General features: G+C 33.7%; 1 protein-coding gene across 1 annotated transcript; it reads right to left on the bottom strand.

Annotated features, from left to right (window-relative positions):
- Positions 1-37311: 37311 nt before the first annotated feature.
- Positions 37312-63714, bottom strand: LOC128987817 (uncharacterized). Its single transcript, XM_054408846.1, has 9 exons — positions 63635-63714; positions 63052-63093; positions 59403-59432; positions 50904-50999; positions 45666-45809; positions 44602-44628; positions 42568-42702; positions 39890-40042; positions 37312-38932 (listed from the first exon to the last, which is right to left on the bottom strand). The coding sequence occupies exons 1-9, from the start codon at positions 63671-63673 to the stop codon at positions 38876-38878; spliced, it is 723 nt and encodes a 240-aa protein (XP_054264821.1). The 5' UTR covers positions 63674-63714; the 3' UTR covers positions 37312-38875.
- Positions 63715-66323: the final 2609 nt, after the last annotated feature.

Genomic DNA, 66323 nt, shown 5'->3' with positions numbered 1-66323 from the left:
GTATCCTAAAAGAGTGTTAAAGCCGTTTTGATATATAATTTTGGTGCTGAGTTTCTGTAAGAATTGCATACAGGTACGCAAAACGAATAAAATACTCACATGCACATGGTATACATGCTTTCAAACAACGATGTAAATTTCTTATGCAATTCGAAAGTATTTTAGCCTTGAAATAAAGATCTAATAGTGAAAATGAAAGCATGATGGGGATCACAATAAATTGAATTATATTAATGGACATTTCCAAATTCATAAAGTTAAATTTGTCTAATAGTCGCTACTGTCTACTCTTTAAAGGCTAAGTTGAAGAGATGTAGCCTTACTTATAAAATTGCTCTACATTTTGTCTCTTTCGAACCTTTATACATTAAAATCAACCTTTTTTGAATTCTTTAGGTAAATGATATTATATCAAACTTTATGGAAATTTATTTATAGTAGTTTACATTACTAGTCTCTAAAGTGAGTTATTGGGGGGAGAGCTTGCATTTACGCGCGAGGCGAAGCCGAGCACTTTTGAGACGAGGTTTGATCGTTATTTTTCATCATATTATCCGGAAAGCAGCCGTTTTAAATTCTCTAAATCGTCAGCAAAATCATCGTTTTCAGGTAACTTTAAATATGGGAAAGAAAAAAAAATGGAAAATTTTCTGGTTCGATAACTTGAAAATTTTATCGGAAAAATTATTGGAAAAATGTTGTGCATTATGGGAACGCTACTAACCACACCATGTTTAAAGATATGTTTGTAAACAACAGTAATGTAAACAATGATTACGACTTTTTATGACCTCCAATTATGTGGTCTAATTTTATAACGATTAGAAGCTTGTTTCGACAGTTTGCTGAAAACAGTTGTTCATCACACGAAGCAAAAGTGTCTTTTTGGTACTTAATCGAATTTCCAAAAAAGCTGATTGCATACCAAAAAGAGCCACTTTCACTCCTAGATATGAAAACTACTATTTCGTTACGATATTGAAAAACTTGTAAACATATTTTTATTTATTCAACTTAGTATCAAGAAAAAAATTGAACTTATGATGCTGATTGGTCTACATCACAAAATCCCATAACGGTTACTTTCCGTGCACCACAAATGCACAGAAAGTTAACGTTATGTCATTTTGCAGTAGCGGGAATAACCTATTTTCTTAGCTCATTTTACGTTTAGAAAGTGTAATTTCGTGTAGTATAAATATTCTTAACCATTTAAAGTACGGTAAAACTCGGAACGTGACTCTTACCATTAGCGTTTGTAATGTGTTTTCGTTTATAATGTGGTGTGCAATTGATCTAATTGTTGCGACTTGCGACTTCAGTAATGCGTACTCAGGTGCAAGCATTTATAATCAAAATCTGAAACATCTGTAACAAACCCACTCTAAGCTGTGGGTAAGCCTACCAATCTTAAAAGATGATGGATCTTCCAATGTTGTTCTTGGATGATGTTTACTGGTGTTCAATGTTTAAGTAAAACATGAACATTTTTTTTTTTTTTTTTTACTAACGAATAATATTTGAAGTTGGACTATATTTTAAGATTTTTTTTTCATTACTGGGATAGTGTACGATAATAAACTTCATATTTCAGAAGCTTGCAGTGATAGAAGATAGTTAATATTTAGAGCAACAATGTCAAAATCATTCATAGTCATAGAGAGTGCCACTCGTAAATACGGCCAAACAAACGTGAGAATCCGATTAAGAAGAGGGTTTAAACAAATCCTCTACCGCGCGAAACACTTCTAACAACCTCTTGAGGGAAGGTTTTCGTTAGGCTTGTTAATGGTCCTCATATACAGTATGTACATGTTCATTTTCGTTTTTAATCCATATATCTTAAACTGATTAAGCGTTAGAATAATTATGATTTAAAATAGGGTTTAAGTTTAGGGTTCGGTGTCAATATATTATTTTCAACTCTCAGCTAGTAATCCAAACATATAAGAATATTACTTTGTTTTAGTAATAATTAAAAGATTGTTCCTAGTTTACAACCATTACAAACTATATACACTTAGAATATCCTCAACAAATCAAAGAAAATTATTAATTAATCTCCTTATATTTTACAAACATTCAGGAAAAAATCTTTATTGTCTTGTCCTGATTGTTCTTTATATTATTTATACTTTTATATCGATTAATATAAATTTCCTTTTGTTGTATTTTATATATTTTAAATGTTTTCATATGGTCCCATATGCAAATAGTTTTGTAGTTAACTTTAGTACATGTTTGTACTATTATATTAAAAAAAAAAAATCGTTGTGTAGGTCAATACTCATAACTTACCTAAACAACTAATCTTAAAAATTAGGAGTAACGCCTTTCACATTAAGTCAACCTATAAAAAATGTTTTCTGGATAAATAACAATCTTACTACAATCTGGACCACTTCCGAAATGAAATGATCTGTTAGTTTATAATACGTATACGACAATTATCCCAAACATTGCCATTGCTCGAAATATAACGTCCTCAATGGCTGTAATTAACAGGAGTCCATTGATATAATTTTACCCACAATAAAGTAAACTATAAGGCAAATTTTGTTTTCAAACAAAAAAATTCTAAAAATGTTTTAAAACAAGCTCATTACATTTAGAAATAATTATTAAGTTTTGCCGCACTTGAATGGACAAGACAAGTCAATAAGTTTTGTAGGACAACTGTATAGTGGCGATGTTCACAAAGCAGTACCATCAGTTACAATAATGATCCAATTATCTGACTTGGACTTGAGTGACTTCAGTAATTAGTGAGGCTCTTCTCAGCTGTTTGTAGAACCATTGATTATGCACTATAATTGTATTTAAATGCTGTATAATTGTTTATTATTATTATAGTCAATGGTATGGTCTGATTAGGTTATCAATGGTTTTTGAAACATCTGAGTAATTATAAAACCCTGGATTAAAATTTACCTGGCCACTCTTCAAACTATTGATAGAAAATATACCATTAGACCGTGTGACAGAGATGGTTAACAATCACATGTAATTTTGACGTTTGCTTTACATGTAAAATGTTAATTGTTTATTCCTTTCGCAGATACTTAAAGTATTTGTTGTGTAAAAAACATAGGTAACCGCATCCATCCCAAACAATCAGGTTCTGGTATCAATGCAATCTTCTATGCTGTGGATTGCCACGAGAATCGCTATATGAAATATGCATTTCAGTTTTACGATCGTTCGTAAAAGTTAGTTCGAGTAATATTTTACTGCACTACTAAAACTATCATAAATTTTTAACGCAAACATTTTCCCTCATAAACTAAGTTATTTTAAATAAACATATAAGCAAATAAGATAAGTTTAGGAACTAGGAATGCTATATGTGAAAAAGGACAACTCACAAGTTCAGGCATGATGTAAGTTATAAAGCTACTTAAAAGATAACAATAAGTTTTTTTTGCCTATTTGATTGATAATTATTATAAGGTAGACAAATATACATTATACACAAATGTAATCGAACCAGAATACAATTCCACTTTGAGCATACAAGTTACACAGCCGAAACAATCATAGAGTCCGTGATGGGACAGTCTGTTGTAATTACAATTGTAGGTGATTGATCTAATAAAATTGCTCTTAAGTTACAGTAAAAAAGTAGATACAACTCACAGTTTTTTATGTCCCACATCCTACGAAGCTAGGTTCTAGCCCGGAACAATTTTACAAATAACTTCAGGCTATAATAGAGGGTTGCAGCATTATCACATGGATAAACTGGATTGGTGATTACGGGATTTGAACCCAGGACCTTGGGCTCTGAAGCCCTGGGTTTTACTACTAGACCAGATCGTTATACCAATTTATGATAATGTATATACATAAGTAAAATGTAAGTTAAGTTATCAAATGGAAAATAGCAAATCGTAAATCAAATTATGGTTTGCGGGGTTAAAATACATATGAAAAGAAAATAAGTAAAGCACATGACTTTTTATTGTACTTAACTGTAAGACTCTCTATGATATCAGTACTTTAGTCTTTTAGAACAGTTAGGCATATGTCAGTAATTCTAGAACAATGCATAACAATTTAGGGCTACGTACTATTAAGTCCTCGAATGCACTAAGCAATTCAAAAAAAAAAAAAATTTGTATTGTCATTTTAACCAGATTTTTACGGGGTTAAATCTTTCACTTTCATGCTCGAAAGTATTTAGAATTTTCAACTCGATAGAATTTACTGAATTACATATCTTAATAGTAAAAGAGTAAAAACTACTCTCGTTGGACTAAATATTGTACGTAAATTTAACATTATATATATGCTTGATATCGTAAATTGCAGTACGATATATACAGGGTGTTTTTTTTTTTTAACTTGCATCTTTATTTATGTAAAAACCACAAAAGATAGAAATATGCAGTTGACGGGAATCATCTATTGACGTAGGGGGCACAATTTATTTTTTAATTCAACGTTACATTCACATTCCCCCTTTCCCCCCTGCCCACAACTTAATTACGCCTTGTGACATATCAAATAAAAGAGCATGAATAAAGAAAATGTTTGATGAAAAATAAATTGAAAATCGATTCATAAATTTGTGAGACATTCCCCCCCTCCCCCCCCCGGAACCTAATTTTTTTTAAAGCAAGGTACCCCTTGTGACATATCAAATAAAAGAGCATGAAAAAAGAAAACTTTTGGTGAAAAAAATTTAAAATTAGCTCATGAATTTGTGAGATAATCCCCCCCCCTTTTCCCCTACCCATAACTTGTTTTTTAATAGCAAGGTACCCGCCCTTGTGACATATCAAATGAAAAATAAATTTCACCAAACATTTTCTTTTTTACATAAATAAAGATGCAAGTTAAAAAAAAAAACACCCTGTATATCACTACCTACATCGTTACACTTTTCGTTACATAAAAAAATATTATACTCTCAATTTCCTCATAAATCATGTAATAAATTATGTAGTAGCATGGAAAAGAGTTCAACTTAATTTTATAAAAAACAACTGTAATTCAATTTATATGCTGCTATAAAATGAAATATCGACCAACACCAACAACTTATTGGCGACAAAGAGCATTTGTTTTTGTCATCGACAATTATAATATTAAAGTCAAATACCAAACAGCTGTATATTTCACATTTATACAGTTTCACAGGTGCAAACAAATACATAAATCTTCTTACTGTGGAAATCCGGATTTAAGAGGCTACTAACAAGCTCACAGATCACATTTTGTCGCGAAATATCGCTAAACACAACAAAGGTCACACACAGTTTGTACGAAATACACACAGTTTGCCTGGATATTTCACTAAATTTATCAAAGGAAAACATTACTATTTAAGTGGCAACAGCAAAAAAAACTCCCTTCGTTATATGCAACATTCGTATAGTTTGTATATTCTTCATGCTTGTATGATATCTGCAGTTATATTAGTAAAAAGTAAGAATATTAGAAGAAGTTATGCCAATACAAATAGAATACACATTTAAAGTTTACAGAGTTGTCCAATTCGTTAGGATCTAAGTATAGTTCAAAAACTAAGTATCATAAACGTATTGAAACACTTTAATAGATGGCTAATGGCTTATTTTATGTACGGCAAACAAAACTTAAAATCTTACTCTGTGGTAAGATTTTTTACCCTGTGATTATCTAATGAAATGATTATTTGATGAAAAGGCGTTATTGTAACACAAAATAAAAGCCCCAAAAGGTGTGTACGGTTGTTCCACAACATAATATGAGCAGTACCTAAATGCTCTGAATAGAAATATCGTATACTTTTACTGAAATCTGGCACATAAATGGAAAGCCACATATGGCCTTTGAGCAAATAAGACTAATTTGCTACGAAAGACTCTCTTGATATTTATTCTAGCAATTAAGCACGAGTTAGGGCCTTAATGTTTTTTACTTCCTCGTTAGTTTTATAACATTTCTTCTATAGGCTACCAACTTCAATCGTAAGGTGGCTAAATCCACCTTGATAGCCAGCTTAGCGAATTTTTCATTTGGTAACTAACTCATGTTTTAACCGAGATTCCCTGCTTACAACCATACTCTTTTCTGGCAGACATTTTTTAAATAAACCTAAAATTGTCTGTCACCACGTGGTGCCCTGCTATTCCACTCGTCCACAGTCCCGCTCGCTCGCACCACCGCAATACACCACAAAATATCTATTATCAACTTAGGTACTTGGGTTTCTTTAGATTGACAGATTGCTGGCAACCTGTTTATCTAGCTTAAAGGAACTAGCTTAAATTGGTTTATGTGATATATTCTTATGCAATAAAAAATAATAATAATAAATTATGGAAAACCTTCAACCAGGAGTATCCAAGTTAAATAAATGTCATTAGCAATGTTGTTGTATTATATAACTTTTTTTAATTTTATTTTGTGTCCCAAACAATTTTATTAAATATGAAGGATTAACAAAAAGTGCATATAACCTCTGTTTCAATAATACGTATCATAAAAATAGCAAACTTAAAGTTGTATAAGAAATTTTATTCGATAGTATATATTTTCACAGTTTTACTTAAACACTTGATAGATTAAAAACCCAACATAAATTAATGATCATAGATTTACTTTGTATAATATAAAGATACAGAATAATGATTTTATTGACAATATTTTAAAATTTCAGTTTTGTTTAAGAGATTTTTTAGTCAGATTCCGTCTCAATATCAAACGAATCTTGAAGAGACGCCTAAGTGTATTTATAATTGAGTCAGTTGTCCTTACAAAGAATGTATCTCCGATAAAAGCAATAATTTAAATATAAGATAACACACTTTTGGCCTAGAGTATCTGTATTAAAGCTATATTGAGTTGAAAATACATCGCTTTCCACACTCCGTTTAAATTGGTTTACGTGATATATTCTTATGCAATAAAAAATAATAATAATAAATTATGGAAAACCTTCAACCAGGAGTATCCAAGTTAAATAAATGTCATTAGCAATGTTGTTGTATAATATAACTTTTTTTAATTTTATTTTGTGTCCCAAACAATTTTATTAAATATGAAGGATTAACAAAAAGTGCATATAACCTCTGTTTCAATAATATGTTTCTTTTTACCTTACCGTGATATTTTATTTCTAATGGTTTGGTAAACCTGAACCTATTAACTATGGTAGGTGTTGTTTTGAATGCTAATTTACTTTGTACACATAAAGATACTTTGTTTGAAACTGATTAGTATGCATTTTTACACATAATTGATATATTTTTATTTAAAGCATGTGTTAATGAAAACAACCCTTTACATTTCTGTAACTGTAATAAAAACAAATCTAGATAAATACCACTTTATCAATAAACATTCCATGAAAAATTTGCATGACTAACGTAAGTTTGAGTCAAAAATGCGGTATGAAAATTAATAAATTATAAAATAATAATATCAGAAACCTGAACAAATTTGAGAAATAGAAGGTATAAAGAGTCAAAGAAGGAAGGAAATTATTTTTCAAGAGCCTCGTAAAAGTTAAACATTAGATCCTTACAGTTTTCATTTGCAATCCTTTTAAGAGAGGGCAAATATTAAAACTGAGCAGTGTCATTCCACTAACTCAAGTAAAAAAGTCACAAATTAAATTAGTTTTACATTTCTTCTATAACTTTAGTTAAGAAGTTTTACAAGTGGCTTCTGTACCAAGTATTTATTAAAGTGACGCATTTTGTATTTTTAAACATATTGTGACTTCTCAACAGAAAATACGATGTATTTTATTATTTTCGAACGATAAAGAGTTCAATATACCGCGGTATATTTAAACAATGTAACCAGTGTTTAACATATAGTTTTTGTATAAAAGTTGCTACTTTAAAAGCTAGTCCCTAGTGATTCAGTAAAATTTACATTTCTTTGTTAATTAAAACCACTTCTTAAACGCCATACGGTTTTATAAAAGTTTATAAAAATAGTTTAGGGATAAATATATTATTAATTACTTTTACTAGCTATTTACACTTTAATAGTTCTATAGTTAAATACAAAATATTTATATTTTAACAAACAACGGAAATCCTTATACAAATCAACTGTTTCCAAAAAAAGATCACCACTTACATCTTTTCAAAGTATTAACGCAATTTTAACAAAATAAAAACCAATATCGATGCGTAGGTGATTATTATTTAAGCTCTTAAAAGTGTGTTATGTTAATTATAATGCAGTTTGTTAGTAGCTGAAGATCTATTATACTTTAAGGTATTTTATCAATTGTTAGTATTATAACAGTAGTGTGAGATCTATGTTAACACGCTTAGGGTGTTTAATTTTATTTTTTTTGTTACTTTCTTTTGGATGATCTTGTTGTCCATTCGTCATTGTCGTAATATTTTAAGTGCAAATTAACTAAAGGAAATAGAGATTTCATGAAATAATAGTTTTCGTTTAGCTTATAAATGTTTTAATACGAAGATTTTAAAAAATAAATTTAACACAAAAATATAAGTTAATCATGTTATGTTTCTTGTCAAACATTATTATCAAGTAATTATTGCCAGGTGTTTGCATTTATTAAGTGGCCCAGTGTAGTTAGTCAGTTATTGGAGGATTCCCACCATTCCTCAGGCACAATACCTTCTCGGCGGGTTCGTATTGGTTTATTGATTGAGGAATTTGACGCATTCACGTGAAATGATCATTTTATCCCAGATAAATTAGAGTATAACCAAATACCATATTCAATGTATCAAGTAAATTACATCAGTAGTATTTTTAAATACTAGAGCAATGTTTACTGCTGGATTTTTGTATTAATATAGTATAACATAACTTAATTAGCAAGTGCATAAGTAGTTCAAAACACTGTAGCCTATATATCACATAACTTGTTAAATCAAGTTTTAAATCAATTACAAAAGTGTCATTACCTATCTATTACTTTGATAAATTACGCCATGTTTATCATTTCTTCCCGTAAATCAAATTTATATAAAAGCAAGTTCTGCCCTTCATACAGCTTTAAGTAATACGGTAATACTCATAAACTATTTCTTGAGGTAATGTTTTATATAATTATTGAATTATTAATTTAATTGATAAACCCTCTTTTGGGCTAATGTTTTACAAATAAACTAAATGGATAGTTATGTAATATAATCTGTAGGTCTGTATACTATACGTTTCATGAAATACATTGATGAAAAAAATACCTTCTATTATTATTTAGTGGCGTATTTAGGTTGTGTTATATTAATGTACTGTACAATGATGCCTTACCAAGATTTCAATAAGGACATTGAACAGAAGGTGATGTAGCAAAATTAAGTGTCAGTCAATTAAACTGGCATTAAGAAAGTTGCATTTTTCAATTGCAATAACAAACATTTTTTTTGTTACGTTATTCCATTAATTTTGTATTTCTATTTCAAGAAGTTTTACTATATATCGAATTTATTTTTTCCTATCACTCTTATTTCTACAAACAGCTGAGAAGAGCCTCACTAATTACTGAAGTCACTCAAGTCCAAGTCAGATAATTGGATCATTATTGTAACTGATGGTACTGCTTTGTGAACATCGCCACGATACAACTATCTCACAGCTCTTATTGTGCTTATTGTATATTCAGGCGTGACTAGCGTTAACAACCTAAAACCTTATAAATATAAACATTGTATAAACAGAATGAAGTTATTCATAAGAATTATTTAATTTATTTCACCATACAAAGGTTACTTGCTATAAAGTTGTTATAAATTTATTTTTTCTTAGAAAAATACTTACTTCTATCAATTTTCTTTCTCGTTAAAGTAGTATTTTTTTTATGGAACATTGATGAGAGTAGGCTCTATAAAAACTAGATTTTCAGTAAGGTATTAAATATATGTATTGAATTATTGAGCCATATAGTTAATAACCAAAATGTTTCTTTAAATGAATGTCAGTCTTCAACACTAACCAATAATACAGGTGTTTCGCAAGATTCTGTTCTTGGTCCATTTTGTTTTACTGTTTTTATCAATGATTATTTATCTAATGTTGCCTCGACGGTTATTATGAAGACTAGCTGTGTGCGGGCGTTCTACGCACGGGGATCTTATAGTAGTCAGTTGAAACCATCTTATATTAAGATTAAGAAAAGCAGTTAGTTTGCATATTTGCAGATATGCTGGCAAAACTATTATATATAAACCGTCGCAAATACAGTATCTGACAGTTCAAGCCAAAATAAATGCTTCGCAATTGAATTTCACCCGGATCGTTATGGTCTATATGTCCAATGATTAAACTAAAAAATGTGTTATAGATCCATGAAGCGTAGCCCTAAAGTAGGCCTATAATTGAAAGTTACTTTCCACATCGGTTAACTTAAACGTATTTAAAGTACTACCTCAACCTCACCATTTAACACTTTATTGCGGTTGACATTTTCAGTATCAAAGGTACTCTTGTCCATTCCGTGAAACACTGAGAAATAAGGACATTAATGCGTTACCAACAGACATACACACAACAATCCAAAAAAGGCCACGAACTATTGATACATAAACAATATAAAGGCGTAAACAATTCATGATGGTTTGCCCAACAAATGTTTTACTCAAATAGGTTATCATTTTCTTAGCATACCGGGTAAGCTAAGATTTGGAATCCAGACAGAAAAAGCAAAACTTATACAGAGTTAAGACATCACTTAAATTGAATACGGACGGCTCTAATAAATAAGGTGCAACACCAACGATAACTAATTTGTAAACTACAGTGATGTGTTGGTACCTTCGTAAAAATGATTCTAGCAGCTACCAACGGTTCTAAGGAAAAGAACCAGTACCTACGTAAGAACCTACCTAAGAACTATAGTACATCCGACCAATTAAATACATTAATATCTAGTCCCGAGGTTATTGATCTCTTGCTTTTGGATTTTCTCGTAAAAAGTTATAGCGTAAACTTATCGGTGTCAGTTTGAAAAAAAAACAACCTTACCCAAACAACTTTTTGTTATTTAATAGATTACGCATTCTCTAAACAATGATTAGTATAACATTAGAAGGAAATGTGACGAAAATCACACAATGTTGGGGTTTTGGTCTTTGTAATTATATTTCTTAAGTAGGTAGGCCATGTATTCTATGGAAAAGTACCGGTATCAAGGATCGTTGTCAAAAAGGTTGTTATGAATAAATATGTAGGCTTACGTACCCAAGATATGAGCTATGGGCCTATTGGCTGTATGGTCCAGCGATTGCATCACACGGTGAGTAGAAACAGAAAGTGACACATTGGAAAAGCGAGTTTAGCACTTCCTCTGTTAAACCTCTGTTACAATCACCCACTGCAGTTGAGATTTTTTACTTTACACTTTACACAACCGCCATTGAAGTGCCGTCAATGAGTGGAAACCTTTTTTGTAAGCTATTGGCGACGATCATTTCAGTGTCCAGCCCTATACAACACTGATTCAAGGTCTTCTTTCTGGTTGTCAAAACTCAAGAAACATTTTATACTCAAAGAATTTCTGGTTCCGATTTGGACACTGTCTAGTTATTTAATTTCATTTACGGTTACACTATTAGACTATATTATTGCACTTGCGATTAATTAAATCCGTTATGTAAGAAACACGTTTTTAATGTCACTTGGTTGGGATTTGCTTTCAAAACGTGATTCGAAATGGTTGTGGTATTTGTAAACAACATTTGTAAACATATCATTGACAGCTAGAAAAAATAATCTTGATCCGAACAGCTGTTCGTTATTTCATAGACGATTATGTGATAAAAATTGAACGAAAATTTGACAAAAATCGCACAAAACTGCATTTTTGAACGTCCGTAATTTTATTTACAAAGTAGTGAGGCTATATTTAAATCACTAAAGACACTCTCGCCAATCCAGTGAATACATTAAAATGACTTGGATCTTGATAGGTACTCTGGTTTTCACGGAGAAGATTGCGTAAAATGCCATCTTGAGTGTTACAGACAAAGGGAAAGACAGACAGACAGACAGACAGACAGACAGAAATAGAGATAAGACTCGTTTCTGCTTCTTTAATGTATAAAACGTAAAAATAACCTAAAAGTATATAATTCTGAGCAAAGTACAGACAAAACTCTAATTTTATTTATATAGATAGATGACACAACCTTTCTCTCGCCAATCAGTACTTTAATGTGTCTTGAGAAACATGTAAGAATTGCATTCCACACAGCTCAAAAACACATAATCCGTTATTGTGTTTCGTAAAGTTTTCTATGATGTAAAGGAAATGTAACGTTTATATAAAAAGGTGTAAATGTAATGAAACTAAATGTATGTGGTTATGAAATAATATGAAATAGTTGTAGTCTGAGAAATATTATTATTATTAACACGAAAAAATCTTTAAACAGATTTTTAATATCACTTAACAAGATACAAAGACGAACTGAAAACATACATTTGATGTGAACGTAAACCTTCTTTTAAAAGGTTTTTAAAATTGTTTTTCCCTGGACAAGATCTGTCGTTATCAGTCATAATTGAATTTTCTTAGCTTTTTTTTGTACTCATACGCAACTCCGAGCTACTTTTTTTGCATCGATAACGTGAATTTAGTAAAAGTTGAAAAAGTTTTGGTTTTGGAAAATAGTATCCTTAAAGAGTCCACTATATTTTCAGCTTGGTCAAAATGATCTAACATTGATGATAAACATTAATGTTTCCAAACAATACCTTTCAAACAAAATATTTTAAACCGTGAGATTATTTACTTTCAGATTAATGGAATATCTGGAAAGTGTTTATCAATATATTTTATCAAAATCCCAACTATCCAACTTTTTATTATAAATTAAAAGTTTTGTAAAATAAGTGCCAAACATTGTCAAATCTCTATAACAGATGAAAAAAAATCTACTTAAATTATATGTAGCTAAAGATTCAGGTTTAATCTAATTAATTTAATTTAATGGAAGCACTAATATAGCAGGAACTTTCAGAAGTATTTTACAAATTAGTCGAAGAAATGAGGGGATTACAGAGGATTTGTACGTCTAGACTAATTAACTGCATTGACTGGCAACAGTGGCCAAACTGAATGTCTTGTTACACTACACTCACCATACAATCAATATTGTTAACATAAAACGTTATTTTATACTTGATTTAACTATAAATCAATATTTAAGTTTTTTTTTGTAGATTTGGTAGGTTTATATAAACTATCCATAGGCTAACAATATATAATATAAATAGCTTCTGGAGTAAATGAACAACACAAAATAAGATAAGTATTTTTTATCTAAATGAATAATTACTTTATCGTTGAAAATAATTTTTACTTATATATTTGTTAATAATACCAAAACTAACGTTCATATTATCTATATCATATCTTATAGTAACATTTTTGTAGCACCCAGTTTTTCTTATTTCCATGCATAAGCTATGATGAGGTTAGCTTAGCTTGTCATGAGATTTTATGACATAAGCTTAAAAAATGTTAAGTAAACAAATATTTAGGCTTATTTCATATTTATTTTCACTTGAAACTGACTTGTTTTTTGGAAAGAACTAATAATGTGTTAATATTATTATTATTTTATACTTTAGTTGCAAACCTACCTTACCAATACCACTAATTAAGATATCCTTAGATAAATGGGATGGGTTACAAATAGTTTCAACATTTATTTGGTACCCTTCCAACCAGTTTGTGGGTGGCTATTGTCCAGAAAACTTGGCTGGCTCAAACCAAAGAATCAATCTAACATAAAACTCCAAAGTAATTGGAACTTTTGTGAAACAGTCGTACATTTTTGTAATTGAACTATTTAGTATGTTTTAATTTTTTTAAACCATTTATTAAAGTTTATAAGTCAGATAAATCTTAAGTCAATCATCTATACAGTTTTCCTAAACGATCTGCTATTTTTTAGTGTAATGACATTGCTTATTTACCTTTCGACCCTAAATTCTATGGTTGCATACATTTATATGGAATTCAGTACACTGTAAAAGATTAGTTTCTTTTAAACATTATCTTAAGAGTTCATCATATTTCGGGTCAAATCCGGTGGTTTTTAGTTTATTTGTCTCTTGATAATTGTGTCCAAATACGGCTGCTTGAAAACCAATTTCAAACGTCTAGTGTTTTACATAGTTCACTTATAACTAAATATTTAGCTCTCAACTTGCAAGTACGAAAATGTTTTTTAGTTTTTTCACAAAATATCTGTTTACTGTACGATATCTCACTATGGAAATCAACGACGGTTTTAACGAAACCTTAGTGCAACTGTCAAAAGCACAACTGTTATTTACTTGTTTTGGTAAAAAGTAAATGCAAATACACTCTGTAATAAAAGAAAATATATGCCCAAAATGTATATAATGTTAATTTTGTGACATTTGAATAAACAAGGTTTACAATGCCACTGGGAATCGACATGTGCTTGAACAACTCTCATTCGATAATTTGCATTTAAATTTAAATAATATGTGTTTGTTTCGGTTACGAGGGCTGTTTCAAAACATGTTCATCTAAAAAGTCATCATATTTTACAAATTTCACTATATCAGTTTGTGAGAATATCCATATGTAATAATACGACTAAATTACTTCATTATAATCTCACTAATATTATAAATCTGAAAGTTTGTGATCACGCATAAACTACTGGACGGATTGGGCTGAAATTTGGCATAATGATAGCTCACATTCCCGATCAACATTTAGGCATATTCTTATCTCAAAAATCCCTTTGGGCTCCGCCCCTGTGGCTCTATAGTTCCCCATGTTAACCTTATGAGTATTCATATTTAAAGGGAATTAACGAATTTACTCAGCTGTTTCAACTTTACAAGTTTGTTCCTATAATATGCAATGGCATTAAAAAGTTATAAGGTTTCCCAACACGGTGCAGCACTATTTTATATTTTGTTTTTCCACATGACAACAGCTAATTTGAACTAAGCAGCAACGAAAAGCTGTGATACACAATGAGAACTGTCGAAGTAGGATTGTTTACAGTTATTCTTCAGTTTTTAATTTAATGAATAATTTGTGACATTGTGCGAATGTTTGATATTTTTTTTTCTATGGTTTAGGTGCAGTGGTAGAACATTATGGTAATGGTAGATGTGTTATACGATATCATACCGTAAATTTATGAAAACTGAGTCCTCCCCCATTGCAAACGCAAAGCTTGAGTATAACAACTGCAATAAGCATTTTATACTTATATGCCAACCCCGTACGAAGGACGGGTGCTGTGCTAGTTCATAATAAATTCGGAATTTGGCTAGGGATTGACGTCATCAAAGATGGAAGTCCAAAATTAAATTTTCTTTTTTTAAGAGCGATACTTAGCTTTCCTCTAGTGACCCTATGCATTTTTCCTATTCACAATTAGAAACCATTTTCGCGTTTTACAAAATAACATAGCATGGTCAGAAGTTTGAATGATACCTTATGTAAGCAAATTTTTAGTTGGAATTGAAAGATACTATAATATGTATCATATAGTTTTGAGATACGCAATTTATTTCAAATGTCCTTTTAGTATTGAAAACCTCATAGAAATTACTCAGCCTCGATATGTTTATTATGTTTTATAATTGAATTCAGAATATTTTAATAGCGTCGTGTTACAATTTCTTTACATTATGGCATAGATCAGCTTATAACTATTATTGTTATTAGAGTATTAGAATTTACATAAGATTATTGATGTAATTTAAACATATAAAACTTCTCATAAAATACAAAGATAAACCATACAAATTTGATCGATGGTATTAAACAAAATGTAGTTGTACTGAAACTGACACATGGAAAACAGTAGATGCAACTAGAGTGTAAAAACATAATCTACGAGAAAATTTTTAAAATGTTTATTAAACAGTAACCATATTAAAATATTATCTTACCAATTGATTTACATTGAATATGGAGCATATATTTCTGGAATTATCCATGTACCAAATCTTTACCAATCTGACTTAATTTATGTTCATAATCTTATATAATATAAGGTTCCACGTGTATTGTTATGAAATGAAGAATATCCAAGATAATTTAAAGTGACTATGTGTAATGTGATTGAGCTAAATGACACGAAGAATATTACATGAATATTGAAGCGATTCAACAACTTCCGTTCCATCTGCCAGAGTAATCAATTATTGATCGATTGCATCTATGTTTGGAGCTAAGTGATCGTGCATTAATAATATTATCGCAATGAGTATTAAATTTGATAGTATTACAATAACTTCTGTCAAAGCATAATGATTGGGTGTGATATTGAGTAAAATATTACATAGATAGTAGATTGTATATTTTAAACAAACGTAATTGCCTTCAACCTTAAGATAGCCCTGGTTTTACAAACTTTAAACCATGTGTATTTACTATATTTTACTAACTGAATCTAGGGTTTCATAAAATTCTCACACCGAAAAATTATGTGGTACGGTATTATAAACTCTATCATAACCTTACAAATTTAGTAATTCCTAATCCAGGCCTTTGAATATAACTTAAAACTTTTTTATTTGAGGGAAATAAGAAATTTTTATAAATATAAAATAATTGCACGACACTATATAAGATGCAAAACTCACATCTCAATTTTCATTAGAACCTATTTACCATTACAGTACCTTATTTCATTAACGTTTCTACTGTCTATTTAACTGTTGTTATTCAGAGATTTTTCTCCATACAGTTTTGAGCGTATAAGGAAGAAAACATGGTTCATACATTTTTATATAGCGACAATACGTGGTGGGTCAGCATCAGCTGAATTATTTGGTATTCATTCAGTGTTTTGAATAAAATATTCAACTCAGGTAAAATCCACATGTCTCATATTTTTCTTGGGTTGATATTTCACCCAATATACTTGGAAGCTGTGATATAACCAATCTAACGCATTTGTATTCATTATGTTTAATCAATTTAATTTTGATTCTTAGTTATTGGTAAGTTTAACAATCAATTATGGACCTAAGTATTTGTATACTTATAAAACACTATTTCAAAGTTAAATGGTCAAAAGGTGTTACGTATAGTGGTGCTTGAATGTAGAGATGTATGTCCTTTTTTATACCTTAATGAGTAATCATGTTCTTGTCTTTTTTTTTCAAACAAATAGACCTACGATACGTTTAAGGATTGCCTTCCAAGTCCTAAATAATTACAAGAGCCCTGTGATCACTGGCAAGGGAGGCATACAGCACAAGCACCGTTGTTACTAACAGTCACAAGACAAATGCTTCTCATTGGTCCACTTAACCAACGCGTCAATCTTGTGCTGATCACTCCCGTATGTTTAGCGTTGTCTCACCTGTAAATGTGGGTGTTTTTACTTTCTCCCCTAATACAAAGTAGGTATATGAAGAAATAATTTTTTATGTGTCTAATTTGAGTATTTCGGGAAATATACTCCGTTTTCGGTCCTCCTGAACTAAAAAAAATTTTTATATATGGCTAGCAGAGTACCCGTCCTTCGTACGGGGTTGGCATATAAGTTTAAAATGCTTATTGCAGTTATACTCAGGCTTTGCGTTTGAAACGGGGGAGGACGAATTTTGATAAAATTTGCTTTTTTAAATTTACGGTATACTAATGGTATTGCACATCTACCATAGCCATAATGTTCTACCACTTCACCTAAACAATAAAGAAAAATAAATTATTATGAATTAAAAAAAAAATTACAAATTATTCATGACATTAAAAACATAAATATAACTGCAAACAATCCTAAAGGGTGGACCAAAAAAACAGGAACAATTTTAAAATGTTATTACTCAGCTGTTATAAAGGCTGGAGAGTTCATTGATGCGACAAAAGAAAGTTTATTTGATGCCATTTAGTGTATAGTTACTATGGATCATCAATGGTTACCGCAACATCGTGCCTTTGTCATAGAGACTTTTTTGAAGAATAATTTGACTTTCATTTCTACTCAACGTCAATTTCGTTTTCACTTCAACATTGGCCGTAATGGTGCAACCCCAAAGCGAAAAACTATTTAAAGTTGGGTAAGTAATTTCCAGAACACGTCTTCTGCACTCAAAGTCAAACCTAGTAAGATACTTCGGACTGTTCGAACGCCGGAAAACATTGAAATGGTTCGCGCGAGTGTCCTGCGTCGAACGTCCAAAGCCAACCGTTTGCAAAACATTGCATTGAAATTTAAATTTGCATAGGTTTAATTTTGAGTACAAAAGCCGTGTTTAGGACATTGTTTACCCATCTTTGAGTAGTTTATTCGGTTTGGGGCTGCACCATTACGGCCAAAGTTGCAGTGAACACGAAATTGACGTTGAGTAGAGATAAAAGTCAAATTATTCTTTAAAAAAGTCTCTATGACAAAGGCACGATGTTGCGGTAACCATTGATGATCCATAGTAACTATACACTAAATGGCATCAAACAAACTTTCTTTTGCCGCATCAATGAACTTTCCAGCCTTTATAACAGCTGAGTAATAACATTTTAAAATTGTCCCTGTTTTTTTGGTCCACCCTATATTTTGACAGTTCTCATTGAGTCGCAGTTTTTTGTTGCTATTAGCTCAAATTAGCTGTTTACATAAATGCAAAAAAAATATAGTGCTGAACCCTTTTGGTAAATCTTATAAAGTTTTAATGCTTTCGTGTATCATAGAACCAACTTTTTTAGTTGAAACGGCTGAATAAATTCATTAATTCTCTTAAATATGATTACTTATAAGGTTAACATGGGGAACTACAGAGCCACTGGGGCGGAGCCCAAAAGGATTTGTGAGATAAAATAAAACGATATGTTAATCGGGAATGTGAGCTATTATCATGCCAAATTTAACCCCAATCCGTCCAGTGGTTTATGTGTGATTGAACTTCAAACCAACACACAAACTTTCACATTTATAATATTAGTAAGATGTCATGTATGATGCGCGCGCGTACACACTCACACTCACACAAGTGGACTTGTGGTCCGATTTTGATTAAATTTGGTATGTGGGTACCAATCTGTTGTACTTCAAGGCATTTTTTATTTTTTTATTTAGATTTAATTTTTTTTAAGTTTATGAAATAACCGTGTAATCAGATTTTAACAAAAACAGATCGAACGACTTTCATTAAAACTTAGTATATTTAAAATTTAGGAGTCTTAACCAAACAATTTAACATTTACTGTGCAAAGTTAATGCAAATATTCTGATATTACACATGAAATCGCATAGTCATTCTCACCGCTTGTCGTAAGGTTTTTTTTAATTGCTACTAGGAGAAAGTGTGTTATTTTGATGATACCGTTTATTTATATCATACATTCACATATTAAATATGTTTTAATTGACATCCGACGTAAGAACTTGGCTTTCATCTATTTTCACTTTGAAATAATTCAAGCCTTATATTTTAAAATGTGTATATATTCATTGTACTTGTTGTGATCAAATCAAAGACTTATTTACAGCGGGGAAAAGCAAAAACATTTAACACTTTTTAAAAAGATTTTTCCCCTTGAAGAATATGAAAACCAATGACAACATGAAAAGGCAATTCCATTGAAGCCATTTTCTTATGTTTTCTTTTTTAAACAAAGCCTCTCACCCAGAACAATAAAGAGCTTCAGCAGACACTTGTAGTATTGTGTTCACTAATCAGTTTCATCGTCTGTTTTGTCTGTAGTTCTCTACAGTTTAAATCATGTTTACCATTCTAATACCTTAAACTCAACTTATTTCACCCATCTACCAAAGATAAGAAATATCTGATCATATCCATATACATCTTTTAAGTTGATGTTAAATACATGAGCCAATCTAAAGATGATTAGGCATATGTCTGTAAAATCCAGCTGGAACTTCTAGCAAGCTTGCTATGAATAGTTAAATTGTGAACAAGTTTTGTTAAATAGTTGAAAAACTATTTTAGTTTCACAATTTTGTTTAATATGATAAAATTAGTTTAAATTAATATATTATAGAATATTATAAGTAATCGTGAATATTATCACGATAAGAAACATTTTAAAGCATTGATTAATAATAAATTAAACCACGTATGTTTTTAAAGGAAAAATATTTTAAATTAAGTGATCCAAAAAGATTTTTGCATTGTGAATTTATCCAAACATATATTTACCTACTTTACCTCGAAAGTATGATTATTATGCCACCCGATCGGTAGTTGTTAAGTCTAGGTGTTGAGATGTTTGATACAATATTACTGAATAAAAGCAATAAACTAAAGTAACTTTCTTATAATATTATTTTATAGTTATGCAGCAGTATTTTCGGTTCTGAAAATGTATGTATAATTTTAATGATACCCATGTAGATATGAAGACGAAACACCTTTATTGAGCCATAATACATTTTTATAAATTTACAATTAGGTTTCAAATATTAAAAAGTTACGTGACCAGCAACATATACAACAGTAATATCAAACGTTTAATACACTAACAACGTCTATTGTAACATTAAACGAGCTTTCCAGTTGAAATTAAGTTGGAAGTATTAATTGGATCCAAGTAACATCTAAACTCTTATACTCGCCAATATAATGACCGAAGTTTTAAACGGCCAATTATAAACAAATGTAAAGTTATATCAAGCCAAATAATGGCCCTAATTTTATCCAGAGATTACAAAGTCAAGGAAAACCAGAGAAAACTATATTCCTACATAAATTGTATAAACTTTGTTGACATAAAAAGTACTTTAATGACGTTTTGTTGAATAATTTTCATAGACTTAAAGTGCATTTAGATTAAATATTAAATAAATACTATAGAATAAACCCATTTTGATCGATTACAACTTTATTGTCGCCTCTGCAAAGGTCTGTCGTAAGTGTGTACATGGAAATTTCTTGAAAAAGCTCAGTGTTTTGTACATTACATTACAGAGCACTTACATTGACAAAAACACCTTTTTAGTAAGTAATTAAAGATAAAAGCGATAAAAATAGAGATAAAGCAAATAATTATTTAAAAAAAGAACAGTGTACATAATTTAAAAATACAGTATAGTTATAGTCTACTATATCGTTATTTGTCAGGTACTTTGATAAATCTCTAGAACTGGAATAGCAGCCAGAATTAAGCTAGAAAAGAGAATGTTTGGATATTAACGACAAGATGCATGGTGTTGTGGGTTCTTATCAAACAAGAACCATAGTTACCTTCTTTCGAGGCTCTCTTTCAGGGAAATATTTTTTTGGCAGAGACACTTCCGTGGGAAAATTAATCACTTCCCCAACAACAGAATGAAGATTAGAAAGAGGTGCTTAATGAATTCAGACAGGTCCAAAATTCTACAATAAACTTGTTTAAGTGGTTATGAAGATTAAAGAGTAAAGAGTCTTGAAGGGATAGAGGATGCCGTTCTATCCCTGAAAAAGTAGGCACCTGGACCTGGTGGGGTATACGTTGAGTCCCTCAAAAAGGTGTACCAATCAATGCTCTAATTCTTTTGTGCACGATTACTGCCCTCTGGCCAAGGTGTTTCCCTTTTGCTGGCAAGGGAGACCCATAACTTCCATCCTCTAATATACATCTTTGTATGTTGGGCATAGCTAGGAAGGGCCTTGAGGTTTTAATCCGTTATCAACTGAATCCACCTGAAGGTGCTGCGCGGGACCTATCACCTTGTCCAAGTTGTTTCAAGAAGGTGTGATAACACCCCTTTTAACGCTGTTAAGTAGGTGAAGCAAGCCATAGTTAAAGCTATAGATCCACCACTTTTATTGAGATGTGCTGCTCGCAACATCAAGTTTGGAACATCAAGTCAAAGAACCATGTCGGATGTCCAAGTAGAAGGCTATCGACAACCGCAGTCTAATCCGTACTCTTGTAAGTGTGGGCAAGGGAGATTATTGAAGCAATATACACAGGATACGGAACGCTCGTGTACTTTGTTAGGCAGCACTCTGAGGATCATCCACCTATATAGAATATCCATACTCGCCGTTCTGTTTGTTCTTGGAATTATTCTCGTCAACGTTTTGATGGTGGATATAGAGGATGCCGTTCTATCCATGATAAAGTAGGCACCTGGACCTGGTGGGGTATTTGGCGAGTCTCTCAAAATGCCATTCATCAGTGGCAGAAGGAAGTCTAGGAAGAAAGGATGGAGTGCAACCGCATCTACCGGCTGCGACAAAAGAGCAGGAGACACAGCTTGGAGACGCCGGACTGGTTGGCTGGTCCAGCAATTCCAACTTTTGGTTACCCAGTGTCTGATGGAGGTCACACCTATTTTCATCGTACTCATTCAACAATCCGAACATCACTTTGTGACATAATTCTAAGTGTTTTATACGTACGTTGGTCGCTTAATTGAGGTGAAACATAGCCATACGTATCGACTGGACGTGTTTAAAACGTTTTATTTGGTAAAATGACGTTAATTATGTCTTTTGTTGAACTTCCCGTCAGTTTTAGCTACTTAGCCAACTTTGGATCAAGAATGGCCCTACAAACAGCTCTGAAGAGCCTTATTAATTACTGAAGTCCTAAAGTCTCTTGAGTCCAAGTCAGATTATTGGATCATTATTGTAACTGATAAAACTTCTTTGTTAACATCGCAACAGTTGTCTTATAAGGACATTATTTTTATTCGTGCATTCGAATAAAAAGTTATTAGTGCAAGTGAGCAAATAAGAACTTTAAAGGAGAGAAAAACTTTGACGCAAGATAACTTTGAACAAAAAATAATTTTTATAGAATTCTATAAAAATGTTTATGCAAAAATTAACTCTCTCCATACTTCCTATTTTTTGTTGATTATTATTTTATTAAAAAGAACAAGCTGAGCAACAACTGGTTTTTTGTTCAGTTGTCATCCGGAGTGAAGATTAAAGTGGTCGGGTTGACTTTCCCGCTCAGCTCAGCTGTTTTGCAAACTAATTCTAAGGAACAAATACTACTTTGTATAAACATTGTAGACAATTTAATGGTAGATATTCATTTAATTTACTCATTTGAAATATTATGCACCCTAATGCTCTCAAATTCCGCCAGCATCCCAAATTCGTTTTTCACCATGAGTACAAAGGTAAGTTTTCACTTTTAGAAAATAAAATATTTTAAATTTATATTTTATTTTTTTAAATATAATCATGAAGTCAGTCATCATTATGGAATTTTAGTTCATAAAAATATAATTTGGGAACTTGAGGAAAACTCCCTATTTGGAATTTGGGGCTTAAACTCAAATTTTTGTAATGACAAAAAAGATAAAACTCAAATTCATCAATGCTTTTACCTGCATTAGCATTGAGTTAAAGCCTTCCAAGTCATTTACGATCCAAGAATTAACTTTTCATTTCCAGCTCTTGTCATTCCAGGTTAATTGAAATGTGATACTCTATTGCCTTAATATATCTTAGAATAGTATTCAACGTGCAATGTTAAACATAGCTTTACATTTTATCTTTTGGATACAAATAAGTCAGTAACGTAACACTATTAATCAGTAACCAAATACACCTTAAACTTGTAATAAACTGTAATACAGTAACTTAGCACTTTGTAAAAATAATGTCAGTTTCGAAAAATATACTATATTTATTGTGTTTGCCAATATGTAGCGTAATCAACAACCATAATAGGATTACGTATAGTAAACTCAAATATAACTCACGGTTAATTAATACCAGTTGGCCCATTTAAAAACGTCAGTTATATTTTTATTTGATCTGACTAGTTGCTGTCTAAACCTGATGACTGTCAAATACGAGTGGTAATGATATGCAAATTAGGTATATTCAATTTTAACAAAGATAAAAATAAGATAATAATTGGCATTTTAACATTATGATACGATTGCCAAAATATCTTGGTACAACAAAATTCCAAGTTTCTGAAAAGCATTTACAGTATTTAAAGGTATCACATCAACATCGAAATAAAAGGTACAGATTTCTTTTGCTTAGACATCTGTGGAGGGCTCTATCGCAGCTATTCTCCAATCACTAATCTTTCAGTGAAATATCCCAAAACATTACTGCGATTGGTTCAGATAACTATTGCTTCTTTATAGTGTCAAACTGTTATACACCAATGCGTTTACACATTTTGTTCTGACTTGGATAGGTCAAGTTTTCACTATAACTTTCGTAAAATAGTAAATTATATTTACAAATTACAATGTGTTGTTTATCGAAAACCTTTAAAAAGCTTACCGTGAGAAAATGTGATCTGTGAGCTTGTTAGTAGCCTCTTTCGTGTATCCGGATTTTCTCGGAAAGAGGATTTCTGTATTTGTTTGAGCCTGGGACACACTCGGCAATGTAACCTATTCAGCTGTTGAAAACTTTATGTTGAGAGTTTAAGTATATCTCGATGAAACAGACATGCAACATCCAACTCACGAGGTATTATGTTTTATCAATGGTGTAATTTAACATATCTAGACATAAAATATTTTTTTCGTGGATGTGTATTCTTAGCTTGAATAAAAAACAGCACATAGTTATTTTTCCGTAAGCAGCACACTTTTAAAATACCAGTAGTACATTTTAATCTACAATAAATATAATCTGTAATTCAGTCAATGTTAACCTGGTGGAAAATTAAAATACTTCGGAGCATGAAATTGAAAGCTAAAACCGCGTAAAACACTTGTCAAACTGACAATGAAAGGATTCTTTTGTTTGTATTACTCATCGTTGGCCAGAATCTTTAATATGCCCATACAAAACTAGGCTTATTTCTAAAAACTTACAAACAATCACTAAAAGTGTATAGAATGTAGGATTCGTAAAGTGTAACTCGCATAATATTACTATGTAATGAAAAGTTAATGTTTCAGATAAATACTTTAGTGCATATTATAAAATATAGTGATAAGTTTTTTTTGACCATTACTTTATATCAACAACTGGAGCTTTTATTTGAAATATATTTTAGAAACAAAGAAAAAAATATGCCTACTAATTAAGACCTATTACGAAATAAAATAGTTGAACTGAGTCTTTGTTTAGTGGCCAACAATATATTCTAATCACAATAACGTTTTGCTCAACAACAACAACGGAGAGGGCAACATAATACATAGGCCTATAGTATAATTCTTATATTTAGTTTGTAGATAAATATACATACCTTTTTCCCTTCCAAAAATTCTTTCTATCGTAAAATTTATTATTTTTTTATTGAGTCAAATAAAATGATAACAAGCCCAACCCAACGTTCATTAACCTAAAAAGTGCCATAACCTTTTGATGTAATGCTAGACTATTTGAGACCAAACAAATTAAGGTTTCGGGCTAAACATAAGCTATTAGATTATTGATATCAATGGTCTTTTTATTTAATAAATTTGATAGGCGCAGAAGAATTAGTAGTCAAAATACAATGACAAAAATTGTTAAAGACGGGAATCTCTCATTCGTCTGATCAAGAAGAGTTATCGATATCTTAGGTACAGTTTTACTGCAAGAGTAATTTACTTCGATTAGGAAGGAGGACAGTTGTAATTACACCAGACTGTCCAATCACTGTTCCGATGATTGCATCGTTACTGCAGCTCTTCAGTACTAGGTAGACTGTTTATTTGTTGGACATAATACCACGTATGTTCACCTTAACAGAATAAATGAGGATTACAACAATATCATGGATCATTTTCCAAATAACTTCCTATTATACTTTGTTCTGTGCAGTTTGTATGTCATTGTTTTATTTTACAACTATACAACTAGCGTATATTGAAATTAGTTTTATATTTTTGTTAAATGCACTATGTTTTATGATATCAGAAATGTGATAATTAGCTTCAATTTGTACAATATAGTACAAATTTAAGTACTGACAATTAATAAAATTGAAATAGTATATATATAAACGCAGTTAAGTGTAGACATCTAGGATATTTATATTCACATTATTCGTTTCTTCTTGTTGGTTGATGGATGTAAGAGTGACATTATACGATCATACCAGTCTAAAAAATCAATTTAAAACTAAATGCACTACAAAATATCAGGGTCCATGACGACAGAACAGAATTGCGATTGCCTCAATACTTGAACTTGTTTGGTCGGGAATAACGGCAATTTAGTTTCTACAGAAAATTTTATTACACAGCTATCAATCGAATAATAATAATCAAAAGCGTTATATTTGATGCCTAAAAAGTTAAATAGTTGTCATAAAACATTATTCAGGTAATTTTTGGCAATTAGTTTTTACAATTAAATCCCATTGTTTTGTCATAGCTATAGTATAAATGCGATCATATAAAATAATAAACTCATATAACATTTTTAATACTCGTATTAAAAAATAAAAGTTAAAAATCTAATTATTTCAGTGCGTGGCTTTGCGCGTGCTTAATGTTCACTTGCCAATACAAATTATGGTTTTGTTTACAGTATTTTCCAACGTTGAAGAATTTAGTATGAGGAGTTTTTATAAACTCCTTAGCGCTTGTACAATAGATACACAGAAAATGAGCAAAGTCGTAAAGGGGTTAGGGTTTCTTGCTAAGACGAAGCAAGATAATGAAACCTTTGTATTTAAGTTACATAATTAGTCTCATTTAGTAACTCTGAAGTTGTGTCTAAAATGTTGAAAGTTTAAGTGTTGTTGTTCGTATGTAGTCACTGATGTCAAAAAGGCTTTGTTGTAACCAACACAAAAGTGGATAGACTTTCTAAATCTGTTGGTAAATCTTAAACTTTAATAATTAGACGCACAGATGTAAAGGTACATAAATGTTTTTCTGAAAATTTAATTATTGTGTTCAATGATATTCAGTTGGAAATTTTGGTAGATCTTTTGTTTTGGTCGCGTTAAAATGTGATTTTATAATTTCGGATACATAACTGATTATAATTTGCACTATCTTTTAAATTATAGTATTTTCTACTAGTACGTACTTTCATTTCCTGTTTACTATAACACCCAAGAATATGTTATTTTGCTAAATTTGTACGATTTACTGTCAGAACCATGAACATTACAAGGATATTAATTTAAGCGATCTACTGCTATACTACTTTTCCCCAAGGTTACAAAGGGTCAGCATACAATGTGTTCAGCAATACTATTAAGATTTTTTTAGTTTTACCTGTTATAGAAGAATTATTTTTTATATAAGATCAAAGTCACATTATTTCACCTATGTCTTGTTCAAGTAGATGTTGAGTTAAGCTTTATACTGATCTTGACCTACTAAAGCTAATAGTATAAAGTTTCTATTTTCTTCGAATAGAGGAATAATTATTTCATGATGCTAGTTATGAGCACTAAAATATCCAAAGGCATGTAGAACGTTTCATATTTTTATTGACTCTAGATCTACACGATAACTATTAGACATATCTGATTAATTAGTCTAATGTACATTTGTACAATGACAATTGGCAATCTCATATTTCATACCTGTGCAATTTTTGTAACTTTTCACTTTAAACGTTGTTAGGCTACAACATGCATCTGGAAAAACATAATATTTGCTCCACTATGCAAAGATAACATTTATATTAATCACTACTCATCACCAATGTTTCAAAGTAATTTAACAGCTTGCAAGTACAATGTCTTACACGTAATGATGATTCGATAAAACTTTTAAGAATCTTACATTTTGGTTGATACATAGTATTTTCAACAAAAATGTAGTGTATTTGAACAATGAAATACCTAAACCAAACATGTTTGCCATCTTTAGCTCTGTTGCAAAATACAACAGAATAAAGCCACATGTAACGGTAAACCCATTACTGTAAACAATACAACACAAGTCGTAGGTGATAAGCCTAGAGGCTGTCTCCTAAGAGAAGTGTTTTATTTGACAAAGCACAATAAATCCCGAGCCTTGCCGCAAACCTCAAACGCCGTGATTTATTTTTTTACAAAGTATACATTTCGACATAATTTTATCTCCTCTTCCTCTTTACTTACATCTAAAACATGAGATCATCTTTCTATATTAGAAATCCACCACTGAAACAGAATGCCTACGAGGAACTAGAGGTAGTGAAGCCTAGCATTATAGTAGTTTTATGCTGTTCATATATTTCATATGCCCATAAAAAATCCATAAACCCATTTATACTATACAAATTTGCTAAGTTGCCTTTATTATTTTTGTATTTTTTTATATTCCACATACATTATGCATTTCTTGATCACATTTGTGAATTGTTAAAACGTATTACTAGTATTTTTATTGTATTTTGAACTCGTCATCTTTAGTTTGCTATTATATTGTTCTCCCAGTTACATTCCTAATCACAATATAAATAGCATTTCATTTATTATTCAGTTAATTATGAAGAACATCACAACAGGCTAAGTGTAAGGCTTACAAGAAGATGTGATTTTTAATGTCGTTTATATTATTCATTACTGAAGCTATTAGTCACATTAAAATCAGTTAACTGAATAACTACACGTCTGCGAGTGACTCTGGGACAATAGATAAGAGAGAGTGATGAGGTACAATGTAGCGAGCCGAGACTTTAGTCAAGTCTCAGCGGAGTGTTTATATAGCATTACGTGACCTCGCATTTAGTTATTCTGATTTTTAAATGAACAACTACACGTCTGTGAGTGCCTCTGGGACAATAGATAAGAGAGAGTGATGAGGTACAATGTAGCGAGCCGAGACTCTTAGTCAAGTCTCAGCGGAGTGTTTATATAGCATTACGCAACCTCGTGAACTAATCATACTACTGGTTGACTGAATAACTACACGTCTGTGAGTGACTCTGGGACAATAGATAAGAGAGAGTGATGAGGTACAATGTAGCAAGCCGAGACTCTTAGTCAAGTCTCAGCGGAGTGTTTATATAGCATTACGTGACCTCGCATTTAGTTAGTCTGATTTTTAAATGAATAACTACACGTCTGTGAGTGCCTCTGGGACAATAGATAAGAGAGAGTGATGAGGTACAATGTAGCGAGCCGAGACTCTTAGTCAAGTCTCAGCGGAGTGTTTATAGCATTACGTGACCTCGCATTTAGTTATTCTGATTTTTAAATGAATAACTACACGTCTGTGAGTGCCTCTGGGACAATAGATAAGAGAGAGTGATGAGGTACAATGTAGCGAGCCGAGACTTTAGTCAAGTCTCAGCGGAGTGTTTATATAGCATTACGTGACCTCGCATTTAGTTATTCTGATTTTTAAATGAACAACTACACGTCTGTGAGTGCCTCTGGGACAATAGATAAGAGAGAGTGATGAGGTACAATGTAGCGAGCCGAGACTCTTAGTCAAGTCTCAGCGGAGTGTTTATATAGCATTACGCAACCTCGTGAACTAATCATACTACTGGTTGACTGAATAACTACACGTCTGTGAGTGACTCTGGGACAATAGATAAGAGAGAGTGATGAGGTACAATGTAGCAAGCCGAGACTCTTAGTCAAGTCTCAGCGGAGTGTTTATATAGCATTACGTGACCTCGCATTTAGTTAGTCTGATTTTTAAATGAATAACTACACGTCTGTGAGTGCCTCTGGGACAATAGATAAGAGAGAGTGATGAGGTACAATGTAGCGAGCCGAGACTCTTAGTCAAGTCTCAGCGGAGTGTTTATATAGCATTACGTGACCTCGCAAACTGGGCATTCTACTGGTATAATTTATAATTTTTAATTAGGTGGTAAATATGCATGAGGTAGTAGTTGGAAGTGATTAAAATGAGCATGGCTTATGATAGAAGCAAAGAATAGTTAGTTACTTATAAATATTTATCAAAACCTTGTACATTGTCTATTGTCTATCTTACTGAAGGCTGTGGTAATGGTGAAAGGCGATGTTGAGAGCAAGTGCCCGGTGTGTTCTAAATTGTGTTTAGACGACGAAAAAACCCTTCTCTGCGATGGTTATTGCGTTTCGTGGCACCACGCTAGATATGTGAATATATCTGCGGAAATATTTAACGATATCAGGAAGATTGAAGAGCATGTTAAGTGGTTCTGCAGTCCCTGCACTAAAAGGATCAAGGACCACATTGTGCATGACGAACCTCCGTTGACAAACTTGATTGGCGAACTTAACGACATGAAAAGTAAGGTAGCAGCTTTCCATAAAATAGGACTAAACCTTGAGAAGAAAATTAATATTCTTATAACGAATAGCATTAAGACTAAGGTTGGACTAAATCAAATTATGGATTTACACAAAGTTGAGGTTAGTTCTATGCAGGAAACAGACATGTTAGATTCAAGTCAGAGAATAGAAGTTACGTTGACGTCACCAGCAGACATCGACAACCTGACAGCTACAAATTTGCCATTGGTGGATGCAAACGAAGATGAAATGCAAGTACCAGTGAATATACAAATAGACTCTGGACGGGAACTGAAGGAAAAAGGAACCAAAACGGACTCATGTTTTCGGATCGGAGTGAAGCTGAAGCTGTAGTTGAAACCGATGTTGGACAGATAAAAAGTGGAAATGAACCTTTACCAGGAATTGAAACTGAAACTGCAAGTCATCGTCATGAAATCGAGATGTACGAAAACAGTGGAATGAGGAATATCAATGGTAATAAATCAGTATCGACCAATTCTCGAGTCTCCTATTCTAATGTGGTGGAAAATCATTTTAAATCAAGACCAACTGATTCAGAAAGAACTAGGCCTACGCAGAACCTCAACCACGGGAACAAGCAGAATCTAAACACTGTAATAATTGGGACGAGCGGAGCTGCTGATAACCTCAAGTCTGTGCGTCAGAAAACATTATTTCTTTAGAGATTATCATTTAGATGTGTCATGTGACTCATTATTGAACTTCTTGGCTTCTAAAGGTGTTTCAGACAGTGAGTGCATCCAATTAAAAACTCGCCACAACTCCTATTGCTCGTTCAAAGTGGGAGTTCCTTTAGATGTAGCTGGTGAGATATTGGACCCTAGCTTTTGGCCTAGGGGAGTGTTGGTGAGAGCATTTCTGCCATCGAGTCGGGAGCCTAGGGGGGAACGAGTAACTAGGAATTATCCTTTTTTAGGACGAACATTTCACCGAACAGTACAACATAAGTCTAAGCCAGAGAGGTCTAGGCTTAGGCATTAAGCAACCTAATGAAAATTCTAGTGTAAGCCTAGGTCCACACACATAACAGACAATATTGACTCTAACCTACACCAACATTCTGTGACCATTGCAAATCTGAATGTCCAGTGTCTTAGGACTAAGTCTGCCCTAGTTTCCTTACTTGTCAATGAAGTGGATTGCGATTTTTTGTGCATAACTGAACATTGGTTAGATAGAGTTGAATGTGACTTCTACAATTGCCTTGATAAACTTCAATTATTAAGTGCCTACTGCCGTACAGAACACAAAAATGGGGAGTGGCAATTTGTGCGGCTGCTGCTTTCACCTATAAGAATATCGATCTAACCAGATTTTGTGTTGAGCAAGTTCTCGAACTGACGGCTATTGAGATAGTGGATATTTCCACCATCCTAATATGTGTATATAGGTCTCCTGACGGAGCTTTTGAATCTTTTATCTACCAGCTCGAACTCTGCCTCGACTATCTTAGCAGACTCTGTCCGAGGAAACTTGTTATCTGTGGGGACTTTAATGTTCACCTTGAGCGCCAATCTAGGGAGGAAGCTACTTTTGTCAACTTATTGCGAAGCTACGGCCTCTATGTAACTTCGAGACTTCCAACCCGTGGACTGGCTTGTTTGGATGCAACAGCCACTAACATAGACTCCTGGGACTACGAGGTAAAGGTGGTGAGTTCTGTGGTTGCCGACCATGATGGAGCAGTTCTCTTGAAGATAAAGGCTGATGAGGTAAGGTCAAATACTTCCTATGCAGATAAGAACGTAGCCACTAAGAGATTTATTGATAAGGATAACCTGCCTTTGCTCATAGACGAATTAATATCGTGGACTGGAACTGTTTAGGCCTACAACTCACTACAGAGCCTAATACTGCATTCAGGTTATTTCTTGACTTGATCCAGGATAAGTTTGATGTAGTGTATCCGGTGAAAATCTATAAACTTGGTAGTAAAAAGACTAAATGTACAGCCATTGACAAATCCTGGTACTCCTCAGACCTTAGGAAATTGCGTTCCTTAGTGATCTTGGTGCACGATCATTACAAACTTGCTGTTGACCTAAATCAAAAAGTTAAATTCTTTGCTCTATATTCTAAACTAAAGAAAGACTACAGTGCTAAAGTTAAGGAAGCAAAGAAGTCAGCAATGTAAACAAAATATTGAAGGCGTCCAATACTTGTAAGGCTGCGTGGGATGTCGTAAATGAGCACAGGAGGTCCAGCCCTAGCCCTAAGATAACTGCATCCCCTGATGTTTTTAATGACTATTTTGTCAGGATAGCTGATGATATCATCAACAACCTCTCCTTGTTGCAGCATGAAGATCCGGTTGCTGCAGTCACTGATTATGCCACTAACCACACACTAACAAGTTGGACTGAGGTGAGTGAACGTTATATTATAAGTTTCGTGAAGGGCTTCAAAAACTCTGACAGCCAAGATGTAAATGGTATCTCCTGTTCTATACTAAAAGGTATTATACATCTGATATGTACACCGCTAACTAAGCTAGTTAACTTGTGCTTATTAAAAGGGTCCTTTCCAGACGTCCTAAAAGTTGCTAGGACCATTCCAATCTTTAAAAAGGGAGATCCCTCAGATCCGTCTAACTACCACCCCATATCTATCTTGCCGGTGTTCTCTAAGGTACTTGAGACTGTGATGAAGAGGCAGCTAATTAAATATTTCGAAGGTAACAACTTGCTTTCGGATGCCCAGCACGGCTTCCGAAGTGGGTGCTCAACAACTACAGCCCTAATGAATCTGACTGACCTCGTCTCAGATGCCTTCGAGTGCAATGACTCAGTCATGCTGAGGTAATGCGATCTGAGTAAGGCGTTCGATGTTGTTTCCCACAACATCCTTCTAGAGAAACTGAAAAAATGTGGTATTGGTGGTACAGTGTTGTGCTCTCTGCAGAATTATTTAGAAAATCGTAGGCAATTTGTATCAGTGAACGGAGTGTCCTCAAATGTCCAGGTTGTTCCCCATGGCGTTCCTCAAGGTTCGGTGTTAGGCCCTACGTCTACTGTTTAGCATCATGATAAACGACCTTTGGCTAAACGGCTGCACCCTCCTCTTTGCAGACGACACCACCCTTGTGACTAGAGGGAAAGACATTAACCTGTTGAGGGATACAGCGGACGAGCTGTTTGTTGAGGCCTAAGTCCTGGTTTGATGCTAATCGCTTCAAAATAAATGAAGAAAAGACTCAATTATTGATGTGCACCCTCAAGTCGAGGACTGATCATGAGGAAGCTGTGAAGTTGCTTGGGTTTTGGCTGGGCTCTAGGCTAAACTGGTCTAACCACATTGATAAGGTATGCGTTAGGTTATCCAGAGTTCTCTATCTGCTAAGGAAACTCCGAGATGAAATCACTAAGACCTATCTGATAACCATATACCATGCCTTATTTCATAGCCATTTGATGTACGGAATAGTGCTCTGGGGACACTACCCTGCATGCCATGAAATACTTCTGCTACAAAAAAAAGCTGTGAGGGTGATAACATCTAAAGGCCCAAGAGAACATTGCCGACCCATCTTCAAAGAATTGGGAATCCTCACAGTGGTGAGCCAGTACGTACTTAATAGTCTGGTCTTGCTAAAGGAAAAACTAAGTGATTTTGTGACCCGAGGTGATAGGCATGAGTATGGAATAAGAAGGGCCCATGACCTGGATATGCCTCGCTGCCACTTGAGCCATACCTTAAGGAGATACCCCCGCTCGGCTATCAAAATCTACAACTCCCTTCCAAACCACCTAAGGAACCTTGACGGTACAGCGTTTAAGTCAGAGCTGAAGAACTTGCTCACAAATAGGCCCCTGTATAGTCTTGACGAGTTGTCTAATGATCATTTAATGCCAGGTTGAGAAACAGACACGCTTACCACAGATTAAGTTTCAAGTTTTAAGTTTTTAAGTTTTATGATACTTTGTAAAACAAGTTTTGTATATAATAATTTTGTAAATATTAGTATAACGACGCAATCTATCTGATATACTTCGGTCAAAGATTAAGACAACAAGTATTCAAGTATTCAAGTAAGTATTGAAATTACGGGTAGTTTCTCGTCAACAGACATTCATATCAAAGTACGGCCGTAATAGTATTGAGACCAGTTTATTACAGTTGAGGAAAAAGGGTTGAATAGAATCAGTTTTATCGTTGTTTTCGTTTCATTTTCACGCCAAAGAAACTACTTTCATTCACAAGTTATTTCATTGGACAGTTACCGCCCAATCACGGTCCAGATGATTATGTTGTTACTGCAGCTTTCCAGAATAAGGTGGACTGTTTATTGCAGTAATTTAATTAGCATTGCAAAAGCCACACGTATGTGCTTTAGAACTGGGCTTAATTAAGATAACGAAAATTAGATCGTTCGTTAGCATAATAAATATATATTTTTAAGTGTTACTGGATCTCCAAGCTATTTTATAGATATACAGTACCACATTTCTGTTGTATGCAAAAAAGAAATGGGCTTAGTTCAATGAATGCTATTTCATAAACAATATTGTAATTTCTACCAATATTATTTATTTGTTTAATGTAAAACATTACTTATCTTTAAATTTGCCTTATTGCCCCTCAAAGTGTTGGCAGATTCGTTTTAGATATTCTTCCCATATTGCCCTAAGCGTGGAATGTAATAATTAAAACACTGGTATAGTGCAAGGAACAACAGTTTTTTTTTTTTTTAAGACATGTTTTTAGGCGAGGTTTGTAATACTGTATTGATCAGCTTGTGGGCTTCACTCACCTTATTTGTTAATCCAGGACTCGTCAAAATGTAATACACGAAGACACATAACACACACATACACGCACATAAAAAAATTGTCCTCTGATTTTCTCTGACATTTCGCGGGACCAAAACAACGTCCCTCTTCCTCGAGGAATTAGAATTAGAGAAACATAAATTTTTGATTCCCTGAGGAAGCGGGACGTTGTTTTGGTCCCGCGAAACGTCGGAGTAAATCCAAGGACGATTTTCATGTGCGTGTATGTGTGTGTTGTGTGTCTTCGTGTATCACAGTTTGACGAGTCCTGGATTAATAAATAAGGTGAGTGAAGCCCACAAGCTGATCAAGGAACAACTGTTTGTGTTAATAAATAAAATTCAAAATAAGATGCAAGCTCACAGCATGTTGCTGTGGTTATTACGTTATTTTCAGAACCAAAAGAAAACATGACATTATTTTTATGAAAGTTTTAAAAACAGTGGCCCAACAAATCAGGGAAGACACAGAATGCACATTGTGGTTTTCATAACGGCGATCCCACAAACATATTCACGAATGATTGCCCCAATACTAAGGCTGGAATATTCGATAGGGATTCTAGTTTTCACCGATAGGTGGTATAGTTGTACATAATTAACTTTGGCTCATATTTAAACCGTTTTTATCATGAACAAGGTCGCTCTAATGTTATAATAATTCAATCATGCTTTGTTTCCCGCAAAAGTAGTCTATTGTTTGCTAGCAATATTATAGGTATCGAAAGTCTTTGCTTAGAAGGGGTTGCGCTTGAGAGAATTATCATGTTTTGTTTTCTAATTAGGTTAGGATACGTATAGGGAACCTACCTACCTACGTCTATAATGGGGCTTCACACAGATGGGTCGTGACATTATAACAAAGCATAAAGACGTGATTAAATTGGCATAAGGTGATTAATAATATGTATTATTATGTTTTCAGGAATCTTTTTTTAATTTTTTACTTTTGCAAAATGTAATGTTCTAATTGTTGCATGTTATGGAGCCACTTTCCCACACCTGATGTACGCAGAGCTAATGTGGGGGTGTGAGTATGGGAAAATGTATTTTCTCTTCTGGCTCCAGAAGAAAGCAGTCAGGGTAGTCTTTGGTTAGAATATAAGAACATTTTACAGTCAATACTTTGCTTTATGTTTTAAAAATTCCCTCAAACATTTTGGAAACGTTGGTTCTTATCAATAATAACCTAGACCGATTTTTTCCTACTCATTCATATTCACTGCGAAAAAAACTGTCATTATAATTCCACCTCCGTCAACGACATTCAAAACATTGAGACATTTCCATTAGAATGGTATTTCATTTGTTTATCTACTTCCTCTCTCCCAAGCTAAAGGATTATTTAGCTGAAGTTAGACTTGAACCACTTCAAAAGTCAAATTTAAAAATTAATCTTGGCCTAGAGTTACTAAAGTGTCCGTGATTGTGTTGCTGATGACATTAGTTAGTTTTAAGGGAGTTTGTCATTCATCCAGGTCGATTGAAGCACAATTGTTTTATTTTTAGTTTTAGACGTAAAATAGATTGACTTGACTAAAGCAACTTTGTATTTGTTATTTTGTTTTAATAAATGAGTTACTGAGTTAAACGTTGCATTGTTTTACATCCTTAATAAACGGTATCAGCATTCTGATACATACTTTCTCCCATAAGTTTGTCAACAACCTTTATCATGTGTAAGCGGTGAGAGTAAATATACGTAAATGGGTTTTGTACAATTTTGTTAAGAATTTAATGGACTATTACATAAAATTTTTTTATTAAAATCGTTCGGGTCATTTTTTGGAAAAACCCGATTTTCTGTTTTTTAATGTGGTTTTATGGGGAAATAACATAATTTACAATAACTTTTGAACCGTATTTTTTACAGAAATAAGATTTATACCATTTTGTTCAGAATTTTAAGCGCTACAACATACTAAATTTTAATCATAATCGTTCTGGCCATTTTTGAGAAAATCCGATTTTTCCGGTTTTTATGTTTTTTATGGGAAAATGCCCATTAAAAATCTTAATTTTTTTTAAAAAATATTAAAAAAACGCCTGGAGATACCATGGGTTGGAACCTATATACCAAATTTCATCGAAATCGGACCACAGGTGAAGTCCCTAGCTCTGTACACATCCCGACACACACACACACACCCACACACAGCCATCACTTCGAAAGCCCCTCTTTTTGGTCTAGAGAGACCCAAAAATTATATATCCACTCAAAGCTCAAACTCGAAAATGTTGACGAAAACAATACATTCTCCATATACTATGTATAGGAAGAGAATGTAATAGTTTCATCCGGTTATTATCTTTGTAAATTATTGAGAAAGTTAAGGTAAAATAACTTTAATTTGAAAATTGGATTCAGAGGTGCTCATCCCCCCAAACCCAGTGGCGAAATCCCCCCCCCACAATCTATGCTGCCATCATTTCAACCTACCCTCCCCCCTTCATTTTACCTGGCAACTTCACCTTTAACACATAAAATGAGCATTTTAAGTATTCAGTAAACTTGAGGTAAAGAAAAACAAACTTAACGATAATCAAAATTAAATGTTTAATAGGAAACGTCATTTAACAATACAAAGTTATATCTAATTATTGGATAGAATCTTTATCGTCAGCCAACACGTGCTCAGTATTAAAATAGGCAACGTCTTCAAAATGTTTAACAATATACTCGGTGAATTACTCTACTCCAACACAGCACTGTAACGTAACTGTAAAATATATTTAGGTTTTGTAAATTTATAGGGCTTAAGAATTAAAATAACTTTAAGTGTACGAATAATACTTTGGCAAAAAGTATCTTGTTTTAAAATTAGGTCACGAAATAGGGCAGACTAGGAGGCGTTGCTCGCCACTCCCAAGCTGCCTTCTACAATAATCGCCGGGAAAATACCCACAATGTGCCACCAGCACTACAAAAGGTTTTGTGACGAAGTACGGTAATTTTATAATTCATTTTGATAGCCCCAGGTTTGCGTTTTATGACTAATAATGGTAGTGTTTTGGCAGTTCTTTATTCCACCATCGCCATGCTTACAAAAGGATCCAATTTTGGAGGTGTCGTCAGAATATGTTACAAACGTTAAACACGAAACGATAACAGATAGGCCTATCATTCACGCGTGTACATTGCCGCGGCAGAACTGGAAGTAAACTGAATCAGGTTATAGCGGACCAACGTGGTCTCTGGGTTGTCGTCTGTGTTATATACAGCTTATAATTGACTAATTGTAGTGAAGTGGCGGAGGAGTGTTGAAAATATAAAGGGATTCATAATTGAGTTTTCCATTCAAAATTATTGACAAAAATAACTAATTTATATATGCTGGATATAAATGATGGTATCGAAATTCTTCATTACTACGGGAAAGGAAATTTATTAATAACTTTGGAAGAGTTTGAAATATTTAAATACATAATACTTGGGACAGCACACAAATTTGGAATGAAAACACTCGATTAATTATGAATCCAATTATATCTTTAACACTCTTCTCAGTCACTACAATATTCCAATATCAGCTGTTGAAAACACAGACGACAATACAGAGACCAAGTCGGTCCATCCAACTTAACCTGATTCGGTTTACTTCCAGTCTTGCCGACGGCAATTTAAACGCGTGAATTGATAGGCCAATCTGTAATAGTTTTGCGTTGAATTTTTGTAACGTACTCTGACGACACCTCCAGAAGTGATTTTTTTGGAAGCCTGACGATCGTGGAGTTAAAGAACCGCTAAAACATATGTAGCAAGTAAAATTTGACCCTATCGTACATGTTAAGGATCTAAGAAGGTGCGTTTTTACCATTCTTAGAAGCAATTTAATTACGAATGGCAAAATATTGTTGGTGTTTATAGAAAACTACCGTACTTATAAAACCTTTTTCGGGCTGCATATACAAAGTTATACATTCATTATGACAGCTAGCAAAAAAATCCCCCCACCCCCAAAAAAAAGCCCCCTCTTAAAATTCTGTGGCGCAGAGGGGGGGCTCTGGGAACCCTTGATTGGATTTCTAACACGTTTAAGTAGTTTGTCTTGCTCAGTACATGTGTCGTTTTTCTAGGAGTGTGCTTGTTGCTGGATTTAGCAGTTATATTGATCAAAAGTGTCAATGGCTCCTGGTTCATGTATCTCGAACAACTGAAAAGAAGCAAATAAATGAGCTGTGGTCAACCCACAAAAACGTAATAGAGTGATTAGTATACATTGTTTAGAACCTTGCGATTTGGAAATGTATTCGCTCCAAATATGATCACATTCCACTTGTTTGAAAATACCCAAGTTTACTCAACTTACATACCTAAGAGTAGTATTATTGATTCAGGAAGAATAATAATAAATAGTCCACGGATGTACGTGATCAAAAACCCACCATGGTGTCCAGCTGCCTAGTAGCAAAAGTCAATGCTAGAAGCAAGGAACTATTGCCTTACACTTCGGATGACCCAGGTTCAAATGTCTCCTATAAATATGATGACAACTTTTATGATTGCGAAATCAAATATATTTGTTTAACTTTATCCAAAATATTGCTCAATGTTCACATAAAATTTCAGCTTTCTCGTAACGAGGTCACATAATACTTAACGACATTCTAGACACACATGCATCTTGTGCACATGATTAGTAAACCAGATCTTAGTTTTTCCACACCTATGAAATACATTAATAATCAATTTACAATGAACAATTATACAAATCATACAACGGACATCATGATAAGGGTACGAAAATAATTGATTGTTTTACTTATATATATGTTATCGTAAGGATTCTCATTTACGCTGAAGTGTTTCGCTTAAAAATAGAACCAAACCAAAATTTTAAATACTACAATATTCGGGGCAAAAATTAATTTGAGCATGCATATATAAAAATCAAGGAATTTTAGCGAGTACCAACAAATAAATACATTTTATGCTCCTTAATGAGTTTAGAAATTTATATATTATCTATTTGGATTTTGTTACAAGTAAGTTATTTTGCAAAAACATAGTAATACCTATGGACTGACATAGGGTTATTTTGTATATACTTTGTAGAGTTTCAACTTTCATCAACTTTCCAAAAATAATATTCAAGAGGTTTCTAACATACCTTTGACTTGAGTTCATCGAACAATGCAGGGTACAGTTTCGGCTCTCCTCGTTCTGGACAGAGGCTCTTTATTGACTCTTTGCCGACGAGATCCACATGAACGACGAGCAAAACGACCGGGACAGCTTGAGATTCGTACTCATCGACACACAGCTTGTAAAACATAATAAAACTCATTATCTATAAAAGATAAATTTTTGTGCACCATATTTTAAGTGCCTTCTACTGATAGTACCTTCTACTCTGACGGTGCATTCAACAGAGAGTACATTCTACTGATAGTGAATTCTACTCTAATAGTGAATTCTACTCTAATAGTGCATTCTACAGATAGTGCACTCTACTGACAAGGAATTATACACTGATAGTGAGTTCTAAAGATCGTTCACTTTACTGATAGTGCACTCTACTGAGAGCACATTCTACAAATAGTGCGTTCTACTCTGATAGTGCAATCTACTCTGATAGTGCACCCTACTGATGGTGCATTCTTATGATAGTGAATTCAACTGATAGCCCACTATACAGAAAGTGCACTCTACCATAGATGGTTAGTCTATGACTCTACTATGACAGTGCATTCTACTGATAGTGCATTCTACCGATAGTGCATTCTACTCTGATAGCGCAATCTACTCTGATAGTGCATTCTACTGATAACACATTCTACTCTGATAATGCACCCTACTGATAGTGCATTCTACTGATAGTGCACTCTACTGATAGCGCATTCTACAGATAGTGCATTCTACTCTGATAGTGCATTCTACTGTGATAGTGCATTTTACAGATAACACATTCTACTCTGATAATGCACCCTACTGATAGTGCATTCTACTGATAGTGCACTCTACTGATAGCGCATTCTACAGATAGTGCATTCTACTCTGATAGTGCATTCTACTGTGATAGTGCATTTTACAGATAACACATTCTACTCTGATAATGCACCCTACTGGTAGTGCATTCTACTGATAGTGCACTCTACTGATAGCGCATTCTACAGATAGTGCATTCTACTCTGATAGTGCATTCTACTCTGATAGTGCATTCTACTGTGATAGTGCATTTTACAGATAACACATTCTACTCTGATAATGCACCCTACTGATAGTGCATTCTACTGATAGTGCACTCTACTGATAGCGCATTCTACAGATAGTGCATTCTACTCTGATAGTGCATTCTACTGTGATAGTGCATTTTACAGATAACACATTCTACTCTGATAATGCACCCTACTGGTAGTGCATTCTACTGATAGTGCACTCTACTGATAGCGCATTCTACTGATAGTGCATTCTACTGATAGTGCACTCTACTGATAGCGCATTCTACAGATAGTGCATTCTACTCTGATAGTGCATTCTACTGTGATAGTGCATTTTACAGATAACACATTCTACTCTGATAATGCACCCTACTGGTAGTGCATTCTACTGATAGTGCACTCTACTGATAGCGCATTCTACAGATAGTGCATTCTACTCTGATAGTGCATTCTACTCTGATAGTGCATTCTACTGTGATAGTGCATTTTACAGATAACACATTCTACTCTGATAATGCACCCTACTGATAGTGCATTCTACTGATAGTGCACTCTACTGATAGCGCATTCTACAGATAGTGCATTCTACTCTGATAGTGCATTCTACTGTGATAGTGCATTTTACAGATAACACATTCTACTCTGATAATGCACCCTACTGGTAGTGCATTCTACTGATAGTGCACTCTACTGATAGTGCATTCTACTGATAGTGCATTCTACTGATAGTGCACTCTACTGATAGCGCATTCTACAGATAGTGCATTCTACTCTGATAGTGCATTCTACTGTGATAGTGCATTTTACAGATAACACATTCTACTCTGATAATGCACCCTACTGGTAGTGCATTCTACTGATAGTGCACTCTACTGATAGTGCATTCTACAGATAGTGCATTCTACTGATAGTGCACTCTACTGGTAGTGCATTCTACTGATAGTGCACTCTACTGATAGTGCATTCTACAGATAGTGCATTCTACTGATAGTGCACTCTACTGATAGTGCATTCTACAGATAACACATTCTACTGATAATGCACCCTACTGGTAGTGCATTCTACTGATAGTGCACTCTACTGATAGTGCATTCTACAGATAGTGCACTCTACTGATAGTGCATTCTACTGATAGTGCACTCTACTGATAGTGCATTCTACTGATAGTGCACTCTACTGATAGTGCATTCTACAGATAGTGCATTCTACTCTGATAGTGCATTCTACTGTGATAGTGCATTTTACAGATAACACATTCTACTCTGATAATGCACCCTACTGGTAGTGCATTCTACTGATAGTGCATTCTACTGATAGTGCACTCTACTGATAGCGCATTCTACTGATAGTGCACTCTACTGATAGTGCATTCTACTGATAGTGCACTCTACTGATAGTGCATTCTACTGATAGTGCACTCTACTGGTAGTGCATTCTACTGATAGTGCATTCTACTGATAGTGCACTCGACTGATAGTGCATTCTACTGATAGTGCACTCGACTGAGCACTCTTGGCTTCTTGTTGATGTAAGCCCATTATCAGGGTGAGCTACAACATGTTATAGCTTGTTAAAGTCATGCATTATGCTTACTTAAAAAATTCTAACCATTTATATTAATACTCACATAGAGTGCACCCTTTATTGCTAAATCCAGACAATCCTCTTGGTGTTGTTCATTCATGCAACCTGGCTCGAAGTTGTGAAACATAGTAACTATAACTCCATCGTTGTACTGTTCATGTCTTTTTTCATATGCATTCTAGAAACCCCAAATAGATGAGATTAATAAAACTCCGGTTTAGATGTAAGAGGTGTTTATGGTATACATTTTATTAAATGTAATATTGTAGGAACTACGATTCCTGTATTATAACTGTATGTGGTATTATAACTTAGGATCTATGAAATCTTCTGAGATAGTTTTTTCTTCTATAACATGTATTTATAAATCATATGATTGCAATTTAGATGGATGGACAAATTATAAAACAAACGATTGGAAGTTAATAAAATTATAGGAGTCTAGCCGCTAAACTCGTGCCTTGAAACGGGGTCAGTCAGGATAAGACAATGTTGGTCCTTTAAAAATTCCGTAAAATGGCGTCACATGCACCATTGAATTTAGAAACTAAATTTAACTCCACTACTTACCTTGATAAACGTCTGTTTTTTGTTAACTCAGGTGGTGAATACTTACTTATAATAAATGTGATGATAAGTAAGTACCGATGCACCTATAAAATCATTGTATCTAGACCTATATGATTTTACTAGCTGCTGTACCCATGCCTCGCAACGGAGAGGACACCGAACAGAAAAATCTTATGTTTAAATCTGTTAACTTATATTGGAGATATTGGCAATTAATAATGAAATGTATAATTAAATTTACAAGCTCAACAAGGCCAATATATAATAATTTTATTTTATTCACTAGCGCTTTCAGAAACTAGGTTTCCATCTTCAGGCACTAACACTGGTACAAAATGTTTTGTACCAGTGTACTAGTGTCTGAAGATGGAAACCTCAAGAGAGCTCAAAAACAAATCATTTAGGATATTGAAGCGTTGTTGTATGCATTGTCAAAAAATTAAATTAAACATTATTATGTAATTTTAATGGAGAATAAATAAACTGTTGTAGCTTGATTGTGGACATATTTTAATGAAATTTGGAAAATTTATTTCTTTCATACTAAGCTTAAAACATTTTCATAAAAAAAACACCTTATAGTCTTCCCTGTAGTAAAAATCCTACGTTACGTACTCATTAAAATTAATAATATTTGAATAGGGAATAAAGCTGACAATATTTTAAAAGAATAATTCAGTGGAATTCCAGCCATGATACATGTTTATTTATGGTTAGTATAAAAATGTGTATTAGATGAAGTTCTTCATTTGTAATTTATTCATTTTATATTAGTCAGTTTAAGTGTAGGAAAGAGCCATGTGGCTATAACTTTGCCTGAATAAATGAAGGATTTTTGATTTAATTTAATTTCATAGCTGAGAAATACTAAAGTAAAACAGTATTTACTCAAAGACAATTTTTTGTTGATTTAGCTGAGTTGAAACACTTGAAGAAATACCATCATTTAGTGAAAATGAAAATCAAAGAGAATGTTCCAACAACAAAAATAGTGTACACGTGTATTATTAAACATAGATTATTTGTTTCTTAGTTAGCTTGTTTGAAATTATAACAATAATTTATTTTATATTTGGGGTTTTAAGAGCTTCTACCCCTACAAGCCACTAGTTTACTTTTCAAAAACTTTGCCTCAGAACTTTGAAACCCTACGGGGCGGAGTTCTAAGTAGGTTAATATCGAAGCAGGAATACTATACTGATAGTTGCAGGTCTACAGTATCTACGGTATTTTCACTAAGCGGAATGTACACATATAAAAGTGGCCTTTCTCAAATCTCTAGTAAAACGCATTATCAAAAATTTGCTTAGTCTGAATGTTTGCTGTGGCGGGGTTATTATTCTCTGCTCTGTTGTGGTATCATAGATAAAACACACTCAGTCTATTGTGATATTTACCTTTTATAAGTATAAATAGTATCACAGAATCTAAACTAAGCCATTGGCCAGAAAAAGTTGTCAGGTTTATAAACATAATTGACTAGTTGATAAAATTACTTTATACTTACTTTGTCAGTAATACGGACATGTCTGTACTGTAAAATAAGTATCAATCATTATTTGAACCAAATATGTGACAGTAATAGCTTGGTACAAAATTTAAACAACTTATATTTATCGAAATGATTTCAATAGTAGCAGTTTTTAAGGTTATTTAGATTATTCACTATTTTAAGGAATAATGGTATTTATCTACGTACATGTTTAATAATCTTTAGACATACTATATCTCAGACCCGCTCTTCGCTCCAGAGCATTTTTAAACTGAAAAATAAATTCACCACCTCTGAAATCACCCAGTCACAGTTGCGAATTATCATTGGATGAAAGCAATTAACAACCAATTAAGTTGTAGAAGACAATGAAACCATAAGTGGTGTAGCAGGGGGGGGATGGGGTGCAATGGCAAGATGTGTACGATAATTTATCTTTTCACCTAAATCTATGGTGTAACCAACAAGTTTTAAGTTCCAACACATCTGCCTGCTAATTCACTAAAGGAAATGGCGGCAATAAGACTGTATGCAGGGCTTCAATGCTTGACTGACTTTGATGTTAGGGTGAAATGCAGAACTAAGAATTTAAATATAGTTTGAGCCGTTGCTTAAACTAAAAGTAGATACCACGAAAACCCAAATAAGGTTTAAATTATCTGAGAGACTTGAAAGCAGCCAGTATAAGTGGTTTAGTTTGTCCATAAGACTAGAATGTACTTAGTATTTATCATTTATGCATATTATGGACATGCAATAACACAGATTAAACATACTCCCTAAGGGAGTGTGTTTAATCTATGATAATACCTAACTTCAGAGCTGAGCCTAAGGATTTGATGCATAAGCCATGTGCTCATGTAATAAAGGCAGGGAAATATACACTTCTCTTGGAACTAAATTGACTTAAATGTCAAGTGAAAGATTTATATCATCTAGCTACTAAACCAAAATTTAAAGAATTCAATTTACGTAAAAATAAGGCGGATTCCATAGCATCTTAGTTCAGCTTAAGTACTTATTACATTTACATAACATTATTATTATACTATTTACAGTTAACAAAGCCCCAGGTTTACCTTATTTTCCCATTGGAAAACCAAGCTATCCTTCGATGGAAATATGTATTTCTCCTTGATGTCAGCAGATAGGCTGGCTAGGTGCACAACTAAGTAAACTCCGTTATTAACACCATGCAATGCAAACTCCTCCGCAGCTTTAGCCTGTAACATTCATAAACTATTTTTATTTAGATAAGTACAATAGTAGTCCTTCAGTTATTACATCGGAATCAAACAATATTGTTTCTGACAGGGGTATATAATATAAACTAATTGAACCTTCTAATGATTAGGCAGCCAGATTCTGGAATCTTCCTTTCGTGATGCTCCAGACCCGGGAGCTGAATCACCACTGAACTAAACCCTACTAGACTGTTTTAGGACTATGTCCTCTTCAGCCAAGGAAATGATCACAGCTGCGGCAGGGACGTGTATATAACAAATTGAAATTATGCTGCAACCGCTGGTTATGGTAAGGATAGTTGTTTTAGCGAATCCCCCATTTGGAATAACCTATTACCATATGTCTCATGGTAAGACCTGGACCCGGGGCCGATTTATTTTTCATTTTGATGTCCCCAGAGGCCAAAGAAACCATTAGTTAAAATTATTATATGTACACATACACATGCATACAGATAACAGTTTATTTATCCTCCCATAACATAATATGGAATTTTAAATTTTATATTTTTCAAGTTTCCCTAGCCAATAATTGTACAATAACTCTTCCATGTACTACATTATTTTTTTTAAGCTCTTCTAAATAGTTTGGATACTGCCCAGGCATTCCCGATGACGTGGATATACCTTTTTCCACTGCCAGGGTTGGGAAAGGCCCCGCCTGGAGGCTCAACAGTTAGTAGGACTGCTGTCAGTGGACACGGTCATACCGTTGAGGACAATTGGACCTGTGTGTCACATTATATCCAGGGTATTCTCCGCGCCAAGAAGCTCGACCTTGACCGGGATGCGGTGTAGGTCATGAAGTATCTAAATGCCAAAAACGGTGAGAGCCCTGAGGGCTTAGGCCTGACTTGAAGTAATGTGACAAACAATTCCAAGTCTGTGTCCAACAGAGTAGAGGGGGTTTTTTAGTGAGTAGTCTGTGATAGATTCAGGAGTCTCACACTAAAGGCTGGCTATACCTGTGTGCGTAAAAGCAATTTCCCTCCTCTCCCTTAAAAAATCGTTTTTAAGAGAAATCACTGAAATCAGGAAATCTTATGTTTTGAGTGTCAAAAATGAGATAAATCCATTTTCACCACATAAAACACCCCATAAACTCCCGTCCCTATAGTCCGATCATGCTGATTTACAAACCCATTCAAATGTACACACGTTTGTACCAAATTCCATCAAAATCTGATAATTTCGCTCGAGTTATTGAGCTAACGGACACACACACACACACAATGATACCCGCTTGGTTTCATTTTGGACTCGGTCGTCCGCTTAAGTTCAAATTTGCGGCATTGTATTCTACCAGTAAAGCCTTTAGTTTGATGAGCATATATCAACATATGCTTACATTTAAGATTTTTTCTGACTCCTAGCGGGCCGTTCCCTGAGGAGGAAGTGTATAACTGAATAATGCGTTAAAATTATTTTAATGCCCAGTAACTGTGTACCAAGTTTTGAATCTCTATATTATTGCTTTCCCTGTAGGGAAATAGCTATTACCGTAGGTGGCAAGGTAAGACCTAGGCCCAGGACCAATTAACTTTTTCATTTTATGTCCCCAGAGGCCAAAAACGCCATTCGTTAAAATGTTTATATATTTATATATGGTCATAATCCTAACGAAACCACCACAGCAATTAGGAAGGATAATGGTGTTTATGAGTGGGGTAGAAATACTGAAACTGCCAAATCAGATTCCTCAGGTAGACGGGGAGAAACGGGAGACTTATAATTCCCATTTCTGTTTTAACCTTTTTTTGCGTCAACGTTTACCACCATCTCTTTCATAATAATACGTAGGAAAATAGAGTTGTTTATATTAATTTAAGTTTTTGGTGTTGCGACTGTTAAGGTATTTACATTTTAACTATAACATGTTAAAAGCTTTCATATAAAACTATTACAAAGAATAATTTTTAAATCCATTACAGTCTTAATGCTTCAGAATAAAAGTATTTCTACCTTCATCAGTAAATTAAATTACTTCTTCAATTGTTACTTGATTTAAATACAAAGTTAGTATGATCTTTTAAGTAGCGAGATGAAAAGCATTTCATTAAGGGGAGTTGCTACTGAAATCACTAAAATTGTTATTTTAACTAATTTTTACTTTGTATCAGGCTTTTATACTTAAGAGAGACCTAAAACAAAAAAAAACTAAAAATTTTAATAAAAAAATTTTTTTTATGTGCCCTAAAAGTAGGTTTTATTGTTTTTTCGGAACATTTTTAAAATTGATATTTAAAGAAAACCATAAACCTTACACAAATGGAAATGTTATACTTTTGTTCAGCATTAAATTTACTTTAATATCACGTATTTTTATTGTATTCCAGATACATTTACTTTTTTTTAAATAACAGCAAATTTTAAGAATATTTTTAAATTTTTTAAAAATTTTTGTTAATTTATATATAAAAAACAATTTTACCAAATGGATTCAAAATACGTGTTCTTTTAAGTTTATAAATGCAAAAGGTGTGTACAAAATTTCAGAACTGTAGCTCAAGTAGTTTTTTTGGAATATAAAAGTTTTCAGGCTGAAACATGGAAAAACACAACTTTCGGGAAACAGAAGTTTTACGGCAGATGTGTTTTACTATACAAAATAATTAGAATTTTTTAATAAAAAACCATTTTTGGTAATGTTTTTTTACAATGCCATGGTAACAAACAAATAAGAATGCAAAAAGCTATAAACTACAATTTATTTAGGGCTAAGTTGTGAATAACATATGCACGTATACCTTTTTATAAGCCTTTGTTTACATTAGCCTACTTGTCTTTGTCGCACCGTAAAACAGTTTGTTCTATTTTTTTTCTCCTAGGTACATGTATGTAAAAATGATTTTGGGTGGTTTTTATGATGTAAAAAGATATAAATAATAATTAAGGAACAAAAAATTTTTTTTGAATTTTTTAAGATTTTTCACTAATTTGAGTAGCGACTCCCCGTTATGAGCAATGCAAAGTGTCCTGTTTCATACTCGTCACTCTGATGAGTAAGGGGGTTAAGGGATTTTCTCATTCCCGTTTCTCCCTGCACGTTGCCAAACTGACCTCCCCTACCTGAGGAATCCACTGCGGCAGTTTAAGTATTTTTACCTTACTCGAAAACATCCTTCCTAATTGCTGTTGGTGGTTTCGGTATGGGTTATAATCATAAAACGTCATGGCAGTTTCGGTACAGCCAAAATTTGCAGCCTAGCTTTTGCAGACGACATAGTGGTTTGGGGAAAACGAGGAACGTTTGCAGCATAATATGAAAATATGAGTGGATGAGCTATAAAAAAAGGTATAACAATAAATGCAAACAAAACTAAAACCATGGTCTTCAGTGGGGAAAAGGCAAACCATTAAATCTCAGTATGAAATAGCCCCTTGAAACAGGTACCAACATTTAAATATGAGGTTGCTCAGTTATCACAGAAAATGGAAAAATATAAGAAAAAATAAATAAAAGGGATGCAGCAGCAATATTTTGGTGCAAAAGAAACATATTTCTGGCCAAGAAAAAAATCTAAAAAAAACAAATTAGCAGTCTATTAATCTACCTCTATGCCTACCTTGACCTATGGATGTTAATCCTGGACTTTGACCAAAAGACTTAAAAGCAAGCTCCAAGCAAGCAATGGAGATGAGGTTTCCTAGGAAAGTATAGAACAAAACAAAAATGGATAGAATAAGAAATGTTGCAATAAGAAACACCTACGATGTTAAGCCCTCAACTATCACAATACAGGAACAGCAACTAAAATGATTTGGGCATGTCCACAACTCGGCTTCCGAAGATGATGAAAGAGGTCATGTTGAGGGAAAGAGCAACAAAAGTAGACCGAGAAGGACATGGAAGGAAGAGATATACATTTAGGATGCTTTGCGTGAGAGGGGCAGCTCCATTCATGACCACTCACTGCAGACAGAAAGTCATATAGGCGCCTTGTTGTAACCTCGACACCAACCGGTAGAAGAGGACAGGATTAAGTAAGTACCAATTCATTTTTATGGAGAATAAATACACTGCTGTGTAGTACCTTTCCTGCGGCAGCAGACTTGTGTACTCTTTAAATAACTGTTATTTAAATATTAAATAAATCTGATATCTTAAGGGAATGTTTTAGTGGAAATCCAGCCAGCTTAATGGAAGCCTATTTTGCTGCTATGGATGGCCTATTTTGGAGGCTTGCTGTGAAGAGATTATTGTTTTTTTGTGTGAGGTTGGTTGTAGGGGTGGTTCATGGTTTGTCGGGTGGGTTTTTGTGGTTGGGGTCTGCATAAACACAGGCAGAAGTTTCTTAGTGTTAGTTTATTTTTTTTTATTTACGAACTTGTTTTGATGAAATTCTTTTTGGGAGAAGGTGTGTTATATCTTTACCCACCAGGGAAAAACAACAGGGTGGAGTTTTAAACTGAGCTCTCTAGAGCTAAGAGGTGATATTCATTCCTACAGTACACGTGGGAAAAGTTATCTGAATTTACCATTTGTTAGGTTAGGTAAGGTTTAATGTCAAATGATGTTCTTAGTTATAAGTTCTTTAGTAAATTTTCTTTTGTAGCTCGGAACCTGCTAGGCCCAAAATCTAGAAAAGGGGTCGAGGGGCTTTTGGCAAACCCTTTGTACAGGGTAAAAGGAGTTTTTGAATTAAAAGAAGCCTATATAAGTAGGTTTGTAATTTTTTAAACCAAATGAAGTGTGCTTTTTCTCTCTATTTCATTTAATTCTCAGCATCGAGAATTCCAGGCAACTGTTTATATTGGTAAGAAACCATGTACTTTTTTCTTGTTTTAAGCTTGACATTTTCCAGTAATGTATTCTTGCACTTTGTGAAAATCAAGTTTAAAGATTCTTGACTCGATTGTAAAATATAACTGCGAAACCTAACACGTATCCAATAATTGCATTCTTGATTATTTCATTTTCATCAAATTATACGTAAATAAACTTGTAGCAGTTGATTAGCAGGAAGGTTATACCGATATTAAAGAAGTAGAAAGGGCAATTAACACTCAACATACATTAAAGGAATCCCATACATTTTACAAACACTTTAAAACTATAAACAGATTACTTACCTTGTACTCGTCTTCGTCAGTAATGGTGCCAGAAATGGCGTAGAAAATAGCAAGTTTTTTGTCTTGGTGGTTTTTAAACCTGTCTTCATAGTCTACCTAAAACACAAATGTAAAATTCTTTCACCATTATATTTTTAACTAGGTAAAAATAATGGTTACATTTAAACAAATAACATAATGAATGTTGAAAGTGAAGTATTGTGTGCGCTCTAACTGATTATACAGGGTGGAACGAAGTTAGTGTTAAAAATGCGTATGTGTTGAACAACTGAGTGTACTGACAGTATGGCACCAGTAGGCAGCAACAGACAAAATAAGATTTAGTTTTTATATTTGTATTTGCTTGGATAAATAACGATAAAAACACTCAAGATTGCTTTCATTTCAACTTCATTGTCACTTTCAGAATCCTCATTTAACTTCCAATAATAATAGTACAAAATTATTGAGATCAAACAGAATTATAAGCCCTTATTGTTTAATGGAAGTTTGAATTTGTGAGTTTTGAAAAACAACATTAAATTTCCCGTAGGATTTTCTATACTACTTTGAGCTATAGAGACTGTAAAATAATCCTAAAAACTTCATCTTTTAATGGTCTTTAAAATAATGTATAAAAACCTACTGCTTCATTGATTTATCGTGTTTCAATCTAGAGTTTCTCTTTGATAACACGGTTAAAGCTGCATTTTCTTTAAAATTACAATGTATTTGATTAAATAATATGGCAATAGCTGCATTAAAAATTGTGTTTATATGGGGTTTATGGTAATGTTTGGAATCCATGAGAAATTTCTCACAAGAAAATCTATAATTGAATGAAGTGAATTCTTATACTGGTGTAAAATGCATCTACTCAATCTCCAATAACTCGAATATAACTTCGTATATCAATTTGATATTTTGCACAAAGGTTCTTTATCATATTATCACGGTTAAGTTCGTTATTAGAGATTATTTGTTCGGTAATAATTATAAAATCCTAAAAACCATTTTAATTTTCCACCATAAGAATAATAAATTATAAAGAATAATCGGAGGAAATAAATATGGGACATAAAAATATCCACCGAAATGTATTACATTCGATAAAAATGTTTAGGTAGTCACATGTTTTAACTTTTTACATGTTTTTATGGTTGTTAGTTTAGTAGACCTAGGCTTGAATTAATTATGACCACAGTCCTTGGGCTACTTGTTAAAATAATGTGTGCACTTTATCACTTGGGCGGCATGATAAGTTTCTAAAAATAAGTGGTTTTAACATTGTCTTGAGCTTTTTATACTATTAATTTTCAACATTATTGTTATAGCATACTCTGCCTAATCCAATCAGATTGTTTTTAATAGTTATTTTTTCAAACATAAGCTAAGTTACATAGTTTCCTTTCTTCTTATCGTCGTCGGTTGTTTGTGTTTTCTGTTGGGTGTATTTGTTGTTGTTGTTAATGCTGGCTGTAAAATAAAAGTGAACATTTTTATACAACCATTTAATGAAAAAAAACAACGCAAATATAACTCCTCGTAGTTTGGGTGTAAGAGTTATTTCACTGTATACCTATCTTTGTGACTGTTGTCAATGGCAAACACTAGATCTAGGTTAGGAACCGAGGGAGAGATAAAAACAATAACAGTTGTATAAAAGAAATTAGTTTTTGTTTAATTTAACAAAGCCCATGTTTTTCTTCACGAAGACACATTTTTCTTTAGTTACTTTGAAACTAAATCCTTTCTTCACTGTTGTGCTGACTGACATCAGTTTCCTTCCTAGCTTGGGAACGTGCCATACATTCTCTAAAGTTGTGATGTATCGGTTCTTCCCAATATTCACACTTACTCGAATACTTCCCTCTCCAACTGCCTTAATATCTTCACCATTTCCACATTGACGTTAATTGGTGAAGTAAACCTCTGATATGTGTGAAAGAAGTCCCTCGGGAAACACGTATGCTGTGATGCTCCAGAGTCTGCAATAAAGCTGTCTTCATTGTGTTCCTTTGCTACAATACACAAGAATGGACCACTGTTACCTTTTTCTAGGCTCAGTCTTGTTCTTGTCTTCTTTTTCTGATTTCTTTGGACACTGAGTAGCATAGTGTGGTCCCTTACAAATCAAACACTTTATTTTCTTCTTTATAGAATGCCTTTTGCCTTCTGAGAATGAACTTGTGCTATTTCTTCTAACCTGTAAGGCTTGTCCATTATCAGAATTCATAGTCCTAGGTAGCCTGGACTCAATCAGACGAATTCTCTCTATTAGCAAATCAACACTTCTGTCTTTCACTGGTATGATTTCCCACACACTTTTGAACTCAACGAATTCTTTAGGTAGTGTACTCATAATCCTTGACATCAACACAAGTTTTGGCAGTTCTGAAGCTTTATGCTTTTTAAGTTTATCATTCGCTTCTCTGAAGTTTAACTGCAATCTTGAGAAATATTTGATCAAATCTTCTCCATCAGTTATACTAAATGTAAAGAACTGTTCCATTGTTCTTTCTAGTCTCTGACTTGATGATTGTTCATAATACTCAAACAGCTTCTGCCATCGATATATAACTACTATAACTATCCTATACTATAACTAACTAACTATAACTAACTACACTATAACTATATTACCGATACTATACTGTTGTGACTTTGAATTAGAGTTCATAATAAGCACGCATTTGAATAAACTCTTTTATTGAAAGTAATATTTACAACTGCAAATTGAAAAGGTAAACATTGTTTTGTAATTAATGACAACAGCTGATAATATACAGTATAAAGAATACTACAATCTCCCCCACTTATTTTGAACTCATTTTGTAACATAGTCTTTAAGGTAATCTGGAGCTTTATGAGTGCGGGTTGAACATCGTATTCGTGGTCGTGGTGATGTTGGTTGTAAGTTCTCTTCACCTGGTAATCTGACTAATTCTGGTACTTGCATAGGAACTTGCTGTTGCGGAAGTATGGGTACTTGCATTGGAACTTGTGGAATTTGATTAGGTACTTCTTCACATTCGTTGAAACGAACCTTCTTTAGGCCTACTTGAGTTTTCCGGAGTTGGTCTAGATGACGTTTCAGTGTTCTTCCAGAATCTAACCTTACAATATAGTGAAGAGTCCCTAGTTTCTGTATAATCTCACCAAATGTCCATATATATTTATTATTTTGTGAATACTCCCTAATGAGAACTCTCTCCCCCACATTGAATGTTCGAACTCTTATTATTGAAGGAGGATTCTTTGCCGGATGGTAAGGTTGAAGAGCATCCAGCTTGATGCGAATCCTACGATGAAGATATCGTTCTGCAGGTGATTGTCCATTTGAGAGAGGAGTGGCACGATATTGTTGAAGAATCTCTTGAACCTTTGTATGTATTTGACGATGGTCATCTTCCAATGCTTTTAATCTTTGCTTCAAAGTCTGGATAGTTCTTTCAGCAAGACCATTTGTAGCTGCATGTCCAGGTGCAATCAGTTTCTGGAAAATTCCATTGGATGAACAGTATTTCTTGAATTCTGCGCTGGTGAAAATTGTGGCATTGTCTGATACCATCACTTGAGGATAGCCATTAGATGAGAAAATGTTGTCGAGAAGAATAATAGTATTAGAAGTTGTAGGAGCATTTCTCAATACTTTAACTTCTACCCACTTTGACTTGGCACACACACAAACAAGAAAGTAGTGGTTTTGAAAAGGCCCCGCGTAATCTATATGAATACGCTCCCAGTTTTCTTCTGGCTCTACCCACGGATGAAGGGGTGCTTTGGGAGGATTGAATTTTATGTGGGCGCAAATTTCACACGATTGGACTAATTTATCTATGTCCTTGTCAATCCCTTGCCAATAAACGTATCTTCGGGCTAATTGCTTCATCTTTGTAATACCAATGTGAGTAGCATGTAGTTGCTGTAAGACTTGAGGTTGAAGGCTGTTAGGGATGACAGCACGAGTTTCCTTGAAAAGTACTCCGTTGTCCAATGTGTATGGTAGGTCAGCAGAAGAAGACAAAAGTTTCCTTTTAATTTCTCTAAGATTTTGGTCAGCTTCAGTTTCCCGGGCTAGAATAGTTGCATTTAAATGTTCAGAAGATATTTCAAAAATTGTTTCTGAATGTAGCAAGGTAACTTCATTGTTTAGGAAAATGTCTAAGGTTTCAGACTGTTGAGTCACTGGAGCTCTGGATAAACAATCAACATTAGCATTTGCTTCCTCAACCAAGGAATATTGATGATGTCCGGAAATTTCTTGGAATGGTTACCTACTACGCTCGGTTCATCCCAGACCTATCTACAAAAACAACACCTCTTCGACAGTTTCTACAGAAAAATAGAAGATTTCATTGGTCAATAGATTGTCAAACTGCATTTGATTGTCTCAAGGAGGAAATAACTTCTAAAAGAGTTCTAGTACCATATGACCCCCATCGTCCAATCGTTCTAACATGTGATGCCAGTCCTACCGGAATTGCAGCTGTAATGAGTCACATAATTGATGATGAAGAGAAACCGATCGCTTACGCATCCAGATCCTTTCTTGAAACGTATTGAATAGTTAAACCCTGATAGAAAAGATGCATAACGGAGCAGTCGGCTGGAAGTCATGGGTGGTAAGGATTTGCTTTCATGGAAAATTCTTGAAAGAGGGGCATTATCTGTAATTAAGGTGAAGTGAAGTCCATACAGATAATTGTAAAAATGACTGACTCCAAACACGATCGCAAGAGCTTCTCGATCGAGCTGACTGTAATTTCGCTCTGATGGAGTTAAGGATCTGGATGCGTAAGCGATCGGTTTCTCTTCATCATCAATTATGTGACTCATTACAGCTGCAATTCCGGTAGGACTGGCATCACATGTTAGAACGATTGGACGATGGGGGTCATATGGTACTAGAACTCTTTTAGAAGTTATTTCCTCCTTGAGACAATCAAATGCAGTTTGACAATCTATTGACCAATGAAATCTTCTATTTTTCTGTAGAAACTGTCGAAGAGGTGTTGTTTTTGTAGATAGGTCTGGGATGAACCGAGCGTAGTAGGTAACCATTCCAAGAAATTTCCGGACATCATCAATATTCCTTGGTTGAGGCATATTACAAACAGCTTTAATCTTTTCTGGACTTCTTGAAATTTGATTGTACTTAATCACATGACCAAGATAGTCAATCTGTTCGCAAAAGAATTTGCATTTGTCTTTGTTTAGATGCAAGTCGTTCGCATGTAGACGGAATAGACACAACCGTAAATTATTGTAGCATTCATCTTTTGTTGTACCGTGCACGATTATGTCGTCAAAATAAACTTCAGTCTTTGGTAACCCGTTTAGAATTTGGCTTAGAATGCGATTGAATTCGGCAGGCGCGGTCTTGATTCCGAAACTAAGTCTGTGCATCAAGTATGTACCGCGGTGTGTAGTAATAGTTAGAATTTTGCTGCTTGGGGCATCAACTGGAATGTGCAAATAAGCCTTGTAAATATCAAGCTTGCAAAAATATTTTGAGTCTCGCAAACAGTGTAAAACATCTGGAATGTGTTTGATCGGGAAATTAGATGAAACAAGACGATCATTTACGCCTGTTTTGTAATCGACGCATAACCTCACTGTGCCATTTTCTTTCGGAATAACAACCAAAGGCGAACCCCAATCGCTAGCATCGACTTTAGATATTATGCCGGATGATTCAAGACTGTTGAGTTCTTCCTCAACCTGAGATCTAAGGGCAAACGGAACGTTACGTTCTTTGGTATACACAGGTTTAGCGTTTTCACGTAATTGAAGTGTAACTTTGTGGTTGGGCAAGCATCCAATTCTTTGGTCAAAAACTGTGGAAAATTCAGAAAATATGTCATCAATCGAATGGAAGGTTTCGGAGACATTGAAAAAGTTAGGTTGATTTGAACCATCATCTATTTCTTGTAGACTTATATGTAAGTGTCGAATCCACACTCTTCCTAGGACTGCTGGACAATTATCAGGAACTATATACATATCTTCGATTGATTTATGGTTTTTGTAAGTAACCTCAACTGTAACTTTGCCCAATGGTTTAAATACATTATTTGTATAAGCACGGAAATACACATTAGTTGGGTCAAGTTTGATGTTGAGATTTAACTCATTGAAAGCCTTTTCTGGTATTAATGTAAATCCTGCTCCGGAATCTATCTCAAAACGCATTGGCTTGTTATCAATTGAAACTGTAGCAAAATACTTTTGTGAATCGGGTAAATTTGATCGTTCGTTCTGGTCAAATATGTCTATGATATTAGGTTTGGTAACTGGATGAATTTCAGTGATTTGATTTAAGCCTAGCGTAATGTCATCAGAGGTTGAAGAAATGTACTTTGTTGAATTGAACTTAGATTGATTGGTAGAAGACTTATTTTTCATTTGGGTTGAAATGCAAACTTTGGCTACATGGCCTTGTTTCGAACAGGAAGTGCAATGAAGTGATGACTTGCTAGTGCGACACTCAGTTGCGCGGTGATTATTTCTACCGCATCGAAAGCAAAGATCTCCAAAACCTAAGCGATTGAAATCTACTTTTGATTGAGAACGATAAGTATGACCAGAATTTGGATTCTTACGGTAGTTTGAACGACTTCTTTGATGTTTTGTACCTACATTTGAAAGTTTATTGATATCTACATCAGTTGGAATTGAATGCTGATGTTTGTTCAAAGCCTGGGTCTCTAATCGGGAAGCTTCCAAAGCAGTAGCTTTGGTTACAATGTCTTTGAATGAAGTAGTGTCTGATTGTAATAACTGCTCTCGAATCCAGTCATCTTTTAAGCCTCTTATGAATTGAGCTCTTAAAAATGTATCTGAGACTGAAACTTGTTTTGAACATTCACACTGGACTGTAAATTCACACTCAGACAGGTCTTTTTGTAGTGAAGCTATGTATTCAGGAATTGATTGATTTGCTTTTTGATAAGTGTTTAAAAAGTAATGTTGTGAAACTACAACGTTTCTGTGTGGTGAAAGCATGTCACGTAGTGATTTGACCAAAGTAGCAAAATCTAGGTCTTTGATAGGTTTTTCAGGTCCAATTAATGATGAAAGATTATTGTAGTGAACAGAGCCAATTGAAGCGCAAAGAAGTTGTGCTTTTTTCCTTTCATCTGAGATGTTTTTGACAGCAAGATAATTTTCAAAGCGTTCCAAATAGTTTTTAAATTTTTCCTTTTTCTGATCGAAATTTTCAAATGGTTGAATACTTACTAACGTATTACTCTGCTGTACTGGAGGTTGAAGTTGAAGTTTTTCTGTAATCTTCGTTGCAAGTGTAGCTGCAAGTGTGACTTGGCTCTCAGTGAATGCTTTCAGTAGTGCTGTAAATTGTTCTGCATCCATAATGTACAAAATCGAAATTTAGAAAAGGTTTTAAATCCAAATAATGAGTAGAAATTTTGAAAAACTTTTTCTCGTCGCCAATTGTTGTGACTTTGAATTAGAGTTCATAATAAGCACGCATTTGAATAAACTCTTTTATTGAAAGTAATATTTACAACTGCAAATTGAAAAGGTAAACATTGTTTTGTAATTAATGACAACAGCTGATAATATACAGTATAAAGAATACTACATATACTATCGACATATAACTAGTTATATATCGATGGCTTCTGCCACATTTCATGTGCACTATCACAAGTAGCTTTTAATTCTACATGTGAATCGTCTAGAGCATTTACAATAAGTACCTGAGCTAAGGTGTCACCTTTCTTGAAATCCTTAAGCTTCTGTTCCTCTGTTTCTTAAGACCTTGTCCTTTCACCAGTAATCAGATCACTAACTCCATGATGTCTCAAAACTAATTCCATCTGGCGTTTCCGTGTTATTTTGAATTTAATATTAGGCATATATTTTAACGTTATCCAGTAAGTTATAAGGTATTTAACTTAACGTTATCCGGTAAGTTATAAGCTATTTAACTTAACTTAGTTACACTATCAAGTGTAACTGACAGAGTGTTCCCTATGAAGTTAGGGTAGCTTGCAATCAAAGGTAATAGGCCTAGCCTACCTTGGCCTTTTCTACAGTCTAGCCACTTACAATTAGAATTCAATCATTTATCCAAAGGTGTCCTATGTCATTTTTCAACAAAAAGCCAAGTCGCGACTTACCATCCACCGGTGCCGTGTCTCGTGAATCAGCGTCTGGTCGACCAGTTTATTAAATGTATTTCGTGTGTGTCCTGTCCGTATGTGTCCCCCGTTTATTTATTTGTTTATATTTTTGACGAACTCCACATGAGGAATTAGCAAGACATTCTTGACCTGAAGATGTGCTACTTTTAAAAAGCATGAAACCGCTGTAGTCTTCATACTACCAAGTCGATCGTTTTGACAGAAAACAGGTAATTTAAACCTATATTAGTTTATTCAGACGATCTAGAGGCATCATGAAAACAAAAAGCAAATCTCAAACTTAGTGGCAAGTTTTAACACATAAAGCCCTGTATAGATTTACAATAATTCAAGAGAATTTAATACTCACATCTGATGTCACTTTTTTTCCAACTACAATCTGAAAAATATAAGTTGACAAAATTAATATAATTGATAACTAATGTCTATCAATCTTATCAGCCACAAGAGGTAGTACAATACCAACACTTAATAACAATTTGAAAACATGTTTCTCGAAATTTATATATTTACTAGTTGTTCTGCCCGTGCGTTGCAATAGGGCAAGAATACTTTAGAGAATTATGTGGCAAGGAGCGCTTTATTTTGTCCTTAGCAAACTTAACGCTGTTTTCAGCTTGACCATTACTTTGAGAATGGTAAACAGCGCTGAATGTGTGTCTGATACGGTTTATGTTTAATGAAATTTTGAATTCAGCTAACGTAAATGTCGTCCATTTTCGGAATGTAAATCAACAGGTAAACCAAACCTACTGAATAATTCTCTTAAAAACTGTATAGCTAGTTTTGTGGAAGTGGAACTATAGTGGAATAGATTACAGAATAGGACCGAAACCAGTTCGAGTCGGGTGGGGTGGGGCATGCGCACAGAGCAAAGAATGGGCATGCGGCATCCAATCAGCTTTTAGAAAACTGTCCACCGTTGCCAAGTTGTGCCACGCACCCACGCACTCAGTCTCTGCCCGATAGCCGACCTGTGCGTTTCTAGTATACCCTCCTGTTTTGTCAAGAATTCGTCTGCGAACTGTGTTTCGCCCAATGAATACGGACAATATTACGCGACGTGGACCACCACGAGTACACGTGAAACGTTTGCGATGTTGTAACGTCGGACGTGGTGTTCCTTTACGTGTGCAGGCAATTTCCAGTGCAATGTAATAATATTTTATAATAATAATAGTTATGTTATTTTTGCAATAAATTGGCAGTTACTTGGACTATGGACAGTAACTTGTTCAAATTTCCTTTTTTCATAATTTAAAACATCTCTAAAAATATAACGACTCTCTCCCACTCACAGGATTAAATTATCCTTTGTGGGGGATAATTTTGCTTTATTTAAAAATCTTTTATAGAAAATTAAATATAATCTAGGAAAATAAATAATATTGTATGAATATTTTTGTACAGGGATCATAATATTATATTATGTCTGTTTTTGTGAAATAAATGATATTTGATTTGATTTGAGTTATGTTATCTATTTCCCTTTTTACTTGGTATGTTTTTTGAGGATTTCTAGAGTACCTACATTAGATTTTTTTTTTAAGATTGCATATATGACTATTTTAATGAATGCAACACATAACGTAATGTATGTAAACGTTAGTTAAATTTTCTTAAATTCAATATAAAACTAACTGACCTTTTTGTCAAATCACAATATTACAGAAATGCCATTGTCACTATTGAGCTACCTGTTCTCCGTAAGTGTAGGTTCAGTTGAGTGGCAATAATAAGATTAACGTAGTGAGGGTCACAATAGGTGTTCAAAGAAAGGCAGTTTTTGGGTATTCCTAAACATGCCCAACTTCGTTTCCAAAGTTGTTGGACCATATAAATTTGCTCTTATTGTTACGGTGATTTGTTTAAAAATCATGGCTCACACACGTTTGACTATAGGCAAAATATTTCCAGATACGTGTAAAGGTTACCCTATAAAAATGTAATTTTACCTACTTCCAACAACACAAACAGCAACTCTGGGACTGGCTTGTGGACCGACCGGTGTACTCCGGTGTAACTCTTTGAACAATTATGAACTTTCAATACAAAGAAAATGTAAACTGTCAAACAATTTAAATTCTGGATTTTTGTGACTCCATTGTATTTCTTAACGAAATTTTAAATAAAGGAAGCTGCCTATTGTCTAGTGTCTATAAACATCTCAACTCATTATAAATTTCCAGAAATCTTTGCTGTTATTTGTTGTCGATAGTATGATAAAAAAATATCTTATTTGCATGCCAATAATAATAATAATCCGTTTCTAGTCTCATAATACTGTCTCATGTCAGAATCACTTCTCGATTTCCAATATTTATTTCCTAATCTATTTTACGAACGAACGTTTTTTTAACCAGCAAACACTACTAGTTTTTTACTTCTTAGAATATAAAACTTTTATTTCACCACATTGTTTACTTACTTTCCCGCGTTGCAGTTTTACTTTAAGGACTGTAATAGTCTAGTAAATAGAGACAAAAATAGGGGGGTTAACTTGCAAACGGTCCGGTAGTTCTAAATTTTTTATATGTTGTCTGGTATGTTAAGTAGTTGTTTAAAATGCAAAATACACAATTCTCCCCCCTCCAAATTAAATCATGAAATTAAAGCCCCATTTGTGATTTATGCAGATTTTGAATGTTTTATAAACTCTAACAACCAAACTTCATCAGGATTTGCATTTGTTATAGTGAGAGATTCTAAGATTATTTCTGAAGAGTTATATAGTGGTGCAAATGTTACGGATGTGTTTTTCAAAAGGTTGTTTGATACTTATGACTTCATTAAAAGTCAAATGGCAATATATATTCCCCTTGTAATGGCTCCTGAGCAAGAGGCATCTTTCCAAAACTCAACACATTGTCACATTTGCGAAAATCCTCTATATTTTGATAGGGTGAGATATCACTGTCATTCATCTGGCCGATACCGTGGAGCTGCCCACAATTATTGTAATTTAAACTATAAAGTAACAAAAGAAAATCCCAGTATTTTTCTATAACTTAAAAAATTATGAAGAAATATCCACTAATTGTAATAGATTTTTCTAGACAGAACGAAACGAAGGAAGGAATTGTTGATATTAAATTAGAGATTGAAACTGCAGAAAATGTGCCAGCAAATACATCTGCATATTGTTTGATAATACACGATAAAGTGTTTGAGTACAATCCTTTGACAAATGAGATAAATAAAATGTAAATAAAAGATGAAAAACATTCAACAAGAATTGGTTGACTCTAAGCAGAGATTAAAAGACTAGACGGGCGCTAGATTAGAATAGAGTAGCAGATGCTACAAACACATGGGCTGCTGGTCGATGGCTAGGAGAATCCTCCTAGGTCGGTGGTCGCTGCAGTGCAGGCCCACTGCAACTCTATCTCGCTCTCTGGGAAATGGGGATTGCCGGGATCCCCGTGCTGCACGACGTAGCAACACGGCGAGATTCAAACCCTATTCAACGCTTTAAAAGCGACTCTTTAATCTCTGGTCTGGGTCATCAGTAGTAGCTTTTTTCCTATGTGGGAACATTAGCAAAACCCACGAATGCTTGTAATAGCTTCGTTTACGTATTAATTTCCCTATAACGTAATCAATATATCTCTAAAAAAGAGCTCAACATCATAATTCGCCATATGTAATGGATATAAAAACTCAATAATTGATAAGCTAGTAAACAAATATAAAAATACAAATTACTCAAGGGTGTCAACACTGATCTAGAAATAGGTATGATTTGAATAAAAACTGTACTGAGCAACATCCTGAAATGTGGTATGTCAAAAAACAATATAAACACTTAATTTAAAACTTCCTAAAAGGAAAATTATATAACTCTCCTATTCAAAAATATTCTTCTGTTACGAAACACTTGATTAAACACACTTTTACATTTATTAACCCGATAAAATGATACGGGCTCTGTTTATATTTAATATATTTTTACACGCAAAAATAGTTGAACAAAACTTAATATAAAACCAGCTCCTCACCTCTGCACCTGGTTCTGCACCTATCTCCCATACTAGACATGCCTGAAAAAATATTCGTTTTAGGTCTAGTAAAATTTACTTGTTTAGTAAAAAAAAACTATTTTTCAATTTTGTGTACGTGTACGGCACGCGGCGTTAGGATCTATTACCTTTTTTGTAAAACTTGTAATTCCAAATCTTGGTCTCTTTACATCTAACATCTAACTTTATTCTGATAGCATATATAGTTAAAGCCCAAATCCAAATGGCATTGCGAATTCAGGAAAGTTCCGGATGAGGAGGGGTGTATGCCGGAGAGGGAAAAGAAATATTAAGAAGGTTTTCACATGGCAGACAAAAGCAATGAGAACAATATGTAAAAACAACCACTGGATCTTGAAGGTACAGTTTATCTTGATACGTGATTACTTGGTACTTATTATATTTTACAAAGCATATCATCGATCATATTTTGTAACAAATAATGTAAATCAACTTTTGAGATACATTAGATTTTGTAATAAAATAATTAACGGAAATATAAATCATGGGAGTCTGTTAAGATAAATCGAGCAAACTAACGACAAAGGATGGCTACACTTACCGGCACGGACATCTCAAAAATAAAAAGGAAGATCTTCATGTTGAAAGCAGTGGAGCTGTACTGAATCGTACACGAATTTATACAATTAACATCGACAGCTTTCGATTTAGGCCCTATTACATCCATTAATTACTAGTATAATCGACGAGTTAATGAGCGCGGTAACATGATGGCAAGTGTGCTTGCGAAAAAGTATGGTTTTTGCTCCAATACCCGAATCAGACTTAACATGAGTGGAATGAAACAATTAAAAAAAAAAACTAATAACTTAGTACATTAAAATATTTTTGTACAATTATTGGGTGTGGAGAAAATTTTAAAAAATTAAGTTTAAAATTCCCATCACCATTTTATGGAAAAAACTGTTGTAGTTTGCTTGTTTATGAATACTAGCAGAGTACCCGTCCTGCGTACGGATTTGGCATATAAGGTATAAAATGCTCATTGCAGTTATACTCTGGCTTTGCGTTTGACTTAAAATTGTTAAAAATATCTGCATATAGTAATCCTTTGTTGCTGTTTGGGCAACTAGTATCGGCCATTCTGAACCATTATCAGGCCTCAAGATGTCAGATAACCACTTCATTCGAAGGTTGTTAACAGATTTCAATAAATAAAACACATACGGTACACGAATGGACACACGTTTACAAAAAAAAACGAAACAAAATCTAACGTGACCGGGCTGAAGTAAAGTCTAGACTGGCGGTCAAAGTGGTCTGTGACATCTGTATCTGGCTTCTTATCAGCAGTTTTAACTGCTCTGTATATTTAAACTCTTCATATGTGTTTCTGGTTAAACTGTCCTCTGTGAAATGTAAAACTTCCATATTATGATTGATGTCTGAATAATTGTGGTTATGTAACACCATAATTAAGAAAAATGAATAATTTTCCCCTACATTTCATGTCCAGACCATAGAAATGAGACCTCTCCCAGCTTTCTACGGCCTCCCGTTCGCTCACAAATTAATTGTCAAATTTTGGGCTTACGGAATTACGGAAGATATACGGAAGGTTACTCTTTCAATAGAACCAAGTATATTGTTCGTCTTAAACGATACGGTAAACTTATTTTTATCCATGATATTTTTAAATGTGTTACTGATATGTGAACAAAAAATGGCTGGAATGAAATTTTGTAGTTTTTAACACAGCCGACTGTTAGTTCCAAACGTACGAAGCTACAGTGATGTCAAGCAAGTTAATTGCTAACACTTGCATGTAATTAAATGGTGTAGTGCACAACCCAACATTCCTAGCAGATAACCTTTATAAATAAGAATATTTGGTGTGATAAGACAATAGATGTATTAAAACTCTTCATTAATCTACAATGTCAAACATTAATAACATAGTTACTGTACATAAAACACCCAAAATTGAAGCTAACTTATGATTCCGAACTGCTCAATATAGTACCCGCAATGTATGGTAAAAGGTTACACCGTTTTGACCGTCAACTTTAAAATCAGTTAGTTTTTTGTTTTAGTTAAGTATATCGGAAGCCAGGTGGTTTAGCACTATATACGTTATTTACAAAAGTGATCTACGATAACAATTTTTAAACATGAATGGTCCTCTTTAAAATATTGTTTAAGTGCGTGGTTATAGAGTTAAAAAGTCCCGGAGCAGCTAAATATTACAAGAAATGATAAAGATATAGCTACAAAACATGAAAAGAGTCACTGGACATAACAATTATATTAACACATTATTCAGTGATACGCCACCCCCTCGGGGGGACAGCCCACTAGGAGACAGAAGAAAAGCTTTAAGGTAAGCATAGGTTGATGGTAATAAAGTTAAAGGTCTTTGATAGTATAACACAATGCCGCAAACCTCAACTCAAATGGACAACAGAATAAAAAATATAAGCAGTTGAAATATTTGTTGAATTTTTAATTTTTGGGGTGCCAAAATTGAATATAAGTAAACTCAGTTAAACACTCTGTAACGAGTTCTGTTCACAAAGTAGATTAAAAGGGAAAATAATTATTTAAAATAGGCTAATTTAATAGCCTATACATTAAAATAAATAAATAGCCGAAATAAATAACATACATTGACAAACACAGAAGTAACAAATATCACGGATTATTAAACAAATCGCCTCGCATTTACACCAAGCGGCTTATCACAAACCGGCCAAAAAATAAATACAGTAATATACCCTCATTCAAGGGGTGATACGCAGAAGTTAAGAATGGATGGAAAGAAATTGAATTAACACACTCACTCCCGTGTGTCTGGAGACTCTACGTACAGAGAAGTGTGACGGCCGGTACTGAACCTGGTAACACACTCACACACACACACGCGCGCACACACACATACATACATCACTTCGAAAACAACTTTTTTGGGTCCAGGGGGGCCCAAAACGAATATATCCACTCAAAACTTAAACTCGAAAATTTTGACGAAAACAATACTTTCTCCATATACTATGGTATAAGAGGAGGAAGTAAAGAGTAGTCTAAACATGAAAACAAGTATTTTTTGTAAGTTTCTTTAAGAAATTCAAATGTGTGGGAACCAACCAACACCAACACACACAAAAGTTTGCTAACACGATTTTAAATCATATCGAAGTTAATTTAAAACAAATTTTACAGCGAAATTGTATTGAATTAAAATTAGTAGGTATAATTTTTAATACTAAACTTATACTAACGCTATTTTTCTT

This window comes from Macrosteles quadrilineatus, unplaced genomic scaffold (assembly GCF_028750875.1).
Source record: "Macrosteles quadrilineatus isolate MER2022 unplaced genomic scaffold, UCM_ALF_1.0 Scaffold_2__2_contigs__length_208266976, whole genome shotgun sequence".
In the NCBI taxonomy this organism is placed as follows: domain Eukaryota; kingdom Metazoa; phylum Arthropoda; class Insecta; order Hemiptera; family Cicadellidae; genus Macrosteles; species Macrosteles quadrilineatus.
The sequence above is the reverse complement of the archived record's forward strand: the minus strand, read 5'-3'. Positions and strand labels throughout refer to the sequence as shown.

Excerpts from the sequence above, each read along its gene's own strand:
- LOC128987817 (XM_054408846.1), bottom strand. The coding sequence starts at position 63,673 with ATGAAGATCTTCCTTTTTATTTTTGAGATGTCCGTGCCG. Across the intron at positions 51,000-59,402 it reads GAAAAAAAGTGACATCAGAT|GTAGACTATGAAGACAGGTT; the intron begins GTGAGTATTAAA and ends TTTGTGTTTTAG. Across the intron at positions 40,043-42,567 it reads CAATAAAGGGTGCACTCTAT|CTGTGTGTCGATGAGTACGA; the intron begins GTGAGTATTAAT and ends ATGTTTTACAAG.